Source organism: Poecilia mexicana, unplaced genomic scaffold (assembly GCF_051168715.1).
Source record: "Poecilia mexicana isolate PSO_F unplaced genomic scaffold, ASM5116871v1 scaffold_13, whole genome shotgun sequence".
Taxonomy (NCBI): Eukaryota; Metazoa; Chordata; class Actinopteri; order Cyprinodontiformes; family Poeciliidae; genus Poecilia; species Poecilia mexicana.
In genome coordinates this window covers 22,053,078-22,125,166 of record NW_028263382.1, presented here as the reverse complement: position 1 = coordinate 22,125,166, position 72,089 = coordinate 22,053,078, and the positions used below count along the sequence as shown (strand labels likewise).

At 39.2% G+C, this 72,089-nt stretch overlaps 1 protein-coding gene and 1 long non-coding RNA gene across 2 annotated transcripts; one reads left to right on the top strand and one right to left on the bottom strand.

Annotated features, from left to right (window-relative positions):
- Nucleotides 1-30,430: 30,430 nt before the first annotated feature.
- On the bottom strand, nt 30,431-57,912 carry LOC148155819 (uncharacterized). The gene is made up of 2 exons (XR_015765094.1): nt 57,777-57,912; nt 30,431-31,643 (listed from the first exon to the last, which is right to left on the bottom strand). It is a non-coding gene; the product is annotated as an uncharacterized LOC148155819 (long non-coding RNA).
- Nucleotides 57,854-68,642, top strand: fzd4 (frizzled class receptor 4). Its single transcript, XM_014987418.2, has 6 exons — nt 57,854-58,111; nt 61,145-61,282; nt 62,166-62,552; nt 62,671-62,816; nt 64,352-64,599; nt 64,711-68,642. The coding sequence occupies exons 1-6, from the start codon at nt 57,854-57,856 to the stop codon at nt 65,127-65,129; spliced, it is 1,596 nt and encodes a 531-aa protein (XP_014842904.1). The 3' UTR covers nt 65,130-68,642.
- Nucleotides 68,643-72,089: the final 3,447 nt, after the last annotated feature.

Here is a 72,089-nt window from a genome sequence, read left to right as displayed (position 1 = left end):
CTCCTCCAATCTTTCTCAACACTGACATATATATAGTACTCACTGCCACTGGGAGTAAGTTATTTCAAAAGGATACTAAATACTCAAAAACAAATAAATGTAATAAGTTAATTTTAAAGAGATGCTTTTGTTTTCTTCTGTCACAAGTAAGTGAACGAAAGTAACAAAATATATGAAGAGATATAGCTTGCACAGAGCACTTTCAGGATATATCTGACACCACGGGTCCCTACAGCAAGTTCCACTAAAGTTTCTCTCAACTGTACAGACATGCAGAGAGATTTGGAAAGACGTGGTGTACAGATACATGAGAATTTTGTTTTTGCATGTTAGATATACCCATAAGACCATTGGCTTTTGTTAACTTTTATGAGTCTTGCACGTAAGACTGACTGTGTGCAAAAGATGGTGAGGCTGCGTGTGTGTGTGCGTGTGTGTATATATATATATATTTTTGTATGTGTATAATAAGAGACACCTGAGACAGTCAGAAGGTCATTCCTGCAGTCTGGTCACATAGCTTTGATCATTTTCTCGTCGCCTCAGAAATAGACCTGAGAGAACAGGGTTGGCACAAATACTCTCTCTCCGTGTGTGTGTGTGTGAGTGCGTGTGTGTGTGTGTGTGCTTGTCCAAACCAGGGGAGAGTGCTATCCCAACAGGGGATCTGCACTTGTTTGTACTGCACAAGCCTATGTTTGCATGACTAAACTAATGCATTTGCACACATGCCTTTGATTGCCAATGCTTTTATTGAGTATGTGCGTGTGTTTTCATGGTTACCGCAAATGCAACAGGAGGCAGCATATTTGCACTAATGTGAGGGTAAAAGTGGGGTTGGTGATTTCACTAACCCCATGTGGTGAAAACAATGAATTCGTGTATGAGAACTGGACAAGATTACCAGATAAAAGTAATGAGTCAAAAATGCTGTCGCCCGCCATCTGATTTTTGATAGTGTACAATTCAGATGCTGTGAAGTAACTCCTGTTAGAGTTATTAAGAGGGACAAAGTTAAATATAACAGAACCACTGATCAGTTTTCCTCTGTCTGACCATGACATTTTAATAGGGTGTGTCATTTCTTCAGTTTAACGAGTTTGTTTGGAGAACAGGTTTACGAGGAGAAGCAATAGACGTCATGGACAGAAAAAAATCTGCTCTGTTTTGTTGGTAGGAAGCACCTAAACACATGACTGCATGTAGAAATTTATTTATGCAGGACTCTGATAATGCATCTGAATAAGGCCCATAAAGCACACTTAAAAACACACAATAAAAAATAAACCAAGACACATTATTATGATAAAAATAACCAATCATCAAACTAACTGCAACATAAACAAATGACCTGAACATTTCTTTTCATTACTTGAAACCATGAAAAAAAAAAATTACTGAGAACACTTTTTTTCTATACTTCTAAACTGTGTACAAAACTTTTAATAGTAGCTACACTGTATTAAGACTATTTGTCACAGTCAATGTGCAAAAACGAGACACATTTTTGCACTTTAGAGCTTCGTTTGACATCTTTTTTGGTTAAGATTGTTAAAAACAAGAAAGATCTGTGGGCTCAGTCGTGCATCATCAAACTACAAATGATTGTAAACGTAGAAACCAAGGCTCAGAAGTCCTCTTTAATTTTAATTAAGTTTTACTTGTTTATTTGATTTCAGTTTTCAATGCCTGTTTTTTTAAATTGACTTTTGGTCTTTATGAATTTTCTACATAATGATATTACCATTTTCTTTTGAATACTCCAAGCCATCAAGTGTAAATGAATGGTGGTGCAAAACAAATAAATATGCCACAGTGAAATTCTAAAGCAAACAACCAGCAGGTGTGAAAGCAGATGAGCTCCAAGACGATGTGAAAAAGTCCTCCCCGAAGTCTTTTCATTAGATGTATGTTCACTCTCTGAGGTTTGCTTTGGGCAAGCTATCAGCTGCACATGGTTTTCATAATAGCTAACCTTTACTTGATGAGGAATAGGGTCTGCTTTGTAACCTTACTCAGAAAAGTCAGTGCGTGTTTGAAAAAATGCCCAGAAATAAAAGAGAATCTTTGTCTGAAACTCTGCACAGAGACCATGTTTGGTTTGTAGAAAGGCCCACAGGCGCTATCAATCCAATATCATGATCTTGCAGCATCTTATCTTTTTTTCAGAGTCAAGCAGAGGGGAGCATCAGGACTTGATGGGATGCACTCTTGGCCAGCCTTCCCAGCAGTTCCACTGAGACAAAACTTCTGGAAGCAGACTAGACATTGTTAAAGCATGTCACAATGGGAAGTGGTCAGACTCACCTTCCTGTTTCACAATCCAGAGGAAAATAGATGAGAAATGTACATGCACAGAGAAAAATACGCCCAAACATGAAGGCATTGATTCTGAGGCCGGAGGAAAAACAAACACTGAACGCACACTGACGTTCACAAGGGACTGGGTGTACATCGAAAGCACGTTGCATGCAAGGGGATGGGGGGGAACCAGAAGCCTCGAGGAAGAGGAGGAAGATTGTGAGAGAATTTTTAACGATGGACCAGGGAGTATTGATGATCTTTGTCTACTTATAAACAGAATTTTTTATTGTTCCCGTGAGATATTTCCTCCAAAGTTGGTGAACAGGAGAAGCAGTGTGTAAAACAAAGAGAAATTCATGAGCGCAGGTGTGTAAACACCAGCAGTGCATTGTGCTGCAACAGGAACCTACATAAAGTCAATCACTGATACACAGAATACATAATTTTGTAACGACTGAATCCACAGAGTTTCAAGCTGTCTTTAAGTTTCCTGCTTTCTCCTTAACAAAGCCCACATGTGTCTGTGCAGAACCACAATGATATAGTCAGATATAAAAGTCGGCAGCAATTGCAGCATACCACTGTTGTGTTTGCATTCTGGCAGTTCATCTTTTGGTGGTAACGCAGCTCATACGTTGGGTTCAAAATATTAACAATTTGCTTAAAAAAATATATAAAAAAAACTTTATTGTCAAGCTGACTAAAACATTGGGAACACATTTGCACACTGCGCACAACTTTTACTGATATACAGAGAGGAACAGAGAAAAAAAGAAATTTAAGTTTTTTCAGTTTCTGCGACTACTGAAACATTTCTAACATTTTCTATAAACCTGCTGAAGTCTATAAAAATCTCTCAAAGTCTCTAAGAAAATGTAAAAAACAAATAATAGATCCTCAGAAGTCTGTCTGACTTGATAATACAGTTAAATTAATTTATATCCTGTAAGTTCACAAACACTGCAATCTGATGATGGTTTACAAGACACAACTAATTAATATGCGATTACTTAAAAAAAAAACAAAAAAAAAACATAGGTCTGTACTATAATTCGTTCCATCACAGTAAAATCATATCATAGATTGAGATCCATTTAAATGCAGTGAAGTTCAGTTTATTATACAACACTAATTGGTGTTTTACCAAAGCCGTTAGACCTGCACAGCATAACAGTCACATCAATCTACAACTTGGAGGCAACATTTGATTGAATGTTATATTTTGAATCCCACATATTCACAGTGTGCATACAAATAACATATCTGACCAATGTGATAGTTTCTAACTGCACACCATATAAATGATTTTAGTGGCTGAGATGTTGAAGATCACCAAAAATTTAGAGTCAGGCAGCAGAAAAGAAAGCCAAAGATCTGGAATATAAATCAAAATTATGAATACTGCTCCAAAGTTCGTGATGATTGGTCTGTTTTTCCAGGCTGTGCGAGTCATTTGTGCTGCACAGTAGATTAAACAAGAGTGATAACACTGTCAGGGTAATTTATATAAACAGACATTGCAATAAGACACTAAATTTGTCAGAACTCTACTTCCAGAACTCAAACTCCTTATATTTCATGCTTCTTTCCTGCACTGTCCCCAAAAATGGTCATAATTTTCCCATGTGAGAGGAAGTAGGAGGAAGGAGAAACGACTAACCGCATACCTTTCCACAGCATCAACTGAATAGCATTGAGGCTAACAAGAGAGCGTTCCCTTCAGCTTTATATTCTCACTCGCCGTCAGAGTAGGTTCACACTCGGAATTTGTGTTTTTTCCTCCATGTTTGCAGGTATTCAACAGTCCCAGTTCTTGAATTTCTCTCTCTCTCCTGGATGCAGTATAAGCTGCATGCTCCCAAACATTCACATGACACACACACACACACACACACACACACACACGCACACACACACACACACGCACACACACACACACACACACACGCACACACCTACACACACACACACACACACACACCCTCTGTGAGCTTTCAGCAGAGATGTTTTGACGTTTGGATATTGACAAGCATTAAATATACATCAAAGAGACAAGCCAACAAGAAGCCTTGCAAGAGGAGAAAGGATGAATAACTGGACTACTGTGGCTGAAATGTGAACAATACTTATTTTCCTTGGCCAAATGACAGCAAGGCCTTGGTAATTTTACACAAAGATGCAACTGAGTAGAGAATAATCTTGAACCAATTAATTGCTTGTTCGTCTTTCTAACAATGAGATTAATTTCTAACTGATGGGGATGGCATGCACTGTGAAGGTTGTTTTGCACTTTACCCCCAAAGCCTTTCTTACCCAGATGCCACATAAATCATTGAAGTGAGCAATGTGATGGTTGGCCTGGAAACAATCTCCTCAAGCTCCAGCAACAGCCAAGATACATTTTTACATGTTCAAGAACATCAAATAATACGGCCAAATTATACTCCCGTGAACAAAGCGCCTACTTAGGCTCACTCTGCCTGGATGTATCGCATGGCTGTGAGCCTTGGTTAAACATCTGAAAACACGCGGCAATATATCAAAATTTAATATCCAACAATCAGAAAAGGGGGGGGTGGTTCACTAGTAATCTAAATGCTGGTGTGAGGTTTGTGTGGGTTACCACACATTTCTCACGGTTTATTTAATAAAGCCCAAAATGTCCCGAATCAGAATCATTATCAGTTCTCCATGTTGATTTTGGCATTGCTTCTTAATAGGGAATGAATTGACTTGGAAATATACCCGACTCGCCACTCTGTCTGCCCTTCCTCCACGTCTATCCAAACTTCCCTCCTCCCCCCAGCCTCCTACAATTACCCCCTCCTCCCCCAGCTCCTCCTCTCACGCAGCTCCTTTGCCCTCTTGTATCCGGCCATTTAGCGTGACAATCCATTATTTTGACGGCTCCCAGAGAAAGAACCAGACAGAAAAATGGGCTATACTTTGACTTTCAGACGTGGGCCTCATTTTTGAAGTTTTTTTTTTTTCTTTCTGTTTTTAGATTTCTCTCTCATTCTCTTTGTTGTGTTTTGTGTCTACATTGTCATTTTGTTTTTGTTTTTTTCATTTTCTCAGTTCTTAGCTCACTTTCTTTGACTATGAAGAGTCTTGCTGTCCACACTTATTTCTCCACACCATTTCTGCCCCCTCCTCCTAAACCTCAAATGTCTTTTTCTTTCGTCCCCCTTCTTCCAGTCCCTTTCCTCGTACCCCTTCAGCCACTCTCAACCCTCCCACCCTTGCTGGCGCACCATCTCTTTTTGGCTCTGCATTGCTTTGTTGCTGGCAGCCTTTTTGGAAACCTGATAAGGCCTATAGAAAGAAAGGACCAAGGGTTTAAAATGTCTCAAGTAGCCCTTCCCCAAAACACTCACCCCCTCTCTTATATGTCAACCCTATAACCATCCCGCCAAAACACATATATGCACACACATTACCCTAACTGTTGAGCACTTTGACACCCTAAACACACTCTAACACTTGTCTCCCACTGACCCAGACAACCCTGCTACGCATGCTCCCCTAATGCAAGTTGATCTCACAGTTTATGCATCTTTATGTACTGAAACACTGCTCCTACAATGACAAAATTACTCCATTCCTTAGTTATGGTTTAACTAAAGTTGGATGTGTTTCAGGCATATTTCACCAAAGCTTTGTGCATTTGGAAATATACTTGTCTGGCCTCCGTCCACGTCTGTCCAGACTTCATTTACCGTCATTCTAAATGTAAAATTGAATGAGAAAACATGGATGGTCATGACTTTAAACTTAACTTTGCCTGATTTATTGATTTTTAAACTTATGGCTGAAAGTGATTATATAGTCTAAACAGTTTTACTTTGTTACATAATCAAATAAAATTGTTGAAAGAAAAAAAGTATTTATAATAATGACACTGGGAGCATTTGTTGGCTTTGAGCTTGATCATTTTTTTTTCTTTTCTTTTTCTTTGTAATAAAAAATTGCATTACAAAACAGCAGATCACATCTCAGATAAACCAATACTGTATAAAGTTCAACATATGTCTATCGTCACTCAATGAGTTTAGAAAGAGTTAAGGAATGACACCTCAATGAAACAATGCTACAGTAATGATGATCGTGATTTCAGCTGAACATTTCTAAAGCGGAATATTGCTTTAGAAATTACAGTTTTGTGGTACAAACTTCATTAAAAGGTTTCTGTGCAGCTGTTGGATGATTGGTGAGGCTGATGTGCATGAAACAGATCTGCAAAGTTCATATAGCTGAGAGGAAAAGCCAACACAAATAGTGCCGGAATTTTTGAAATTACATATAATGAGCGAGATGGGAGTGCAAATGGGGACTTAGAGTATTTGCAATAGCTTCATGACTCCAGAAAAATGCATGCAAAAGAAAAATGACCCGTTTCTTGCTTTAAACTGCTCTCACACGGCATAGAAAGGCCCTTGAGGCACCCCTCAAACTACTACACCATTTCCCCGTTGACTCTGTAAAATTTGTGTCAGGGCCTCAGAAGTGTGGCCAAGGCAAACACCTGGCAGCGCACAGTGATTTGCTACATTTCACCTTCTAGCACAGAAATATGCACAGGGGGAGTTCATATGCTCAGACATAAACTCATAATACAGTACTGTCTCAGTTTCAGCCAGTGTGCGCACATTAACACACACAGCAGATGCTGGTAAATGCAGAAGCAGACACTCACACACACACACACACACACACAAACACACACACATGTGCCGGCTCACAGGCAAAAAGAGGGCTCCAGTGCTCCGTCTCTTTCTCTACGTCTCTCCCTGGTGGTGTGTCATGTTTCGGGGCATAATAGGTGTCACAGTGAGACCCCTTTGGTCTCAGCGCTCTGGGGGACTCCAATGACACACACACACACACACACACACACACACACACACACACACGCACACACACACACACACGCACACACACACACACGCACACACACGCATGCACACATGGAACAATGTGAGGACAAGCAGTTCATTCTCTGAATCATGGGAACTCTCTTGCTACTCTCATCTTTCTCTACCTTGACCAGTTTATGTCTTTTCCCTCTTCGTTTCTTTTTTTCATCCTTTCCTGTTTGTTTTCTTTTTCATCTGTGATCCACTGTTCCCTGGAGTGATCTTACAAGTGGCTAACTACTGAAGTCTCCTCTGCCTTTATACTTTTTGTTTTCCGCTTCTTTCATGATTAAATCCAGATGCCTGATTCAATACAAGCCTTATTAGGTCATGACGGCATGCAGCACTAATAAAAGTTAACAAATAATAAACTATTTGCTCAGATCTGGCAGTCCAACAGGAGTTAGATATGGCAAGAAACTAAAGGAGTCACACCGTTAGACAAACGTTCTGTGATTTTGCCGGTAAAGCATAAATTTGAACAAAAGAAACATCAAACCGCTGTGAAAATCAATAAATTTTCTGCATCAGACTCAAAGCACTTTTATTTTTTATCTTTGTGAGTAGAAATCTCACAGATTTACTGAGTTTCTTTCCCTTTGTGGATAAGGTGCAGCAGTTAGGGGCTAAAAAGTCTTTAACATGAAAACTAGCGGAGTAGAAGTTAGAATCTACTAACAATATTATACCATATAATAAATCTGATAATTTATCCTGAAATGCTACCGATGGTGTGATGAGCTTCTTATCAGTGTGTTGGTGGTCCTCTTGCAAATGATCCTATAATTAGGTAAATATCAGGTTTCAGAAATGGGGTGGGGTTGCGACAGCTTGACTGACAAGCCTGGAGGTCTATTGTTTGGATTGACATGTTGGAGCAGCAGGTCAGGAAGTTCGCTCACCTGTGAACTTGGGATTTAGATTAAAATGCCCATACATATGTAGAACAAAAACAATATGTCAAAGCATTTTTTTGTTTTATTTATTTTTTTACTTGTTATCATCTGAAGTATTTTATAAAGTAAAAAGGAGACGTACATCATTCTAATGTAGAGCAAAGTTAACTTGTGCTGGACACCACTCATATTTCTGATGATGGTGCAGGTCAGTATTTCAGAATGATTCAAGACTGCAAACTAAATGTTGACATATTTTTTGCTCTGTCCATCTTGTTGTGAGAAACGTCACAGTCTGCAGCTGTGACGTTGCAGACGTCACAGCTGCAGACGTTACTGTACAGATCTTAAGTACAGTAAGATCTGTACTTATTGAGTACAGATCTATACTCAATAAGTCTGGAAAAGGAGATGAAAGATGGTTTGTTTTGTGTCTGATGAACCATTTTTTTGTTGCTTTGGCCATAAATTCAAAATCGTTATCCTGCTTAAAGACCCAATATGATCATTATTTTAGATATTCTGATATTTCCAAAAAGTATCAGCAATATAACAGGATCATAGAGCCACTGATATAGTGTGGACATCAGCATCTTTTCCATTACATTAATATTTTCTAAGGTTTCAAACCCAAATGAAGTATTTGATGCCAAAAAAATCCCCCCCAGCAATTTCAAGTTTTAATTGCAGTAGCATTTAGCAAAAATTACAGATTTGCATTGCAAAGACTTTTACTGTCCTAGCAAATGGTTGGTATGTAGAAAGCATAATGCTTTTTATTTATATTTGTAGAATGGATGAAACATTAGTAGTGAAAAGATGCTGCTGCAAAGACGTTTTAAACACATTTAGAAGAGCTACTAATAAGCATAGTGCCTTTGCATTGCACTGGTCTGCCAATGTTATTGTCTGATCACTTACATTTAAATGCCACCATGATGCCTGATTGGTAGAATTTCTTTACTTTTTCCACTGCAAGAAGTCCAATTGCATTTACTCAAAAAAATTTGGAAGTTTTCTTTTAAGCCTTTTAATATCAAATCATTTTTTCTTCTGCATCCTCTAGAACGACGTGAGAAAAAACTGTGATGATCTGTGCATGTACTATACTTCATGGATTATGTTGCACATCCACGCCTCTTTCCTTTCTAATATGGCAGTATGACAGGCTCGGCGACATCTCCTCTCTGTCACTATAGGTAGAGAGTGGGAGAGATGAGGACTGAACTGAAAAGAAGAGGGGGAGTGGACTATAATCTGCAGGTAAAGTGTGGGAGGTCACTTCTTTTCTCCTCCACTTTGCTTCCTCGGGTTACACAGGGAATCACATCATGCATGTGAGACGAGCTTTAAGCTTTACACTGCTCTGTTTATCTCTGTAGTTGTAAATAATCTCTCATTTTATCTAGATGAGATTAAGCTCTTAGGAGATTACAGAATGGATTTATGACAGCCTTTTTGAAAACTTCCCACCTCACTTTCACAGTTGGCACAATTCCTTGTCAATGAATATTTGTGAAAGTCCATAAAGAGTCACCCCAATGGAAGTTAGAAAGTATCACATTATGACTGAAATAAAATCAAATCTGATTGTTAAATTAGCAATTTTGAACTGCATGGTGTTTATCTCTGGTTTTCCTTGTCATATTGACATCCACGGATCAGTCTCTGTCACTGAGAGAGCTGCAAAGATACAAAAATACAATGTGTTTTGCTTTCTGTATAGCTGTTTAATATTAAAGCAAATACATTACATTGATTTTAAGCATTTCAATGTGCATTGAAATTGGATACTTTATCAGTTCATGTCTAATTCGTAATTTATTTATAAACCAAAAGAAATCCAAATGGGGACATCCTCATAAGGAAGATTTATTCATTTCAATGTCAGGCGTTTGTTGGTTTGGACCTATGAAGGCTTGGGGTGACTGATAAAGTAAAATTTCTTTAGAAAAGTAGATGTTGGAGATTAGGTCACTTTTGGTTATGTTTGCTTAGATTTTTTTTTCACTCACAGAACCTTTTATGATTTTTTTCTTATGTAATTGTAAAAGTGTCAACTCAGTGTTCTCCGTGACTTGGTGGAAGCTGAGAAGCCTTCCTGGTCCGTGTATTTTCAGGCAGTTCGTTTTTTTGTTTTTCGTTTAGAAAACCAAAATTGGAAATCGGATTGCATTAAATGGGAAATCGGATAACGAGCCAAAAATCCGATTTCCGGTTTTGGTTTTCTAAATGAAAAACGAAAAAAAAAACTAGTCTATTTCCATTTTGTCATTTTCCATTTCAAATGAAAAAACAAAAGTACACGGACCCTTCCTCCTCCTTCATGTCAATGCTTCAATCATCCTCTCTCACATCCCTTCAAACAGGACAGGGACCTGCTAACCTGCCCTTTGACCCCTCTGTTGACCACCTCCCCCAACTGTAAGTCACGTTGCCATAGTGAGGCTTGGGGATTAGTTGCTTGGGAAACAGCAGTGTCTCTTATCCCTTTGCTTTTGTTTTTCTTCAGCCCAAACAGAACTTTGTAGTTACAAAACGTTGGAGTTGCTGAGAACAGGGTACGTTGCAGAAGTGTGTGAGATGGCGACTGGGCGAGAGATAAGGGAGTAAGAAGCGCTAACCTATGTGACCCCTGGATTCCTGTAGTCTCACTCCCAGCCCAATCACTCCCAGCAGAAATAATTGGAGCACTAATATGCCCTGCACGCACCCATACCGAGGCACACATTGATCTCAAGTGAGCTGTTTCAGCTCTGTGATTTATTATGCAGCTTATCATATACTCCCACATTCATCGCGTTCATGCTTCCTGTGGTTTACTTGATATTTCCACGCTGATTTAAATGCTCACGACCCTGCATATTTGGGAGTAATACTATTAAATCCAAAATGCAAGACAGAAATACACTGAAAAACAAGATCCTGCAAATCAAGATTACCAAACTAAGTTCAAAAGCCCTTCTGACAGTTGTCTTATGTGTTTGAGTAACGACATAATCTTCAATCATCTTGTTTCAGTGGCGGAAATCAGAATAGAGACAGATACATTTGAGCAAAAGTAAGATACAATAAAGTTAATATGTGAATAAGAATGCTCATTGATTGTGTGGCTTCGCGAAAACCGTCCTGCACACATCTGCACATGTGGCAGTCTCACAGTGTTTACGCAAACTTCTGAATGTTTTATGATAGTTGACACCATTACAAGATTTGTGTGTCAAGCAGGCATAAATCATCCTCGACTAAGCACCCACAGGACGAGGAGCCGACAATCACAACAGCAACAGAATATGATTAACAACAGAACAAATGAAACCGGGCCGTGTCTGGACCGCAGTGGGAACATGTGGTTTGTGGCAGAGGAAAGGAAAGATAAACACAAAATTTCTCTGTCGCATTTTCTCTCACCTTTTTAGCTGGAAAACAAAGACATGCAACAAATATAAATGTTTAACATGCCAGAAAACATGAAGAAAAAAAAAACTTGAAGGACTTGCGTAATGTAAAAGAATCAAAAAAATTGTCATTCGATAAAGACGAAATAAGATTCAGAATATAATAATATATCAAGATAGCATAAAGCAAATATTTAACAGATAGTCTAAGCCATTTTAGAGATGCTTGACAGTCCAAAGGACAAAGTTTATTGTCATTTATGGTTTAATAATTACTGTAATGATGAATGTGTAAATTCCCCTCTTGACGATAATCATTTTGCAGTCCTAATAAAACAAAGTAATCAGCAGTTGGCTTATAGCTGGCAAATAAATGAAGATGTTTTGTACAGTTAATGATCCTGAAACATCTGTTTTATTACAACTTGTACTAATTTTAAGCTAAATGTTAATTATATTCCTTAGTTATATCCCTATATGTATATCTTGCTCCTCCCTTGTTTATTCTGTGATACAGAGTATACATTTAATGTATACTGTATGTGTGCACTGACTTGTAGGGAAATTTCTCAGCTGGACACCTTTTTTTAAAATCAAATACATGACATGTCAGCTTAACAAAAGGCCTGACAAAGCCAGGCAGAGCTTGATGTCCCTCTTTGTGTATGTTCTGATCCAGCCCTGGTAATAGAGTGCCAGAGCTTACTGGATTAACATGATAAAGAGCTGCTGTGATCCTCAAAGACAGATGAGATAGTGGAGTAGTAATCCTCAAGCAGCTCACATTAACTCACCCATGTTCCTGGAGAGATGTCATGTACAGATGGTTGGGGGGGGGGAGCTGTACCCTGAATCCCTACAGTGAAGAGACTTGTTGTCCTACTAAGTAGATCTGCACAAACTGAATTTAGCGTGAAAACAGCCGTGGCCCTACAAGAGTTTTTCATCCTTCAATGAAGTCTTGGTGGTCAGTTAGGCATCTGCATTTAACTTCACTTGTCAAACTGAATTTTCAAAGTTTTTGGTACTTTGAATTATTATTACTATTATCATTTATTGCTTTCTTGGTCACCCCATCACAAGTCTACCTAATCTTCACATGTATTACCTATCACAATATATAAAATATCCCCATATCGTCATTGTTTGCATCTCAACTGTTGTTGTGCAGAGGTAAAACACTTTACTATTTTCAGCATCATTATAGAGTTAGGGTGAAGGAGCTTCCTGTACAGCGGTGATAACCGTGTTGCCATAGTCACACCAGGCAGAGTCTGTGTAGGGTAAGGCTGGCACTTGGCCAGCAAGGACAGTCCTGTAGGCCTCTCATCATGCATATCTATCACTGCAGCTATTCAGCTCCTTCATAGAGGCTCAATGCAATAATGAGTCTTTATCAGAGATGGTCAAAAAGAGTCAGGGAACTCAGTCAGCATCAGGTAGAGAACGTTCAAGCAGAATGTGGCCTAAACATGTTCCTGTGGTGTCAAACGTACAGTATCACCATGACATTTATAGAAGATTTTAGATTTTACTGAATTTAACTAATTCTATCATTTGATTAAAATTGATTGCTCTTAATGTTTCATTGTGGCTCGCAACAATCTTGGTTGGATTTGTGCATTAAGGCGTTTTTGTTTTGCACTGCAATAGTACACGTAGTTGTACTAATAAGTCACATTTTGCTCCTATTTCATGACAAATAAATAAAAACAATCGAAACAGAGCATGTCAAACTGGAGCATACACAAAAATGAAGGTTTAAAAAAGTAGGAGAATAAAACAGAAAAAAATCCTGACATATTTAATAAATTGTTCAAAATCAAATCACAGTCATAATTTTGTTTTACGTTTTATTGACCATATCATTAACTATGTTGATGAATTTATTTGTACGTAAAAAATACTTTGATTTTTCTTGTGCACATTGACAGTGTGAGAGAGAGAAAGCAGATTTTAGCTCCTTTTCTAAATCCATAGCTAAATCTATTTATTGTATCCATCCATTTTCTTTGCACCCTGGTCCCTTAGTGGGGTCAGGAGGGGTGCTGGTGCCCATCTCCAGCTAACGTTCTGGGTGAGAGGCGGGGTTCACCCTGGACAGGTCGCCAGTCTGTCACAGGGCAACACAGAGACACACAACCAACAGGCATGTTTTTGGACGGGAGGAAACCGGAGTACCTGGAGAAAACCCACACATGCACAGGGAGAACATGCAAACTCCATGCAGAAAGACCGGGGCCGGAAATCAAACCCAGAACCTTCTTGCTGCAAGGCAACAGCTCTACCATCTGCGCCACAAATATACTTTATTCTATAATGGAAAGGGTTTTTTAGACCGATGACACAACATATATGGACAGAAATAAGACCAAGAGAAGCAAATGAATGCAACGGCAGGGAGTCACGCAGAGGTCTGTTTTTGTTGGATTCCTACTGGAAGCAGACAAATGTTCCCTCACATTTCCAGGGAAAACTTTCTCCCACAAAGATCTTTTAGTGTATGGCCCAGAATAAGCAAAGCACAGAAGAGACCTCTAACCCCTGAATGGGTTGGCACTAAAGTCAAACAAATGGGGTTTTTCCATTCTAACAAGACTGTAATAGTAGTCCATTTCACTCATTTACTTTTTAAAGGCCTCTATGTAACGTTGCCTAGATGTTTCATGGAAATAAACGTAGTGGAGTCCAGTTTCTCAGCACTAATCTGTTACCATAACAATGGAGTCATTTAGGTAAACATTTCATTGAATACATTTTTCCCATGCAGTCGGGTGTCTGGGCTGATGCTGCTGCAGATAAGGGACTTGTCTCATCAAGAAAATGTAACGAAGCAAAGAAAAGTTTGGAGACTCTTTCAAAGAGAATTCAAATTTAACTTTAAAATGTTTTTCCTTTTTCTGGATCTCTATTTTTCTCAATTCTTCATAGTCATTAATAGAACAAATGCCAATAAAGGTCAGGGGACAAGTGGGTTTCCTTACCTTTTGTCTCCCTGTTTTTCACTTCATCCTTTTTTTTTTTTTTGCCTGCAGCAAGTTGCCCAGGGAACAGGTGGGTCATTCCCTCCCTCCCTGGCGCCAAGGGACAGGTGTGGGGTGTGCTGGCCTCACAGTGACCTCCTCTCTGACGGGTATAGCCAGGGTTCTCATTCTTTTGTTCCTCCACTTACCTGTTGGCCTACCTTCCACCTGCTCAAACCCCACCTGCTTCTAAAAAAAACAATAAAAAAGGGCCACTGAAGATGGTAAACACGGGAGGCATCTAGAGAGGGCTGCTTAGGGTAAATGATAAAGAATAAGAAAAACTGAGGCAGGGGGTTGGGAGACAAGACAGATGCAGAGGAGTCACACATCTCCTGGAGTGAATGTGCTGAGTGTGTGAGAGAATAACAGAGCAAAGAGTCAGAAAGAGTGAGGCAGACATGTGATATGCCACAGCCCACCAGTTTGCTTTGTTCTGCTTCTCCAGCGATTGACAGACAGGACAATAGCACCGAGCAGAGCTCCTTCTCTATCTTTGTATCACTCCACCCCTCAGAAAAACTGCAAAACTACATTCTCCTCAACTCTCTCTCTCTGCGTGTGTGTGTGTGTGTGTGCGTGTGTGTGTGTCTTGCATCAATCATCTTCTTGCTTTGCCATCAATGCATTGGATGCTTAAAGTAAAGGTAACTAGACTAGAAAGTGAGGAACTCTGTAAACATATGAATAGATGATTCATGTTAGATGTAGTTATGCAAAAATAGTAATTGGTTTTATTTTATTACATATATTCTTATCTCACTTAGTAATTTTATCAATCTCAGTAAATGCACACATTAATCCATCTGTCATTGACTAGTACATGTGAAAAAATTATGATATTGCATACAAAGTGCAATTCGTTTTGCAAGTCATCTCAGAAAATGAAATTGTCTTCTTATACAGATTTGTTGCACAGAGAATAAAATAAGTAAATTATTTATCTGTTTGTTTGTTTGTTTGTTTGTGGATTTCAGTTTCTCAGAATATTAGGATATCACATTCAAAAACAAATGTTTTAAGGTCAAATGTCAGGCTTTTGAAAAGTATGTACATTTCTATGAACTCAATACTTGGTTGGGCCTCTTTTTTCATAAATCACTGCATTGATGTGTCAGTGTTTCCAGTTAATTAACTGATTAGTGTGTGACACCATGAGTTTCCGTTAATGACCTCTTTCACACTTTTCTAATTTACAGAAACTAAATTTTAAGTTTTTATTATTTGTCAGCCATAATCATCAAAATTACCAGAAAAACATGGGATTGAAATATATCATATTATGTCTGATGATTCTAAGATTGCACAGAGTCGTTGTTTTGAACATCTCAAAAGCGTTTCAGTCTATTTCATTTTACTTTAATCCTCCTCACTTCTTCACTTTCTTGATCTCTTGATATGAACTTTTTACCTCAGAGTTGCACTTTTGACTCTGACTCCACTTTGCTTCCCCACGCAGATTACACAAAGACTCATTCACACACTAGTACCACCTAGCTTGCATTCAGACACACACCGTCTAATAAGACTGTCCTGGAAAGGTCTCCTTCTCACCTGCATACACTTTTGGAAGATCTGGAAATACATAATCCAAGGAAGCTGGTGTGGTTTTATTACTGCATATGTTATAATAATGTCTGCACTGTTTTTGAGGGTGGAAACAAATGCTTTAAATACAGTTGAGGGAATAGTGTGTAGGGAATGTGAGGCAAGGTATGGAAAGGCCCCATTCCATACTTGCACTCCTGAGACCTATCCATTGTCCAGCCAACATCCGCTTTGTGTGTGTGTGTGTGCATGTGTGTGTGTGTGTGTGTGCGTGTGTGTGCGTGTGCGTGTGTGTGTGCACTTTGAACAGGATGTCCCTGACATCTCTCAAAAGTAACTTTACCCCACTCTACACCCTGCACGCCCATTCCTGTGTATTGTTTCCTTCTGAAGGGGTAGAAAGAAACAGACTGCTTGCGTTTGTGCACACACAAGTGAGAGAGAAACGAGGCCAGGTGTTGGAGAATAAGGCTGTATGAAAAAGTTGTTACAAAGCAATCAGACGGACAGTAAGCAAGAAGGGGACACATATGAAGAGAAGTGAAAGGAGGAGAAAAGAGATGTAGTAATTACTGAGGATAATTTCAGAAAACAGAGTGGAGTCAGCGATTAGCTGCGCTGATTGCAATCCACTCAATAAAAACAATGTGGATAAAAAGAAGATCTGATCAAAGAGATTTTATGCACCACTTCGCTTATTTCCTTTTCTGTTCTCAGTCTAGTGTTGGTATTATAAATGCTGCTAAATAAAAAAAGTATGCATTAACAAAACCACTAAAACAACAAAAGAGGAGAGCTTCACCAGTCACAAGCAGTTTGATGGTAGCGTAATCAGAGCAGTCATTATCACTTCTGGGTGTCCAGTGTCTGTTTCGTCTTCATGATGACAAACTCCTCAGTGGTTGGTGGTAGAAGTCCGTGTTTTCATTTCTGCATCAGGTTTAAATCTGACATTCACAACAACATCGGGATAGCTTGCATCATATTTGCCGTCGACACCGCGGGCACGTCCAGCTTAATTTGTTACTTTGGAGACGGTCAGAAACAAAAACAAAAGTCTCTTGCTTGTAGGTATTCATGCCTGGCAGCTGTGCAAAGGGAGGAACATCATCTGGAGAAAGTGGCTTTGTATATTTCTTCTACAGTTTGGAAGTGGCTGACAAGTGGGAAGGATCTGTGGTAGTTGTGGAGGAAGAGGAGGTATGCCAGGGGAGCAAAGGCACCAATCGTTTGCCCTCCTCCAGCCAAGACACTGGGGAAATTTGTACTTGTCAAACTTTGAGCTTGTACGCTTGGATGTGTACATGTAGGCTTGCAACGCAACGCGAGAAAGTTGAAAAATGTTCAACTGTCGCTGCCATCTCTATGGCTTCCCATGCATTGGGTTTCACCCTGAATGACGGAGACTTTCAGGGTGTTGCTGTTTCTCTTTGCTCTCTGTGTGTCGAGCTTGTAACGCAGGTTTGGTTTTGCAGCAGCTTGAAGCTCAAAAATGTATTTCTTGTGACATTTGAGGTACAGTTCAGGTAGGTTTTCTGAAAACTGATAGAGGAACGTAGTTTGGAAACATAAGCATGAATCACTGCTGTTATTGACATCAAATATGATTTCTGACTTTATTTTTGTGTTTTTTATGATGGATTTATGAAAGAAGTCATTACCTCAACTTTAACTAGGCCAATCCAGTCCGATATTCTATCCTTATCCCCATGGTGACGAAGGAAAAAGCTGTGTTGAGGGTGCTCCTGGATTATATGACCGAAAACTGAGTGGAAATGTTTGAGGGAAAAAAAAAAAAAGCCATACAATCAGGATATCATTATAGGCTGACAGAAGATTCGCAGAGTGATGGAAAACACTAAGAGGCTGTGAAAGACTCAGCAATTGTCCACTAAAGCTTGCAGTGCTACTGACAGAAGGATAATTCTTCTTAATACCCATCCATCTGTTCATGAGAAACAGCTGGATGCGATGTTGAGAAAGTAATATGTTATATAAAGGGACGGCCCTTATAGAGGAATCATAAATCACGTCAAAGCTGTGTGTGTGTATGTGTGTGCCTCATTGACATCCCATATTTCTGTGGGTTAAATTGACGGGAACTTTTTGCAAAATATGCCTCCGAGGCAGACAGAGCAAAGGTCAGAGAAATAGGGGCATGCCGCCATACTTTGGCCATGAGAACTCTCTCATGTGCACTACAGTGTGTTTGTGTTGCCCAACCAATTTCTGATGTGAGTGTGTGTGGATTAAATGCTTGTGTGTGGGCCGTGCGTATGTGTGTCCATGTTTAATCCACTGATAATGAGGGGTGTGGATGATATTTCTTGAGTTTTAGCCTTGATGACAGCAGGCCTTTTCCATTAAACTACCCTGTCCCTCTTCTTTTCCAGCCTCCCACTCCACCTCCTCTTGCCGACCTACATTTTCTTCTCTCCTCATCCTCTGCTGTCTTCTGCTTGTCCATCTCACCTCTCCATCTGTGCAGGGCCTTTTTCTCAACCTCAGCCCATTTATGTACAACCTCCCCTAGCACTGTACTCATCTAATTTTGCTGTCACCCTCCCTCTTTTCTCCTCCTCTTCCCTTTTAGCTGTACGCTTTTTAAGGCCTATGTATGTGCTGACAGCTCCAATGAGCTGGTCTGCTGACAGACATTTCAAAAATGTACCAGGGCAATTACTCCTGCTCCTATGTGGACAAAGACACACACAAAACCAAATTCCAACATTGAGAAACGTGTACTTAGAGTTTCAACACTTAACACCTGAGTGTACTAAGGAGATCACATGGCATAGAGACAGGTTAGATGTTGTCAGAGAGGCAGAGTGGCTGATCTACAGTGTTGAAACAAAAACACACTTAAAAATAAATAAGCAAACAAAACACAGAAATGTTTCCAACTGCAGGATTTTAGTAGTCTGCTGTTAAGATATAAATAAAGGGTATGCTATGACTTAAAAAATATCCACGGCTAACTAAGTTGTAGATCCGCCTTGTTTTACTTTATTTCGGACGTCAGTTATTATTCTGGTTTGTTTATTTTTGTGTCTAGTTAGTCTTTGCGGATTAAGCGGTAACTTACACTTTGTGTTTTTCAAACACACAGCCTCTTAATACGTATCGCGTGGATAATATTGGCTTCTCCAGACTCCCTCTAGTGGTGTGGAGCACTTCTCTTTTGTAAATCAAGTTTGCAGCATTTCGTACTTGTTATTGTTTTTGCCATTTGTGGCATTTTCCCTCCTACTTCTTTTCCTGTTTGCATTTATTTTGTGGATTGTATATTTTTGCTTTTACTTTCTGTGATTCCAGCATATTTTGTGTTTGTGTACGAGTTTGCATCATTCATGGGTATTTCACCTGCCTTTGAAAACAGAAAACCTTTCACCATAAAACTATCAACATACCAAAAATACATCACATGTTAAATATCAGTCACCCCGAGGAAGGTTTTTTGATTTTTGCTTATTTGGCAGCCACAAAGCCCAACTGTGGCCCAAACGAATCCATGCTCACCTTATAATCTATCTAAGATCATTACCTCTATTGGTGTCAAAAGTAGGTCAACAAACAATTGAATTGTATAGTGAGTTTTTTTTTCCAATTTCGCTTAGGAATTATGTTAATGTATATATTTTTATTTCATTATTATGTCACAATAGAGATCAAGTAATAATAAAAAAAGTCTTGAAACATTAAAAAGCACCATACCATAACTAAAAATAAGTTTTATTGTAATCAAGCAAAGAAAAAAATAAATGTAGAAAATATAAGTTAGTAAAGAAACAAGGGCGTCCTAACATAAGAGCTGTATAGATTTTTGAGTACCACACGGTGTGTGTGTGTGTGTGTGCATGCATGCATGCGTATGCGTGTGTGCAGTGGTGCAATATCCACCTACTCAAAGAAAAAAAAAAAAAACGAGGAAAAGATGGCATCCTAAACGGAAACGTGTGAGGATCTTATCTCTGTAACAGTACATGTGAGTGAAATAGAGAAGCAGGATATCAACTGCTGCCTTTCAGGAAGAGCCATTGTCAAGAAGGTTTATATTTTTAACTGTACCAACAGAACAAAACAGGGGACATCTCAGAGGAAGTGTGTATGTGTGTGCAGCTTATCTTGACACGTATGGTATGACTCGCTCATGAAAAAGAGAATATTAATAATAAGAAGAAGGACTTTTTAAATCACTGTCATGTATTGGCATCAAAATTGAAATCTCTCAGCATAAAGGCTTGATTATCTATGACTTGAAAATAGTGACATTTTGTTAATCCTTTTTCACTTCAGATTGGTCTGCATGCTGGGCCTTTCACTCGAAGTTGGAAGGTCCTCACAACAACTCTTGCTGCTTTGCTGTAAGTGCTGTACAATTGGCGCTTTCATGTGTTGAAAAAAGTTTCTAATTTGTCTATAGTTGCTGTTTTTTGAAAAGAGGGTTCTGACCAGTTGCTAATTTTAGTGACAAAGCCACCAAGTCGATAACACTGAAGGGATGCCTCTCTGCAAACAAAATGACACCATTTTTTTGTCATAAGTCAAATCGGCCAATTAGAGCCGATTTTGGCACTTTGGGTGAAGTATGTGTGAGGTTTCAGTGAGGGCTCTTGCAATGTTTCATAAATTCTCGAAGAAAAAGATACAGAAGTAGCAAATCACTGTTAAGCCTTATAAAGATAACCAGATTTGTCGATTCTAAGACTGTTTAGCTGGGCCGATAAGACAAGATAAAAATATACTTTACAATATTATCAACGCTCCCATTTGATTTATCTTTTTCATGATCAAAAAATAAATAGATACTTACTCTGACTGAGATTATATGTGTCTAACTTTCAGATATCCTCTTACATCGAACATAAAATGTCACAACCAACATCCCTGCTTACAACATGAGATTCAATTTCAACTACAGAAATGTGAGCCCTACCAAGACACAGGCATCTTTGTTAGAGCCGTGAGTTGTGCAAAATCTCTGCCCCTTTGACAATAGAGCCCAAGTAGCAGCTAATCATTTTTATTGGCTAAAGCACGCAGTCTGTGGTTTAAGCCTTTTGAGAGGCAGATCTAACATTTCAGTTGGGACTCTCATTTACTCTTTTCACTCTCCTCTCATTTACTCCGAGCCTATCCCAACTCTTCTCTCTCTCTCCTGTTTTTCTCCTCTCTTAACTAGCCCTGTCGTTCTTTGGCTTTAAGAAGTTTATTCCATTCAGCCGCCCCATGTGAAACCAGCTAACTAATTCATCTCCAGACAAATTGCCAATCAGCTGAGGACAAAGAGAAGAGGAGAAAAGAGACTGGTCCTCAATAGAGCCAATCGCTGTTTTACTAAATGCTTCTTCAGAGTAGGAGGAGAGCAGAGTTGGGGGAAGGACGGGGGTGAGGGGGTTGCTTTTAAATGCGCGTGTTTGTCTGGATGTCTGTGGTGTGGGTTAATTTTGGTTTGAAGGATTGTTTGTGTGTGTCAGTGGGGGAAGTTGCATGTATGTGTGTGTGAGAATGTTAGGACGGTGTGTGTCCTCATCACCCCCTCCTGCCAGGGATCACGACTCTCTGTATGCAGAGGTTAATGACCTTGCCGTCCAATCACATTCTCCTGCCAGGGTCCCGTTGCTAGCAGCAACAGGTGGTCCGGCCAATTGATGTCCCGCAGAGCAGAAAAGTACGAGGAGAAAGCAACGGAAAGGCCGAGGATGGCCAAGAAGAGGAAGGAAAAAAAATTATAATTGCCATTGTTTTTTCTCATAATTGAGAAATTATTTTCATAATTTTTCATAATTTTAAAAATTTTAAAATTTTAAAATTAAAAAAAATAATTAAATTTTAAAAATTATTTTCATAATTTTTCTCATAATTTTCTTATAATCTCATATAATTGCCATTGTTTTTTCTTGTTCACTGGGTTTTCAAACTTGCACTATGAAATGCATTCAGGCTTTTCTTTTGTCATCCTTCATTATGTAAATCCAGCTATAGTTCCTTAAACACATCAGCTCTAGAAACATAATAAATTTATAACAGCACCCCCTCAGTAAAAAATTAAAACAAACAAACTTGTAAAGGTTAGATATTTTTCATGATAATCCCACAAATACAGAACCCTCCTCACCCATTGGTATCCTGGTGAATATGTGCAAATACAACAAAAATAATTTAAATTAAAAATGATTTTGTCCGTCCAGTGTCGCCATAAATTTAATGTATCCATCAAACTCATCTGTGTGGCATTCGATCAGCTCTTTATTTGACTGCAGATAAAGAATTGTCATGTAATTCATGACAATTTCCCTTTTCTATGTTTTCTGCTAACTATAAAATATGTCCAACAAGCTCAAAGGAAAGCTCATGAAAATCCCACATTACAAGACTTTTATAGATTTTCTGTCAGATTCTGCAATAAAATGCGGACATATGGCATTTGTACTCAGTACGAGACAAAGTGTCACATTTTGTTTTCCTTTGTAAAACAAACAAAAAGAATCCAGCCCTGTGTCCGTCAGTGCTTCTCAGAGGTTGTAATGGTGACGTGGCTTCAGATGGCTACCTGTGGAGCAACTGTATCCCAATTATAGGCATGTTGTTGAGCTGCCAAATGACCCACTAACTCCATGTCATCATTAGTAACTACAGCATGACAAATTAACTCCTGTAAGTCAAAGAAAGTAGTAGTTCTTTTTTATGTTTCAGTAATAATGCGAATTTCTAAACTGTAATATAAAAAACTCCATCCATGTTATTATTCTTGACAAAAATCAGTAGATCTTCTTCACTAGGCTACATGACCCACTGCTATATAGCCCATCGTATGAGCAATTTTCAATCGCCATAAGTATGTGTTCTTAATTTCCTGCGCAGACCAAGATCCTGTCATCAAGTTTATGGGCAGGAAGTGACCATGCACAGGAATAGAGAAGCTGGCAAGTTTAACAATAATTCAGTTATTAACCCCAGCTTCTTTCTTTTACTCCCTTCACTTCCCTCCTTCTATTTCTCTCTCTTTCACTCTGTCTCTCTCTTTCTAGTCATTAATTAAGCAGCAACAGACTCTGTAAAAGAGAAGAGGAGGCTTAAAGAAGAGCATTAGTTTAGGTTGAGTTCATCTAACTTGCTAGACAAAGAGGGACCTGACTCCAACACCTGTCTGATCATTAACTCAGTCATCTAGCCATGGCTATTAAGGCTGTCAAACCTCTTCTGTCTCTCTCTGTACTTATTCACACTTTTTGAGCTTCATCTACTCTGCACAGCACTGTCCCTTTGTTTTGTCCATGAACTTGTCAGTCGTCTCTTACCCTAAAGTCTACAGCTCTGCTACTGCTCACTGCCCACACACATAGAAGCACAAAGAGAAATGCCACCTTCAGGATCATTTCTTTGCATTATGTTTAGGAAGATGGTAAAAAAAAAAAAGGGGGGGGGGATTAGATGTGACCATGCATTACACTTAAAAAAAATCAGGCAGTTTTGTACTCTACTTAAACTATGCTAAATATATTTAGATGAAATAATAAAGTTGCATCAAATACAAACATTTACACAAGAAAAAAAAATCCAGCTGACAAAAAGAAGAGGCAGCGTTTTGTCTGCCACAAAGGTTAATCACTTGTTAACTTGCAATGCCTTCCTATTTCTGGCGGTTGGAACTGCAGCGCTCTCCACTCCCATTTTATTGCAATACGCAACACACTGCTGTAGTTAAATGTAGCAAAATGTGGAAAGAGTTATGAGGTATTACTGATGTAAGTAAGCCAGTGTCTGTTTAAAACTAGATAATAAATCTAGCTTTATCATCTAGTTAAAACCTTTTGACTGAGCATGTGGGGGCTCAGTCAAACAGACGTTGGATGTGTTTTTATGAAAACAATCAGTGACCACAGATGACTGACATTAGGTGAAATAGGGACAATCCAAATGAAATGTAAGGGTGGGGGTAAATTAGAACATTATTTAGCTTTAGGCAATTACAGAAGACTTAAAACTCTTACTATATTCACTTAAAAAAAAAAACACCTGTGAATGCAAACAATCAGGATTAAATCATTGATGGTTTCCAGGAAAGAAAAAAAGCTTGAAGTGGAGTTATCCAGCAGCACAGTGTGCTCTCCTCCACTTTCCCAAATCACACAGATGTACTTCTTAAGAACCGACTAGGACCTTAAATGGACATTAAGTCAGTCATTAATTTACTCTGGTCTTTGTGTTTCAGCAGTTCTGGCCAGGATTACATCTTACCACAAGCACAAATATGCTTACAGCAGCACCCTGCCAGACACCTTACATATCTATCTGAATATTACACACAGAACGTCCAACCATCGCTCATCCTGCATGGATCAGAACCAGAATCAACAGTGACTGTGACAAGGCCAACAATGAGTGTTTCTGTGTGTGTGTGGCTCAGTTCAATAATATTAAGGTGTTTTCATTCTTGCCTCAAGCCAATTATCTGAACTGAAAATCGTACTGCAGATGTGTCACTGGCAGTGCCTTGATACACCCTGAGCTTTTCCCCACATTTTGTCGTGTGTCAACCACAATCTTCAAGGTATTTCATAAGGGCTCTATGTGATGGTCCAACAGAAAATAGTGTCCGATTGTGAAGTGGAAGCAAAGGGATAAATGGTTTTAAATTAAAATCCAACTGTGTGTAATTCTATCTTGGCATAAGCGTAGTTGTTCTGTGAAGAGCGCAGGTGGTTACAGGACAAACAGCACCAAGGAGACAGCAGACAGGTCAGGACAGGTCAGGAAAATAGCTGAATGAGCTTTGCACAGCTGCAGTCTTACAAAATTATGGATCTCCAGTTAAACTGACAGAGTGGACAAAAAAGATCATTAGTCTCAGAAGTAGAAAAGAAGCCTTTGGTAACTCTGGAGGAGCTGCAGAGATCCACAGCTCCTGTGGAGTGACTGTCAAATCAATCCAGGGCTGTACTGAAGGAAACTAAGGCTGCAGAAGACATTGGACTGGAGCAAAGGCTCATGTTTCAGTAAACAACCCCAAACATTAGCTTACGCTACAATGGAAACATGATGTACATTTAATACTACTGTATTAAAACTAGAATAAAGTCTAGACCTAAATCAAATTGAGAATACCTTTCCAGAAATGTTTAATTTGCAGTTCACAGAAGCTCTCCATCCACTGTGACCAATTTTTTTTTTCAAAGGGTGGGCAAAAGTGTATTTTACTAGAAGTTTAAAGATTGTAGAGACTTGTGTCAAAAATCTTTAAATAAGTGGGAATAATTGCACAAAAAAAAATGAAAGCTTGACATCGTAACAAAATATTTAAAAGATCAAAATAATATTTTTTCTCTTCCACAAACTCAGATACACACTTAGCAGTTGTATTTCTTTTCTATATTCAGAACAAACCATGTGATGTTCATTAGCAGATTTATGAAGGAAAAGTGTGACAACAGAGAATAGGACCAGAGGGGGTTTTCCTCAGACTTTGTCCAATCAGGACATGGGAAACCAAACCCTTCCGCTCAAATACACTAACACAGGCTTGCGCACACACCCAGCAGGAAACCAGCACAATTGAAAGTGTAATTGTCAAAATGTTACTTATGCAAAGTGCTCTGTGTGTGACTCCACATGATGCTCACAGACGTCCCAGTAACCAGGCATTTACACAAACACAGAACAATCCACATTTTAGTCTAAATTTATTAATTTGTTTGCCGTAAAAACACGATACACTAAGTAACACAAAGAGTCATTATTGGAGTTTTTATTGGGCAGAAATGTTCTCGTTAAAAAAAATAATAAAAAAAAAGGGCACATGCATGCTTGGTTTTGATGTGCTTGCTCGTGTGTGTGTAAACACTTGTGTGCGTGCGTGTCTGTGTTTGTGAGACTTTAGTGCGCCTGTTCGTGTCAAGGGAAATGGGCTAATTTGTCTGTGTATCCTGACCATGTTCGTAAGCGCTGCTGACGCTGCTTTAATGACAAACACATTTCGGACTGATATTACTTCCACATGCTGTGGAGAAACAAAGGGGACTCTCAGAAAATATATCATACGTTGCATACTCACAGCAGATTCATTGCCAATAATTATTGTGCTTGACTTTTATTTCCAGACAGAGATTAATGACGAAAGTAGGAAGATATTGTCCGGGATAATTATGAGTTCACATGCTTTTCAGGGAGAAGGGTAAATTAACACTAATATATTGTTGCTAAATTTAGAAATACTTGCTAAAGCTAATTGTGCTTCATTTAGATTTTAGACAAATAAAAAATAAAAAGACGTAGATTCACATTCAGCTACAGAATTGCGAGAAATGTGCCCTAAGCTGTGGCTGGCTGTAGTTTTGCTCATTAGCCTGGAAAGCCTCTGTTCTGTGGCAAATCTGCTGCATTTTTAATAGTACTGCAAATACAGATACTTTTACGAATAAATGCATGAAAACTGCATCCGAACATGTTTGATTGAATTTGTAGTGACAGTGGTAGGAGTTTGTCTCACCGTCAGCGGGTTGCCAGTTTGATTCCCGCTCTGTCTGCCTCTGTAGTTGTGTCTTTGGACACTTCACTGGTGGTCAGCGAGCCCAGTGGCACCGGTGCATGACAGCCTCGACTCCGAGTGCCTCTATAGTAGCTTGCTACCATTAGCGTGTGTGCGAATGGATCAGTGACAGAATGTAGTGTAAAGTGCTTTGTGGTCCAATGGACTAAATCTGGAACAAACTTCCAGAAAACTATAAAACAGCTGAAACACTGACTTCCTTTAGATCTCGACTAAAAACCCACCTGCTTAGAGTTGAATTTGAAACATAATCAATTACAAATTTCATGATGGCACTTGAGTCACTGTCATGTTTTGATTGTTGAATCTATGTTGTATGACTTTGTGTTTTTGTGTTTGTTATAATGATACAAATAAAATTTGATTGATTGATTAAGTGAGCAAGTACATCACTTGCCATTTATTGTCCCACAGAGAGGAAATTTGTGTGGAACAGCAGCATTAGATATTTAAAGTTTCATACAACAGTTCCAAAAGTGTTAAAATGTAAGATGAACAATAATAGCAACGATAGTATACTGTACAAGATGACAACATAAAAAATACTGTGCAGTTATTAGAATAGAAATGAGCAACTGAATTGGATTAAGTTTTTAAAATGTTCATGTGCATTAAAATATAAAAAAACACAGCAAATTATTTACAATAGAGTATATTGGTTTTTGGATAAAGTGCACAATGATGTATTCCAAATGTATTTTGAATAATTAATGTTTGTGTGAAATGCTAAGCATAACGGAGGAAAATGTGTTGGGGCTTTTGCGTGTAGAAAGATGAAATCTGGATTTATTTTGAAAAACAGAAAGTCAAATATGTGTCCCAGCTAATCACTATCACTATTATTATGACAGCTGTTGAGTCTCTGAGGCTAATCCACATGTGATTTCACAGCCAATAAATTTTTTAAAGACAAGAGGTAGTTATTAAAACAGTGTCCGTATGTTGCATTTTGTGTGAATAGAAGTTTATAACAACAGAGTACCTCTAAAATCTTGCCACAAACAAATCTTTAGTATCATTGAGACATAAAGTGGAAAGTTTGCTTTTCTTGGGTGACTCGCCTTCCAACAACTAATCAATCATATTCAACATTATTTCAGAGCAACTGTCAGCTGAAAGCCTAAATCTGTTTCTTGTTGGATTTTGGGACTTGGACCTTAAATGGTGAATGATGTCACTTGACAAACTTCTTACTTCCTTTAGTGAATCATTAGAAGGAATAGGTTAAGATGGAATGCAATGAATTTATTTAAAACAAACCTGCTTAGTAGATGTCAAAGTGGGAGTTAAAGTGGTGGATGCAGAATGAATGAAGAAAACCAGATAGCTTAAAAGGAATGAAGTGAGTCAGGCTTTTTTTGTTATCTGAGAAAACACAGACGATGGTTCTCCAAGACATGTGAAGCAGTGCAGACCTAAAGGCTCCCAACCAGTTCCCCTCCTCTGCGGTCGAAATCAGAACAAGGTGAGGAAGCAACAAGTAAAATGTCAAGGAGATACAAAAGTATCTTGGAAGGAGAGAACAAGAATATATAAGTTTGTTTTTTTCTGAGATAGAAAATGGATCAGTCCTACATATTAATGCAAGTGTAAGGAGAAGTAGATGACATGTCTCAGAATATCATGCAGAGAAGTAATGGATACCAAAAAGAGAAGGAAAGGAGAGGAAACTAGAGGAGAAAATGAAGGAGGACAAGGAGGAGGGGCTCATTAAAGAGCTCTAATGACCTGCTGATTGACGAGGGGCCCAAAGCATGACCCCAAATTACTGCAGAGCCTGAGAACCAGTCCTGTGCTCTGGAAGTGTGAGGAGGTGGCATCTCCACATAAAAACACAGTCAATTGTATCCATGACCAAACATCAATTTCCAGGGGCACATATTCCTCTTTTTAAACAAAAGGGCTTCGGTTTACGCTCAGTGTGGATGTTAACATTTGACACCAACAAGACGGTGTTTAGTAGGTACTTACCTGGGATCTCTGAGCTTCAACGGAAAGGAATGTATTATGGTTATTAGTCAAAGCATTGATGAAGAGATGTAACTTTTCGCTAGCAATTATTTAATCATTTAGAAAGAATCTTTTCAAATAATTTGTAAGTTATTACCAACAAGCATTAAGACGCTGTGGAAAATGTTTCTAAAAAGCCCGAGTTGCTATATAAAGGTAATCTCTTCACCATGTACTGTCATGGTAAAGAGTTTGACAGAATCTAAATCTCTTTAGTAGCTAAACCTAAATCTCTCTAGAGATTTAGTTTCATCTTACGTGCCTCAGAAAAGCCGACTGATGGATGCAAGATGAAATGTCGACAGCACATTTTCCACTCAAAACCTTATGAATGAGAATGTGTATCTAAAGTTTTGGCAGGTACTATGTCTTGGAAAATGAAAGCTTTCAGTGCATGGTCTGAATAAACTCTTATATCCCAATGTGACTTTCTGAATCCATATTAGTCGTGTGTGTTTTACTTCAGTGACGTTCACCTGCAGTTAATTTGGCCTACTCACAGAGGAACATCTTTTCAGTGATGCAACAATGTACTTTTGTTTTGTTCGAGCCTTGCTCGTCGATTAGATCAAGTTTTGCACAAGATTAGTGATCTCAAAGCAGGAGTATTTGTCTAACTCCTTGAGTACATGCAAAGTGAGATGTACTCTTTAAATGATCCTACTAAGAATTAAAGTTCTCTCTGCACTAATGCAGTTTGGTTGCATTTAATTAAGAGGTCATGCCTGGATTAATTTATGTCTGGATTTATTTTTAGACATAGTTGTCTGAATCAAAATGAGGCTAGAAATATCGTGGAGAATACAAAGATCACATGCAGAACTAAAAGAACTGCAGAAACAGGACCTTAGTTGTTAATGAGGCGTTAGAAACAGTGGACACAGAGTGAAGAACACCAGATAACCTATATAAGGAATGGAGTCAGTTGAGTTTTTGTGTTATCTGAGAAAACGCAGACGATTGTACTCTGACATGTGAAGTAGCACAGAAAGCGTTGTGGGATATAATAAATCACAAGCTAACAAGTAAATGTCCTGTATCTCTAAAACATTCTTAAACCAGCAATGGACAAAGCTATTCCAGCTACATATTGCATCTATAAGATGGCGTGACATATTTTTAAAATCAACACGCGCTGATGCACTCGGCTTTGCATTTCACACATCTTAATGTCTCTTTCCAACTCATCTTGGCCTTTTGTCTGACAAACATGTGGAGGCAGTGAAGTACAGAAGCGCTGAAACATTTGTAACCAAATGAAGACCAGATGAAGAGGCTATGAGATTCAGTAAAAACATGTGCTCAGATATATAAAGCTGCACACCAGACTTAAGCCTGTGCACATGCTTCATCCGAAGCTGCAACCGCAGCTATGTTCCTCTCCGTTTGCTTGTCCACAGTGCTAACACAGCAGGAGGAGCAGCTCTGCGCCTTCATTATGAGGCTGTAAACTTAAGAAATTTGTTAACATGCAGACGTTTTTCCATCATTTGTGCACATTTCCAGGGAGCATCGAGTGTGATAATGTTCACTACTTGCTCCCGCTCAAAGGACGGTTTTCATTCAGAGAAAGAACTGTAATAAAAGAAAAGTGTTCAGTTTGAGGAACTCTGGCAATTACAAGAGACATTTGATAAATAATTATCCAAAAAATGGTAAGCCTTTCTCCTCTATAAAATAACAGACTGATTAATGTGAAATAAGACTTGTGTGTATTTGAACAATAAGACCAGAACTGATATCTAATCTATTAAGAACATAATGCTTCATATTAAAACAGAGGAAATGAAATGCTGCATATTTATTTAGAAACTGGTAAAACATTGAGATCTCAAGTTAAAAAAGATATTGTGTGGCTATGCGTGTGCTTGCTTTAGCTTGTAACTGATATGAGAAATTTGGCCTTAAGCACATTATGACCTCACTCTTTTCCTGATTTCTCAGCATTCACAGCTTTACACGAGCGTGGATCAAGTTAACAGGAAGGCCAGCGGGCATGCAAACACACGCAACACAAGCACACACATATTCACACGCAAAAACGTATACGCACACACACGCAAATCCATCACATCTTTCAGCTGCTTCAGAGAGCTCCTTTTTCCAAAACTCAGACAAAACCACAGACTAATTTGGGAATACATGTCTGCGGCTGTTGACACATAAACACACACACATTTCTAGAGCAAAGAAAATATACATGCACAGAACTGCAAAAACACATTCCCTAAGTGCTGCCTGATAGCATCTTAAAACAGTTATTACTTGTGGTGTGCGGTGTTGGGATAAGTGCTGAGAAGTGCTGGCTAAAACCTAAAACAAACTCTAGGCGATGAACACAACACACAGGGCTGGAAACAACTAAAAGAAGAGAGGAATTAGAGTTTAACACAAAGCAGTTAAATTAACCGAGGTTTTGACCTTATTAATAGTTTCTTGTTGTCTCATGCCTATATATAGGTATATAGGGTATGCGTGGTTAATGGGCATGATGACGCCATTTTGATAGGAGCAGCATGTTTTCTAGTAAAAGTTCTGACTCGTTCTCACTGTTTCAGTCCATTGATGGCTTGTGTTGCTGCTCACCGTCCTACTACAGCGAGGTGAAAATGGACACCCGCTTAAATATCCAACCACTTCAAATAGAAATGTTTGTGCAGTGATGTTTCATCTCAAAGACAGAGAATTGATTGCAGTAAACACCAAATAGTAACCTTAGCTAGTTTGCTCATTAAATGAAGTAAATTAAATAGTGCTTCTCCAGGGTCAGTGTAAGAAAAATAAAAGCTAAAATGAAATTAAAAAAAAACATTGTTTTGTTGTGTTTATTATGGGTCATTTATGTAACTTGAATTTCTCATAGTTGTTAAAATGTACTTTAAATATCCATATGACCATAATACAGCTGTTCTAATGGTTTCACTCCAGGTGTATCAGAGGTCGAACCTCCAGTCCTCCTGAGGTCGCGCCATGATCAGGTCACCAATCCATCGCCGGCCCTAAAATGAAAGAAAGACAAAATTGTTGCATCTCCAGTACTTCCAATATTCATTTTTACAAGTCTCCAACTTGTTTCTGTTTGCTATAAAATACAAATTATTTTTATTTTTTACAACAATTATCAGAGGCATTTGAAATACACAAGTACTTAATAACTTTAAGCAAGCAATCTTGCTACTACAGGTCTGGTCAATTTTATCTTCATGTGGGTAACATTTCCAGAATCATGCTGCGTTTCTGTTTGAAGCAAAAAGTCCTAATGTGATCAGAGGACAGGATTCGACTTGAAAGCCTTTGATTTTAACTTCCATGACCCTGAATCAAAACTCAGGTTGTTCCGTATAATAAAACTCAGCTTGGAGCACAGACTGTTAGGGGAACAAAAGACATGTAAGATGAGTTTTAGTGTGCACTAAAGTTGTGTTCAAGTTGTATTTTAGCAGATAGTTTTCAAACAAGCTCAGAAAAACATGAAATAACAGAAAAAAAGAAACAAAAGTAGCAAAGAAAAAGTCAGTGAAGAAGTGGGATCTCTCCCACAATCCATTCCCCCCACCCCTTGTTTTTTGGCCAAGACGAAGATGGCAGTACAGAATTTCTTTTTCTCCTGTGGATAAAGAACAAGTAGAAGCCCTACTGTCCACTAATCACACTTAATGATTCAAATGGGCCTAAGACATACCTTTGAAATCAAATCTACTTACAAACTCACAAAGAACACACACACACATACACACACACACACACACACACCCACACACACACAACCATACAAGGATACACTTTTGCCAAAAATTGTAGATACACACATACACACATCTAGTAGCAAACCGATGTGCTGTTGTACACAGTGTGTGTGTGTGTGACTTGAAAAATGAGGAGAGGAGAGAAGATGTAACTGAAGAAGTGTGAGTTTGCCCTGTGGATGTTTCCGATCCATCAGCAGAACTCTAACTAGCCCTGCAGTTCCAACACTAATTGCTTTTAATGACATCATAGGTAAACGTGGACACACGCGCTCACACGCATACATTGATGGATGGACTTATGTTGGGGGGGAAATAAGAAATGCTGCACACATTAAACATTCACAATTGGGCCATATAGGGACCATAAAACACCAGTTTGTCAAACACTCTGTGGGTTGGTATGCATCACCGATTTCTCCCAGTATAAACAGTAAAACTGTAGGAACCAGTAGAGCAGTTCTGGTCCTGATGAAGTGTAATTTCTTGGATTTGTAGGATTACAGGAGGTAGGTTGAGTTAACTTGTAATTAGGCTTCTAGGCTTTCCTTCAAGTTAAGTCAAGCTTATTTGTGTAGCACATTTCAGCAACAAGGAAGTTCAAAGTGCTTTATGCCCTAAAAACATGACACAGTAATCAATCATGAAACAGCAATAAACATTACGTCTTGTCAAATGCCATCATGAAAATCATCAAGAAAATATACATCAACAGTGTCGATCAATGGTCCAGTTGTGAATCAAGAGTAACTCTAAACAGGTTTCAGTCTTGATTTAAGGGAACTCATTGTTTCAGCAGTTTTGTAGTTTTCTGGAAGTTTGCTCCAGATTAGTGGAGCACAGAAACTGAATGCTGCTTCCCCATGTTTGGTTCTGGGGAAGCAAAGTCACCTGGTGACATCGTAATATGAAGCTGTGTATTGTCTCCGTTGTTATGGTCGCTAATCTTAGCACTTGTTTGCCAGTAAATGGAGACAAATTATATGTCGAAATAAAAACAGCTTGTGAGATTGCATCTGCAAACATGAGTGTGTACGTAGAGTATTACCCTGCAGCTACATCAGGCTCCTATAGCGGCATTTCCTGAAACTTCCGTGCAGGATAAGATATCCTCTTTCACTCCCATCCCCAAACAGACACACGCGCGCACACATTCAGAAATGGGCCGTAGGCTGCAGGCTTAGCTCAAGCTTTGAAGTAATTTGCAGGAGGATAAGATCAGGCTTTACTTTCCATATTTCAAAGAATTATGGGCCTAGTACAGAAGTGGGGCTATTGTGCTTTCAGGAGGGTTTAAATATTCCAATAAAAGAAGGAAATAGTGGCCGTTTCATAAAGCATTTACAATGATGAGAAAGGAAATAACAGGAAACCAGCTAAATATAAAGAAAAAACACTAATTGCTATAGAAAACAGAAAACTGTATTATAGCTACAAAACACGGCAGGAACTCCACAGTCTGACGTTTACGTTTTTTTTTCTTTCTCTTAAGCAGTTCTAATATAAAATCAACAAAACCTCTGTTATGATGTCATAGTTTTCAACATCAGAGTGGACTTTTGTCTGTGAGTAAAAGTACAGATACAAACAACTAAGACAGTAGCTTCATTTTAGTCATCTGTAAAATAAAGTTCAATTACTTTGACGCAATGAAATGCAAAAAACAACTAAAAATGTTTTGTAGGTTTTTGACATTTTTGCCAAAACTGGTGGATGTTCACGACATTTTTTTAGTGTAATTATGTAGCGTTAAGATGTAGCAAAAAAATATAAGTTATTCAAGAGTTTTATATAAAAAGGTTGAATTTCCTATCAGACAAACAGAACTTTAAAAAGACTAAAAAAATCTTTATGTTGCTCATCAATTATTTACGATTGAAAAAAGTAATCAGACTTCCATGTGCTAATTTAGATTGAGGGAAATAATCTATAAAACTAAAACCAAAGCAGTCCACATCCACCCAAACAGAAACTCATACTGGCCTATGCATGCGAGTTCTTACCCTGAGAACAACACTCTTCCTTCTGGGTGGCAGAAAGTAACACTGTTGGCATCTGCAGCTTTCTTTCTCTGACTAATCGCTTCATTATGGAATTTTATGTTACCAATATCTTTGGTACAGAGAGCTTTGTTTCTTCAAAACAAGCCTCTAGGTAAATATAAACACACTTTGTAAATTATCTAATAGATGGGTGGCATTATTCTCATTTTGCTCCAGCTGGCTTTGGGGAACCTATTTTGTTGTTTTGGAAAATTCCTAAGTCCGTTTAAATGCTGTTTGAATGCTCTGATCTTTTGTAAGTATTTCACTTTATATGGATCATTTTAAAACGCTTTATAGTAGGACCGACTTATAAAGCAAAGAAACAAACATATCTTTCACACTATTGAAGTGTTTTCAGTTCATGATTTCAACCCTCTAACGAGCACAGCCAATGTGAATAGTGGCAGAAAAAAAGAGTCAGTTGTTTCATTATCCATCCATCTGGTGCCATTGCCTACCATTTGGACACCTAAAGTGCAAATTTTTTGCGGTGCCTCTCGCCCCACTATGGGAATATATCATAGTTCTGAATTTGTGGGTGCATTTCCACGATTTGGAAAATTAAGACTCACAAAGAAAACATATTTTAAGTGGAACGAAAATGAGAAAACAAAGTCCAAAGTATGAAATGTGACAACAGGGAGTTTAATGCAGAACTCAAACTCATCCTATAAAGTGCTGTTAGAATAAGTTGTTTTTGTGCCGTTTCCATATGTTGTATTTATTTGATTCAAATCCCCCCAAAACAGCAAAACGGTCAGTCTTCAAGGAGCTAACTGACCCATATTGTCACGAAAACTTTGATTTTCCTGAGGAAGATCATTTACAAATTTAATCAAAATTATAAAGAAACATTCACGACTTTCAATCCTTTCTGCTCATCATAGCAGCGGTTTCTCACTCCTTCCAACAAATTGTATAAATCCCTTAGAACTCGCATCAATTGCCTCCTTATTTTCTGCAATTTTACATTATTATTGTTTGCTTATATCATGTCAATCAAAATGAACTATACTAGTTTCAATGCTTTAGTCAATACAAGAACTTGTCTTCAAAATCTGTGAAATGTACACTTTTCATTATCAGTTTTCCCTGAAAATGTCTCTCTGACCAGCTTCTCTCAGATGAACCTTATGTTGATGTTATTGCTATAAACATGGTGTGAGAACTTTTCATTTAGATGACAATGTTATTGACATAAGTATGTGCTTTTGAGGAAATAGTGGCACACTTTTGCAGGTTGACTAGGTCTACAGTTTGTGTTAATTGTTTCAGGAAATGCACTAGTTTTTCAAATGATGCACAAATGGTGAGAAAGTGACTGGAAAAATAACTGTGAAACCAAAAATCCTTAATCAGCAGAACCTCTTCAAATTAGATGCGCATTATCTTAGATTAAGACACTGTAACACGGCTCAAAATCATTTCTAAAGCAGGACAGATGTAACACAGTGAGCATGTATGCATTTCTCATGTCTTGCTGCTTTTGTATTTTGCATTTTTCATGATTTTCATAGATTCAGAGCAAGTTGCTTCAGTCACATGCTGTGAGTCTCCTGCAGCTTCTGCTTTCATTCACTATGTTGCATTTCTTTCCACAATCCCATTTTACCACCTACACTTCAGAGTAGTCACAGCTTCGGTGTGTAATCATGGTGAGTCAGCTCCCTGTTCTGTGTTGAAAAATTACAGTTCATCGCGTAACATTATAACCACATAGATCATGTGACGTGAGAGGTGGGTCGGTAATTATTCTATATATCCTTTATGTGTAATGCAGGTTTATTCCAAAGGCCATTAACAAGAAAAGCTATTATTATTATATAAGAGTATGTCCAATGACATGTAAAAGGGTTTTGTTTTCCAATTTCTGGGTCTGGACTTCCTTTTAAACTGTCCCTATGACTGGACAATAGGATGGGTAGGATAGGAATTTGGGTAATACACACACATGCCTGCACAGCATAACTATTGAGTTCAGAGTGGCAGGCCACCTGCCAAAATGTAGTCAGACAATATGGCTACAGCGCTTCTAAATGCACTGTGGTCTGTGGAAGTGGTAATATCCAGCAAGATAAACAAACAGAACCACAGAGTGCCTCTGTGTGTTTATGCTAACATGTACTCAGATGTTTAGGTTTCTTGACATATTCAAACACAGTAATATTGCATATTATTAATGCATAAGCATCTGTCAAAATTTTCTGTGTGTGCAGGACTGCCAAGAGCCAACAACGTACGCAACTTCCATGGTGGAAAAAGAGCAAGAGAAGAAGGAAAATAATAGCTGTTCACAGTTAAAAAAAAAAAAAAAGAACTATTCCAATAAATCTGCCCCAACCCCCAATTTGCCGCCCCTTTTTTCTTGTTGTGAGCCATTTTTATGGGCGAAATTAGTTCTCCAAGCCCCCTGACAGCGCAATAAAATACTCTGCCAGGTACGAACACTTATACTGGGCCTCGGAGAGAACAGAGCACAGAGGGAAAGATAAAAAACAGAGACCGAGGGAAAAATTGGGCCGTTAAAAGACTAAAGGAAAGCAAGTGAAACAAAGCCAGTAATAATTTAACAAATAGTTGTGGAAAGACTTTAATAGGTAGGGGTGGTAATGGAAAGATAGGTGTGTGTAAAAAAGAAAAGTGTATCACAGACAAAAAGAGAAAAGCTATATATAAAAAGAAAAAAAAACAAGAAACTCAGAAAAAGAGAATAAGGAGATGAGGAAAGAAATGGGAGGTTAGGATAAGATGGATAGAGGAAAGCTCAAGAAAAAGGAGAGAAATGACGCAGAAATGACTTTTACATCTGTGGCCCAAAAATCCCTCCGGACCACTGCACGTCCAACAACACATACTGCATGCAAACACACGCAGACTGTCTTCTCATGTTTTTTTTTTTCTTTTTGTCAAAGTTGAAGACTTTACATCCTGAAATACATATGGTCCGTTTTCCTTTTTGTCCTTGGAGGGAAAAGGAGGGATGTGGAAAAATATAAAATCACGGAGCTGCTGACAGCAGCCAGGAAAACAAGGCGATGACCTGCCATGAGTGACCTCACCGAGGTCAGGTGTCACAAACCCTGAGAAAACCCGAAAAAGAGGAAAAAGGAAAAGGGGCAGAAGAAATAGATTCAAATGTTACAGTGAAACATTGTTGTTTAAGGTAAACATTTCTCTAAATCAACACCGATGTGAAAACTTTTTGTCTCCAGTTATGTACATGGACTGCATCTGTTCCCACGCATGACAATCTCGCAGTCAAAAAATATAGAAATGTTAATGAAATGGTTCACTTGGTGTTGATGCATGCAAACAAAAAAACACTGCTCTTTTTCTTGTCCATAATTTTACAAGTAATGTCTTTTGAGGCTATTGACGTTCCCTAAGAAAAAAACACATCAGGTGTTCAGAAAGTAGGAGTTCTTCATAAATAAACTGAACTCTGATTATGAAGTATGTTTTAAATGATAATGCATGATTGTTACCACTCTTCTGGTTAGGTTACTGATTCAGGACACCTGAAGATCTCTTAAGGTCTTCAGTTATTTCAATCCCAACCAAGGTGTTTTTATTCTCCTATGCAGGGCTGCTGCTGCCTTTTGCTTTGACTTTAAACTTAGTTTGTGTTAAATAAATTCCCATTTCAGTAACTTGGGTATAATGGTGTGTTTTGTTTCTGTTGTAGCCTGTGAGTCAGGTCACAACAATTGCATGCTCATTGTTGTTCTGCTCTGGTAATTGGTGATCATGGGCTCACATCGTTTTGTCAAGAATACGAGTCTGGTGAGCGGTAGACAAATGTGTCTGTGCATGCTGATTAGATGATGTAGTGCAGCTGGGCCGAGTTGGTCAAAGCATCAACTTGTGCCAGGGTTGTTAGTTTGTGCAAAATGTTCTTTATCCATGGTTATTTGGGGGATACACCATGTGCTATTGTTTGTTCTGGAAATCATAAAATGTATGTAGAACTACGTTAGACTGTGAGACATCTTTGTCCATTTACTGTTTTTGAACTGTGAAGTTGGTTTGGTTAGAGCAGTCGTCTCGGTGGCACGGTTATAGTTTCAGTAGGGTTGCCATGATTATCGCCACTTCAACTTGTAGGATTTTTCTTGTCTTTGGCAAAAGACCACCAGCCATTTCTACCTCTACAGCTGGAGATGTGCTTTTGTTCTGGTTTTATTGATCCATAATGCCCTGTGCTATAGTCCACGTCCTGCTTTTGGAGTGACCTTCAGTTCGCTTGACATTTCCATTTGCATTCGAACCGCACCAGAATTCACTTCAACCCGATCAAGACCAAGATTTTTAGGTGGGCCAGAATTTGGTCCGCATCAGAGTTTGATTGTGCAGTCTCCAAACAAACCAGACGGCTTGATTTCTAGGGAATCAAGCCGGAGTTCGATTAAAGCGGACTAAACAAGGCCGATGTGAATGCACTCTGAGCGGCTCCTACTCTTTCCAACACACATCATCACAACAATGCACCTCATTATGCCATTAACACACGTTCTTAGGAGCGTTAGACAGAAAGCGTTTAGCCACTCTGAATGGTTGCCCCAGGAGATTCAAGGATTTCTCAAACATGCATAAAAGAATTAAAGCAACTCTTCAGGTATTACAACATACTATAAAGTTCAGACTATTTTACATAATATATTGAGATAATTTTGGAAACCATAATTGAAAAACTGCTCAAACCTGGACCAAATTGTTTTACTTTTATTATAGATTCTTTATTGATTTATTGAAACTTTATTGTATCGTCTTGTTTTCATGAACCCCATATTTTGCAGTGTTATAACTCATGGCCTAAATGGATTATTACAATCCTTCTCATCACAAGTTTTTGTCTTACTTTGGAATGTCAAAGATAAGGAGATTTTGGACTGGAAACAGCAAAAGCAATACTTTGCAGTCACATTTACACGTGTACTCACCAAATATCCGTCAGAAAGGTCCTGACTAAGCAGAAATTGACAGGTTAAAGTACAAACAGAGTCTCTTCACGATCACTAGTCGCTGCGTCAGTGTCTTCGCAGTTTTATCTCCATAGTTGTGTCTTTGGTGCATGACTTCACAGCAGTTCTTTTGTGGTTTTTAAGCATGAAACAGATTATTCATCATAGCTGACAGCCTCACAGCTTTGTGTAGAAAACATAGTCATTTCCACCTGCCATTTTGAAAACTAAGCCTTTTTTTGTTCTCTTCATGTAACACTCCTGTGAAATCCAGGATTAACCGCTGATCCCCGCGGTGAGCTTTTAACTTTTGGTCTGAAAACCTCAATAGTTTAGCCTTAAAATTTTCTAAAATCCATTTGTAGACATATTTTCTTTGTTTGGTCCATTCAAAGGTCCATAGGTACAGAGGTATATTACTGAACAGGTTCATTTGTAGGTAATCGATAAACCTACAAATGAATATCTCACTAATCCATGGAAACATTTTTTTTTTCTTTTTTGCACAAACCACATAATTACCTCAACTGGTCGTTTATTGCTGGAGGAAAATACAGCGACTTTGAGTTTAATCTCCATTTTCTCCACTAATCTTTATTAGTTTTATGTTTAATCTATAAATGGTCCTGTACACCTGCAATGTTTTCTCCATTACAAGCTACATGTATAAGTCAAATCTTATTTCCAGAGTTTGTTAAGCAGTTGCTTTGTTTTCTGAGCAATAGCATGCATACACAGAATTCAAGTTCCCGCTGTCTATCATCGTCATTCTGCATCAGGGCGAGTACACAGAGCGCTATCTCTGGTGCAGTCAAACAGACAGGGACAAGTGTAATTGTGGCCTGCGGTTTGGCTGAGCATTCAAACGGAAAAGCAGCTTGTCCACATCTCTGTCTGTGTGTCAGTAAGGTCCATTTCTCTTCCAGCCCTTGCTTGTGTGTGCGTGTGTGTTATCAGTGTGCACATACATTGTGTCTGTCAACCACCGTGTGTGACTGAGGGCTAGCAATTGTGAGAAAACAGGACACATGAACACACACGCACACGCTGAGCCAGAACTTGGCTACATGTACGTACCTGGTATGGTGAGAATGCTTTCTGCAGGCTCTCACTGCAGCAACAAGCATGAATAAGCCAATTGTATGAAGCATTTTCAAGGCAAACTTTCACGCAAATGTGGGGTGACAAATATACCGTAAACCCCTCACTGCGTGTTAAAACCAGATAGATAGAACTATGATAAAGTACTTTTCCCATGTGTTTGCGAATGCATGAGTTTTCGTTTGAGGTTATTCTTGTCCACAAACTCTGAATGAGCGGCAAGAAAACAGGAACTTGACTATTGAATGAAAGGTTTTTGTATGTCTGAGCAGTAAACTGAGGAAAAGACTCTGTCTGACTTTTTGTACTACAAAAGAACCCAACATATTTTGCAGACTTTTTGTACATTTAACATAAACATGTTAAAAGCATGTTTATGTTTATGTTTAAGCGCACAGAGCATACCAATGTTTATGCTCAATAAACTTGACAAGTGATGACAGTTTGTCCTTAACACTGATTGTTTATTAAGGTTTTGCCAAGTCTCTCTGTGATACCTGCCAGTTTTTCTACAGCATTGAAGAACTACAGTCAATCAAAGACTGAAACTGCATGTGCAGAATAAAAGAAAAAACTGAAACACTGGTTTCATTGAGTGATGCCAGCACCCAAGTTCATAGTTTGCATTGGTTTGCAATACCAATGCAAACTACGAAGTATTTCAAATTTTGAGTAAATTTTAATTTTGTGAATAATTTTAGGCATAGAATATTTTTCTACCAATTTACAAAGTTATATGCATTCATTATACTGTCTTGACATTTTTTTTTTGTTTGGAAAGTCTTACTTTTGAGGGTTATCTTTATTTATCATCAACTACAGTGCTCTCTTGACTATTCAAAATGTCAGTAAACCTCAAACAGGAATGTTTGAAAACGCAAAGGCGAGATTTCGGTGTCCCTATGAGAAAATGTGTTCACAATTATTTGGCAACTTTTATTGTGCAGAATTATTCTACAACTACATGAAAAACACATTTTCCCACCTCACTTTTTCATTATTCCTCTGTGTAATGAAACTTTTACCAAAAGCTTCCCAATAAACATCTATGACATAAAAAGGCAAGAAAAATCAGTCACCAGTTTAGCCACCCATCCTTTCATTCACTGAGTCAGTTTGTTGATCTGTTAACAATCAGCTTTTTAATTCGGCAGCAACCACAGCCTCCCAGACACTGTGCAGAGAGGGGGACTGCTTTCCTTCACTGGAAAACCCGCATTTAAGAACTGCCTACAAGTTCTCAGTTGGGTTCATGTCAGGTGAGGAAGGGGGCCAGGCCACAAGTTTTTCATCTTCAACCTCTGTACTTGCATGCATGCGATGGAGCATTTGACCTGCAGAAAAATTATCGTCCTTTGAGAGATGCCGACTTCTTCCTGAAACCCGGTTTAAAGAAAGTATCCTCTAAAAACTGGCAACGGGTGTGAGAGTTCATTTTGAGTTTTTAATCTTCAGCCTAAAAAGGTCCAACCAGTTCATTTTCATTATTACTAGCCCAATACAAATACACCACCTCCACCTTGCTGAGTTAAAGTGGAGCTCTGTGCCTGTTACTGATCCACCCACTTGCCCATCCATCTGGTCCGCCAAGATTCATTCTCATTTAATCAGTACAAAAAGCCTTTGAAAAACCAGTTTTCAAATATTTCTTGCCCTGTTCTGTGCTTCAGCTGATGAGTCTTGTTCAGTGGCGGTCAGAGTTCAGCCTTCCTTACCTCCTTGGCTATTATCTCTGAGCTCTGAACATCTTGTACTTTTAGATTCTCCAGGGAGGTTGAACTTATAAATATGAAGAATCTGAAAGATAACGGGTTCTGACCCTGTTCAACATTTGCAACAAAATGTTTGATGGTTCTGTGATCACCCAAAATCTTGATTTCAAGAGTCGTGTTTCCCTCTGAGAGACTTTTGTCATTTTTGACTCTGCAGAGTCAGGAAAAAATGCCTAATAATTATGAGCACTTCGATATAGAGTGCTGAACTCCTTCGGCTATACCCTCCGTCATTACACACATATACATCACCTGAATGCTTAAATTCATTAAGCATTCAACTTTATAGAGCCAGGATTTAGAAAAAATGGCAACGATGTGGTCAAAATATCACTTGCCTAATGCATAAAGTGTATATAATAAATAGATATTGTATAGCAGTGTAACTACAACTGCTAACATATAATTTGCTACAACTTGCACTACTTTTTCTATACTAGCTACATCTGACCTTTCTTGTCAAAAATCTGACATTAAGGGTAATTGATCCTGTATTTCCGGCTGGACATGTAGAAAACTGAGGTTTCTAGACAAAAAATGGACTTGTCATGTTTTGAGGTTGTTGATGACCCAAAGGGCAAATGCACACCTTTGAAAGACGAACAATGAAATGTGGAATCATGAATTTAATACTTGGAAACTTACAAAAAAAAGAAAAGGCACAAGGAAGGCATCAGTACCAAAGTAAGTGCAACAGTAGAATCCGGCAGAGAATAATAGAAACAGAGATTTAAATACTGGGGGAGTGTGAGAACTGGAATGAACACAGATGGATCTAATTAGTAGAATAATAATTGTCAGCTGTGAGGGAATGTGCAAAAATAGCAGAGGTAAAACTGAGGAAATAAGGGGAAATGGCTTGGAGTACACAAGGAACTGAGGAAGGAAAAACACAGAAACCAGGAGAAATGTAAACCAGCAATGGATTATGACTTAACATACAAATTGGGCAAGATTATAAAGACATTAAGAAACAACAGCAAACATGAAAAGCAGGTTTTGAAATAAAGCCGAAGCCAATATCTACAGAGAATAATCATAATCAAAGACTGCAACTCAAAACAGAAAATAAAGACCTAAATAATCCAAATCATGAAAAAAATCCAAAATCACAAAGCTCATGAAAAAAGTAAAAGTTAATTATACTTCAGTAACACTTTTTTTTTTTTTTTTTTTTTTTTTTCTTTAGGAAATTTTAGATGTCTTTGTTTTTAGATATATGCCCCGGTGTGTACGCATGTGTGTGTGTGTGTCTGTGTTTTTTCTACTTTTTTTTTTCCTTACTGTTGTTTTCTCAATTAAATTCATGTACTGAATTTAAAGTCTGAATTCTTTTAATTTGTTTCAGTGGGAATACATGACTGCACGATCACATATTTCTATTTAAAGGCCGTCTTAACAAGTATCTTCACTATAGTTCACTTCCAAAACGAAACTCTTGTCTATCTTTAAGCCTGCAGAAAAGGAACTTTCTTAAACTGTAAAGGATAACAGCTGAAAATTATTTAATTTTAACTCCAATTGCTCAAAACCACACACCACAGATTCTACAACATCATAATTTGTGCTATTTGTACAGATTTAATGGTATGGAATACTTTGTGAAAATAAGTACGCACTAGGCATATACAAAATAAATAAAACCCTTATAATTTTCCACCATTACCAAACAAGTCTGAGGGTTTTTACGTCAATTTACTCCCTTTATTTATGCTTCTTTTATTTTATGGTTTCCCAAATCGTATGTAATGTCGAGCAGCTGTAAAAGCTTTATACGTGCAACCTGATATGCTACGGACATGTCCTGTATGGTGAAATATTAAGTGTATCACCATAGAGACTTCCCTGTGTGTGTACATGTGTGTTTGTCTGTATTCCCACGGCAAGGCCAGTGTTTACTCTTTCTCTGGAGACATGAGTTCTATTTAAAGGAGTTGAGCAACAAGACGGGGAAAAGACAGGTGCCAAGGAAGTCGGCGCAGAGGTCTATGAATAACAAGCTCTAGGAGAATTAGATGATGGCGGGGTTGCAGTGGAAAGTAGCACACGCAGACCACACAACATGGAAAGCAGCGTGGAAACTCTTTGATCACTTTATAACTTTTGCAGTAAAATAAATAACGACTTATTGATTCAATCTCCTTCTGGCCCACTGAAGGAGCAGAGTCTCCTATTTGCAGTAAGGAAATCTGGACAGAGACCAGCTCCCCTCTCGAAGTACAGTAGATCATTCTTTACTTTCCTCTTTCATTCTTTCCTAATACGCAGCTGCGAGTTGGATGTCAGCCGCTCCGCATTTTTATCAGAGCAGTTAGCAAAACATTTCCATTTCGTCGTCTCTAAGTGCTCACCCATCGACCTGTCATGCATATAAATGTATACTGATATGCTGACCAGTGTATCAAACCCATAATCACTTATACCCCTGACATATTTAGGTTTAAAATAATCTTTTTATTTTGCCAACGTGTGTCTTCTGAGAGGACATGACATTAGTGTTTTTGGAGTGGCGCAGACAGAGTCGCAACTTGAATATGAAAGTGGATCTGTGGTGGGAGTCGAACTTCAGAGTGATTACCGTACTTGGAGCTTATCACCAAAGACAAATAATCAAAATACCAGTGGAAACATGCAAAGAGATAGTCTGGAATGAGAAGAGATCATTTCTGCAATGCCAATAAAGATTTTTCCATTATTATTATTATTATTAATTATTATTATTATTATTATTTACACTTTTTTATATATATTTTATTAGCCTGGTAAAAATAAGTTTCTTGTTCTTCGCTTTGGATCATAAAAAGGGTCTGGATCCTCGTCTACTGAGAAACAATTGCTTACTGGAAGCGTGGAATCTGTTTAAATTTTAAACGATTGTGTCTGATTTTACACAGTCACTAACGTTTGGCCATGATGAGTGCTATGCGAAAGCTTAATTGTGAAGGAAGACACGCTATGAAGGTTCCCAGAAGTTTTGCAAGCTGTAAAAACCACCGTGGGTAGTAGGGCCAAAATATGTTTCCCAGCAAAACAATTGGAATTGTTTTGCACTTATCTGATATACTTATTGCTTTTTTGTTGGTTTGTTTGTTTTACTCAGGATCCCCAAGACTTGTAGGAGCTGCTACGTTAGTTACCTCTGTACACATTTCAAGACAGCAGTCCTTGCTGCTAAATAGAAGACGACCTGCAAGCAAACATTAGATACACAATCAGATAGAGAATAGAGAATGCATGCACACCCACGCAGGGAAATAAATCAGTCTGTGAGCAGGGATACAGAGATCCATATTATGTGGTTACTTAGTTACAGCACATTAATAAAACCCGTCCCAGTCACCAGTCAGCCGAGAGGAGAAACAGCTGTGAATGCAGAAGGTCAGCAGAAGGAGGAGAACTACTCCCTAATTCTCGGAGAGTAAGCAAGCATGTGCGCTCTCTCAGTCAGTTTGCAGGTTTTCCACCATATACTAGTGATTAATTGGGATAATGACCACCCAAAGCACAGTTATAACACAGAGAAAGTTTCAGCAGCTCCCTAAGTGATCAGCCTACATAGCTGACCTTTACTAAAACTCTGCTCGGATATCTTTATTTCATTCATTATACATGCCACTGTAATAACAGGAAGCCGGCTTCAGCTGGCGGCGCAGATGTTCACAGGATGAGAGATGAATTTATTTTTCTGTTTTTCCTTTTGCGATCCAAATTCTCGCCCACGCAGTCACACAAAAGCAAAGAAGGGAACGTGGTTTGCGGAGCAAGCAAATTTGTCCGCTTCCCAACCGGACTGCCATACCACCTGCTCATCAGTTTTCTGGGAACAGCTCATCAGCTGCCCTAGGCAGCGATAGAGGAGTCTGCTAGCTGTTAGAGACGTTTCTGGGGGCTACAGGGGTTAACTCTCAACAAGAGGCCGATTTACAACCAGGAACAGGAACCATCTATCAGCACTCTGTTGCTTGTCACCGAACAGGCCAGACAGAGGCGCCTGGAGCCAAATCCACTACTCAGAGAAGTGGCTTATAGAATTTTAAATGAATTGACAGGACACTTGTTGGTGCATAGCGGTATCCTGCAAATGACAGGTCACCATGCATGCGTGAATTAAAGAAAGATTTTTGGGATGCGAAAGCAAAATTTGTCTTGGGAGACTTTTCCATTAGCTTTCAGCAAAAATGTCATTTTAAATGGTCAAGCATAAAACGGGCTTTCAGTTTACATTATATTTTATTTAACAAGTTGTGAAGAAGCTACGAATCAAATGAACGACTCGCTATTTGATTCAGAGCTCTACGAGTCATTTGATTCTGGTTGGACGACTCCTATCAGATTTTGTAGAGGCCATTGAAACTAGTTGGTTTCCTTGCATAATCTGGCTTTCAAACACAATTTCAAAAGACTAAGGTCAAAAGTAACCAGTCTTTAAGGTCCGGTGTTCTGTTACTTTTAGATGTGTCCCTTTTCCAACACACTTGAATCAAAATGGCTAACTCATCTCCTTAGCATGCAGTCAAATTCTCCTGAGTCCTGCTAATGACCGGATTATTTGACTCAGGTGTGATGAATTGGAGACGCTTCTAAAAGTTGCAGGGCACCACACCTTGGAGCCTGGATTTGAAGAAGTTGAGCTGGACGCTAAACAAAACCGGACTAAAACTAGCCTGTTATGGTCAAAAATTTGAAGGATGTTCATTTCCTCCCTCTTTCTCATCTTGTAAAGCAGGAAGACCAACAACATGTGACGCTCAGCCTGTAGCTTAATTAGTGAGGGCAGCAACATCTCAACAGTTCAAACGAGGTACAAGTCCATTCTGGGTACATAAAAGACACAGGAAATTGTTTTGCAGATGTATATTTTTTACTCTTTGCGCATTAGACAACATTCACCGTGAATATAAGCTTGGGTTTTTGTGGAAAACTCATTCCACCCCTACACCGAATGGTTCAAATGCATCATTTAAAGCCTGAGGTTAAAATGTCAGCCTTGTCTATTTTGTATGTATTCTCTGTCTTTATCGCTCTCTGTAGACGGACAGAGACAGAGACAGGGAGAAAGAGAAGGGTTTCCAGCTTCGGTAGCGTTTAAATCTGCTAACAAAAGCAGAGGGGAATAGAAAAGGAGGTTCAGTTGAATCTGTAAAAACGTCAGTACGTTACTGCAGATTCAAATATAAGCACTCCTGCTACAGGCCCAATTAGAAACACAAAACATTGTACAGTTGCAGGGTCTTCTTAGTCACACTGAGGCAGCTGTTAGTGTGACTGACCAAAAATGGAAACGTGTTGCTGCAAAGTAACACAGTGGAAGGAACAACGTTTTCGGAGACAGATAAACAAAGTGACATAGAAATATTTTGAAATCATTTAATGTCTAGATAATCAGACCAAACTAAGTTACTCTTGTCCAGGCCTTGATGATTGGTGAATCTGAAGACAGAATGGACATTGGCACAAATCCACTCTGTAGGCCTTATATATTTATAAAACACTATGTGTTGCCGGTGCCGATCTTATATATACTGCTCAAAAAAATAAAGGGAACATTTCACTTTAATTTTACGTGTGGCTCCAAATCCAGGCCTCCATTGGTTAATAAATTTGATTTCCATTGATGATTTTTGTGTGATTTTGTTGTCAGCACATTCAACTTTGTACAGAACAAAGTATTCAATGAGAATATTTCATTCATTCAGATCTAGGATGTGTTATTTGAGTGTTCCCTTTATTTTTTTGAGCAGTGTATTATGGATATGTAAGCCCGATGCAGAGCATGAGTAAGCAGAAAAAAAGAAATGGAGCAAGAACACAAAGTCATGCATCCACAACATTTTAGATTTCTCAGAAAAATGAGAAACTTTATAATGCATTTTGACGGTCACTCTCAGATAAAAAGTAGTAAAATGCCACTTGCATGGACAGGACTGATCTACGTGATAGAACTGGAAGACAGAACTAGAATTTATTTGATATTTTGAGAATTACCTGAGGGAAGAATTAAAACAATGCAAAGCATCCTCATGCATTGTAATGTTATTTAATCTAAAGCCAATATGAAAATGTTTGTGAAAAATGATGTACGTCCTCTCATGGTTCAAGATCAGTTGTGAGACGCGCTGTTTGGTTGATTGAGTATTTAGTGTAAAGAAAAAAGAGTAAAGAAAGATGGAGACAGAGGTCCGTGCTGTCATCATTTACCGAGGCACTCTCAAGAGAAAGCTTTAAGCAGCATTATTCTGTTATCAACCAGAAGACATGTTGATTTGTTACCTATTAATTTGGTTTTGAACAAAAAGTACAAGAACATATACCCAAGCAATGTCACATGTACCTAAGCAATGTCATTAATTTCATCCAAAACCTATTTTATGCAGCACACACAAATCCTAAATGGAATAAGCATCTGTAGTGTTTTACGCAGGATATTTTCTAATGATATGAACACATGAGGAATGACGAATGGCAGAGAAAATCGAAGGCTTCCCGTTCTTGGCGTCGATCCAACAATAGAAATAGTGAAAGCAGCAAAAGTTTAATATTTTTCAACTTTCCTGTGTCACACTGCTGACATGCGTGTGCACATCTATGTGAACGAGCTCAAAATTTCGCATGCATAAATTTCACTGGTTGCTAGGCTGGAGGAGCGATGTCGCCTCATATCACAGAAATTACATAGGAAATGAATGAAATGAAATGAATGAAAGGAAATGAATGAAAGGAAATGAATGAAAGCTAAGCGCCTCCCGTGTCTGTTAGGATGTGGTGAACAGGTTCACTTTGTGCACTTTGTACATAATTTTAAACAAAAACTTTCTCAGTTGCACATGATTGGTGCTTGCTTTAGATTTTCACTTTCAAAACAAACATAAGGTGTTTTAAAGCCTACAGAAGATGGCAAACAGAGATTGTGGGCAAAGGCAGAAATACAACTGGATCATCTTGAAATACAACATACCCCAGAACAAAAACTGATGATGGCTGATAACTGGTTAATCGTTATGTTGCAATAAGCTTGAGACGTTTCTGAAATACCGACCCTTTCCCTGTTTCAGCTGTTGAGACTAATATCATACATTGAAAATTAACTCATAGATGTGTAGACCTCAGATTATCACAGCAGGTACAACAGTGTTTCACTTGTGTCGGATCACCTGGTATTTTAACAAGACTCCCTACGTTTTGTTTTGCTTTCCATGAAAGCAGTTCTAGTACCAAACCAGGACAGGATGATCCATTTATGCATTCCATGTTTTTATCCTTGTACTGTTCCAGAGGGCAGGTAGGCTGGCATCTGGGTGGCAGGAGGTTCACTACATCCTGGATCTGTCCCTCTCTCTACCCAAGACAACATGGAGGGGAAAGGAGAAAACCAGAGTACCCAGCGAGAAACCGCACTTTTACAGGGAGAACATGTGATGTACACACTCATAATCCTCTTGCTGTGAGATAACAGTCTCAACTCACTACCCTTCAGTCCTGGTGCTCAGCTAGTTCTCTTGAAAAACCTTTGGCACAGATTAATAGGTTAGATTTATAAACCCTGTTTTAAACAGATTTACCTTTCTGCACCCTTTTTGGGAAAGCATGATTAGAATGCAGTAGGGAAAAACAAGATGAAGCTTCTTAAAAATGAAAGCTGGAACCAGCTTTCATTTTCACTGAGTGACAAAGAAATGGTAAGAGATAGAGTCAGAGATTATAATGTGATGGATAGCAGATGCACAAAGAGACTGCGGTTGCTTGTATTTCTATTTGGGCTCTACTGAGCCGTAATGTGACCCCAGCGTAAGGAAAAAATAACCCCTATAAACTTGGACTCAAATTATTCTCACTCAACAAACTCCATGAAAGCATCTTCTTACGCCTATTTGTGAATTGTGCAGTTTCTCAAAACCTATTTCCTACCTGCACTTTTAAAATACCAAATTCAGTCAAGTTAAGCCTTCAGACATCGGTAACACAGTGGCGTATGCACAGCATTCGCACTTATGCATACTCACGCCATTCCAAGGAATTGGCAGGCCTATTAATACCTACACTTCAAGGATAGGGGATTGGGCACGAAGCCATAAGATGCTATCTGGTGACGGATACACACTTGTGTCTCTGGAAGTGTGTGTGCGTGTATGTGTGTCATTAGAACCCGGCCTTTCACTTTTCTTGCCAAGCTGAAAGATTAGAATGGTTAAAATTATCCCAGCAAGAACAAGTTTGCCTAAGCAAGGCGGTAGTAACCCACTGATTATTTTTCATTAAAAAAAAGGAGTTCACATGCAGTGATGGCTCTCCTATGCCAGTTAGTAAAAAACAAACAAACCAAAAAAAAAAAAACATGTCAGGACAATATAAAAGACATTTGGTCCAAAATCAGATTGACAGTAATCTGTCAAACATTAAGCTACAGATTACACTACGTCATTATCCTTTAAAAAAAACCTGAACATTTTCCGTCAGACTGTCAATCTCCGAGACCACACACAAAAACATATCTCTTAAAATCACACACGGGGTCAGTGTGACCCTGCCAGACCGTGCACAGAGTAAGAAACTCCTCGAGTCTAAATGAAACCGTAGGAGGGCTAAATCAATGTCATAAAAATGACCACGAAGAACTTGATTGTGTGTTAAAATACCAAGAAAAAAAAAACTAATCACTAAAGATCTTGCAAAAGAAGTTGCTAGTGCTGATTAATTCAATGTGTTTTACAAAAAAAAAAAAAAAAGCAACACAACACACATGTTTTTAATTGCGTTATTGGTGTCACAGTATTTATTATTATTTGGAAAAGTATAATGATCAGCTGAAAACAGTTTTAACAAGAGACGCCATGGCTAGCTCATAGTGACGTCAGAGGCAAGTCGAACTCTGTAAATAAACTCTGTTAAATGTACATAACTTTCTTGACAATGGGAACTTGTAAAAGTTGACTGAGCAAGTCAGACTTGTTTTGAAGGATTGTGTGGGGACATTTTTTCTCTGTCACGGCTGCATGGCTTGGGTTTTTAAAGCCATACCTTAAACCCTTACAATGTTTTTTTCATGTGCGTTGTGTCAATGTTTCAAAGTAAATGCCCTAACAGTGACAACCAAGCAAGTGATATGGGCACAAAACTCTTGTAACCACTGTCGGGGTTGACAATATCTGTTGAATTTTCAGGCATAAAACATTAAAGTTAACCTTCAATGTTTTTGGTGTACTCAAGTATTGTGGGATTAAATCACCTCTTGATTCCTAATGCCGCCCTGGGCATCTGCCTGTATGGCCACATGCTTGAGTATTTATTCTGTTACATTTTCAGCTGGATTTGCTTTGAGTTCACTTGAGAACTATGAGAAAAAAAAGGCTGTTTACTGATTAATGGGGGTAAATGTCACCATTTCTACAGCGTGAAAGGTCGCTGTTAAAGGTTGCTTCTTATTAAAACCAGGTTTCCACATAAACAGTGTGGTCATGTGATCTTTGTTTATTTTGACTTAAGGAGGTTACCGACATCTCATTAATACCGCAAGAAATTATGTCAGCTTGTAAAAAAAAAAAAAAACACCACATACAACATGTCTTTAAGAAAAATCATAAGAATTTAGTGACAAAAAAATAAACTAATTATGATTTCTGGTTGACTAGTGTTCAATGCATGTGTCATTGTTTTGACTGCTTAGTCAACTATATCCTGTGGGTTGTTTGCCATTCTGTTATTTCCACTGTTAACGGGTTTTTATCTATAATTTCATACATGTGGAGGTTGCAATTGTGCAGATCATCCTGGGCAGTTTAGGTCTGAGGCCAAGCAGAGCACAGGTTTCTCTAAAAGCAGTGCTCACAAGCATTAAACCATCAAAATGTTAGCAGGAGAGGGTAATTTGGAATGGAAACCACCCCTATGAGTTCTTTCTGTTGCCAGCACCATGCCAAGAAATCACATGAACTCTGTGTTTGAAAACTGTGCCGCATAGATAATTGGAAAGCTCTGACATTTTCTGGCCTACAGCAGTGAAAATAAGCTATAAACTGTACTGCAAAACAGTCACTTGCAAAACCCAGGCACTGGGCTGCATGTATAAGAATATAAAATATGTCATTTTTGGTAAAATTATAAGTTGAAAAAAAATAAAATAAAATAGAACACAGCCATGCAGGTCCAACCTCTGCAGCTTGCACACTCTTTCCATGGAGTCAATATCAAATAACTACGCTGTGTAAATGTTTACTTTATGCCTGGGCTAACTCAATATTGGCAGCCTCATTTCCTTACTTCTGATTGCTGGTTTGGGCATAAAGTGGTTTGCACGCTGAAGTAAGCTGGACAAAAAATGCCCCGCATTAAAGTGCTAAAAATAATTCATCATGAATAGTCATACGTATATTTCACTTCAAAATGTCGTGCCGCATGACAGATTTATTCATATTTATACATCTGTAGCCGCAAAGAGATATAAAAGGAGCAGATAAGTGGCTAATTAAAAGGCACATATTGTGATTACTGTGATTTATTATGCTGCGTTTCTCATCTAGTACTCATGTTTGTGTCATATGGTTAGCTTAAGCTTTTCAGGTGTTTTTCTGTTCAAACAAATCTAGTCAAATGGGGGGAAATTAAATGTTTCTTTATCTCATTCGACAGCAGAAACTGTGACTCATTAGATACCCTTGTGCTTCCAGCACTAGCACTAGTTTTTTTTCTTTTAAAGGTCTTTGAAGAAATGTATGGATAAATTCTTCCACCGTCTCATTAAAATATCGATTCCTGTGTGTAAAATCCAATTTGTTTTGTTTTCGATATGCATAATTTAACACAAAAAACCCCAAACAAAGCACTAAACACCAGCATTAATAAAAAGTCAGAGTTGCACAAAGTTTGAATATGTCAAGTTTAAATCAGTTCTTAGAGCGATGGGCCTGTCAGCAGAACTGTGAACTGTTCACAAACACCACTTTGTGAACAGTGTTAATAAATAATGGTGTGTTGATAATGGCTACCTGCTCTAGGATCCTCCACAAAAGATCTGAATGAAGATGATAAGGATTTGTATAGAGGCATTGAAAGAGTCATTTAAGAACTGGCTCTGACAAGATCCCAGATTAAGTACTGAAACTATAGGATGTGATTGTCAGGAGGACTACAGTGGACCACAAATTCTGGAAAACCTTACCCAAAAGCTCTTGGACGTTGTTTTAAAATATGCCAATATTCACTCAAGAAAATGGGAAGGTGCACTGCTTCCATCACAACTGAGCTAAACAAAAGATTAAAAAGTTATTAAATCTTGATTTAACTCAATGCTTTTGAAGACAAGCTTCTGTGTATATCATTGGTTTTTAGCAGATGGTGTGTTCATTGGGCGAGGCTTTCAAATGATTTACCTTGTTGCTGTTCAACAGTTTGCCGCCATTATGAACCTACAAGCTAATTTAGAAGCTGATAACTATCTTCTTTTCTTGTCAGCTCAGGAATAAAGACCTGAATCCAAACAGCCTGTTGCTTTCTGTGTTTATTAACTCAGTGGTTTTATGGCTCAAAACATCAGCTGTGGTCATTATCTGCTCAGTGTGATGAGTGTTTCTCTGTCAGTGTAAACACTTTTTTCGTTCTCCTAGGCCATTCACACTACTGTTGAAATAAACAGGGGAGAACAGAGTGTGCCAGCAGCTGATAAATACAACAGAAACTTATAGCCTTTATTCTTATCTAAAAAGCAACAACTTAAATCTTAACCGTCTACTGACCTTCCCCCTTGGTCTGCATGTGTACACACACACACACACACACACACACCTCATCTGATAGCCATCAGCTCAAAAACATACTCCATTGTCTCAGCTACGCGCTAATTACTTCAGGTCTCGACCTCGGGTTCAACAGAAGAGCCAAGGGAGGGCGGGGCGGAGCGAAGGGACTGTATGCAAGTATGTGTATGCTGAAAGATGACGTGATGGGGTGGAGGTGTGGAGAAGCCTTTGCTGCTGTCAATCAATAATCAATCAATCAACCCAATCTGGGTTTGTCTAAACATCACAATGTAATGCATTAACTGTACTGTCACTAAAACTAGGAAAATCGAACACAAGTAGTAGAAGTAGTTCTAATCTAGAACAAACTTCCAGAAAACTGCAAAAATGCAAAAAAAATTATTTTTTTTTTTCTTGTTGCTTAAGCTTTATAACAAACTGTTACTTTGACTGGAAATCATAACATGTTCACTCTTTCACTCAGAAAGATCATGGGAAGGTATTTTAAGGTTGTTGTTGTTTAAAGATGGCAGCAGTCTGCTTTGACCCTGCCTCAGTTGGATTAACCATTAGCTTCACCCTCTATAACCAGCTAACCTGTTTAAACTAAATGAAGAAACCAAGACAGGTATCTGCTACAAGTAACTCATTAACTTTGTGTAACCTTTTAAATTAACTTCACTTTAATGGTGTTAAATGTTCCTTTTTAAGTAGCCTGCAGGGGCAGAGTGAAATAATGACTGTATTACTTCACGTCTCCAGTCTACCTCATTTGAAACTCAGGTATTGAGAGCATTTTAAAATCTGCTGAGTTCTCAAGTTCAATTTCATTCAGTCTACCACATTCTTTTAGATTTTCTAAACTGTACAAAACACTAGGAGAAAAAGCACAAATCAAGTCCCCTTCAGCCTCTCCAGCCTTACAAAATGCCCCGAGCATTTTCTCATCCAAGTCCACTTACGACACTGAAAAGCCAAAACAACACTCTTCACTGCAAGTTTCATGCTGTAAAAAAAAAAAAAAAAAAAAAAAGAGAGGCCTTCTCCCAGGTTGCCACAACCAAACAAAACCTGTCCCGTATGTGCATTCATTGCAATGCAAAGTAGACTTCCAATGCTTCAGCAACACTTAAGGTCCTACTTTCAATTACAATGTCAGGAACACTTAGAGCTGATGGGCCTATTGGAGAGGGGGAGTGGAGCCTGTGGTGAGCTTCCAGACTGCCCAAAAGGACAATTAGGGACTAAAATTTTAAAATAAAATCCTGCAAATTTTGGCATAGCTATAACGCATGCTAACCTAAAAATAGTTAAACCGCGCAGTTTGAATAACAGCTCTGGATATGTCATAATTTCCCTTTTGGAGAAGACAGAGAGGACAGTACGGCTGAATTTTACTTTACTCCTCGCCCCTCATTTTTAGTCCAAACTCTACATTTCCGAGGGGGTTTGGTGTCCTAATTGTTTACTATTGGTAGGGGGAGGAGTAAGGAAAGCACTTTGTTGTCCTTTAAAATTTAGCTTTTTAGGGGCCACTGGGAAACAAAGGGAAAGAGGAATTGCTTACACCCAAAGATGCAACTACTGACTCAATTACCATATTAAGTTGAACAAAAACCACTGTGCTCAGATATATATATTTTTTTACCGTTTAAAATAAATGACCACAAGAAAAAACAATGTTTTTGTCATCTGATGTAATGCCCTGCTGAGAAATAAATGCAGTACGATTTCAGATACCAAAAATACCTGCAGTCAGGACTTACCAACAGTGCTGCTATGGATATATGATTCTGCGTCTTTCCTCTGTCTCTTTTATCTGCTCACATGCACATTGCTGCATGCTTACATAGCCATAACATATAGACAGGTGGCAGTCACACATAAACAAAAACTGATTAAACAGGCCAACACCCCTTAGAGAGGGCGCAGAATGAGGAGAAGATGAAAGCAGACCCCGTACTGCAATCTTTGCTTCAGTTGCATCCCTGCAGTGTGGCGAGTGGAGCCCAGCGCTGGACGGTGAATGTCTCTCTATCTGTTGCATTTGTATGATTTGTAACATTAGATAATTAAAGGCTGTTTTGTACTTAACCAAATCTCATTATTTCTCACTGAGGCGTTTTGAACGAGTCCTGGAACTGCTAAACGGACCTGGGTGTTGCACCGAAGGGAAAACGGCTGCACTACATTTCAAGTATGTTTGAAGAGTAGTACTGCTAAGCTCAGCGATTTTAAAACAAATACATATGGAGCAGCTTATTGAAAATGAAGTGATATTGTTTCAGTTCGTTAAAGTCCAATGTCAGTGTTGTATGTAATTACCTGAATTGGCTGCTCAGTGTATAAAGCATTTTAATGAAAAGTTAAGTGGAGGTATGCTATGGTTAATAGAAAAGGTGTACAAACAACTCAGAGTGAGTACATTAGGAGCCAAAACACACAGATGTATCCAAGACAAGAGTTGCAAATGTTGGATTCTTCATGCTAAGGTATTCCTGAACCAGTGACATCAAATGCTTCATACCAGGGTAAGGAGAAGAAGGTTTATACTGTTGTAATATATTTTCAGATGAAAATACATTTTCCATTTCAGTTAAAAATCAATGTCCTCGAGTGCTATGGCGGGATGGAGAGAATACAGAGCACCTCATGATTCCTGATTTAATTTTCCAGCAGAACTTGGCACCTGTTCACTCTGATAATACAACCAACTAACTGCACATGATATCACAGTGTTTGATTGGCCAGCTAACTGGCCTCATATAAACCCTGTAGAGAAGCGGTGGACTATTATCAAGAGGAAGTCACAATGATTTTAATGACCAGAAATAAGCCGGTGAAATGAATTAAAAGTGTTTAGATTTTTTAGTGAATTAGGGAAACTTTTCAATGATATTTTATATTGTTGAGATGCACTTGCATGCTTCCAGTGACAACTGATGATGCATCCACTCCCTTCCAGTGAAATATTTGAACCACTACCTGAAATAAGAACCATGGGGTGGGGCTATGGGGTTTGAGTATCCCTAAGGCAGGGGTGCCCAAAGTCGGTTCTCGAGGGCCGGCATCCTGCACGTTTTAGTTCTCTCCCTGGTGGTAGTAACCACCTTTTCAGCATGCCAATGTTCTTCTTAGGCCTTCTATTGAGCCATCATTGGATCAAGGTGCAAAAAAAGAACTAAAATATGCAGGATGCCGGCCCTCGAGGACCGACTTTGGGCACCGCTGCCCTAAGGAGTGGGATTCTGACTGAGTGGAATGAAAAAATAAGATCAGGCTCATTCAAACTAGACAAAATAGGGAAAGAAAGGAGAGACTGGGGATATAGGAGGAGGCTGGCTGCAGATCCCGCCTTTCTGGCCGTGGGTTGGTCAGGAAAACCCAAATCCAGCGCTGTGATTGGACTGGTGTCCTCCGGACGGGTGAAACAGTCTCCCCTCATAGACACAAGAAAGTTTAGCACTGGACGCTTAAAGGCAGTGGGCGCAAACCAGGACCTGCAGCGCGTTCCTCTCCGACAAGAAGTTATCGCTGTAACAAATCGGGAATATACCAGACATGTAGAGGTATCTTCAAGCTGCGGGAAACCAACCAAATCCTCCCGGCGTAGCTCTGGCAATGCTTCGCCACCTATATTTTCTGGATATCTGACTGCGGAGAACGGCTCAGAGTGGGATGTTGTAACCTCAAAAGACGCACGGGACGACACGCGCCGCGCTCCTGCTGGACTAACCTTAAACCCACGTGCCTCGGTGCCCAAGGCGACCCGCCTTACCGGAGTCTGTGGAGATAATATTATTCACTCGGTTGGTTCTGGCATTGGTGGTGGTGGTGGTGGGGGTTTTTGTCAACATGCCCGGGACAATGAGGATGATGATGGTGTCGCTCGCGCTCCTCTTGGTCTGTCCGCTCTTCTTGGCCATTGATGCGTTCGGCGACGACGAGGAGGAGATGACCTGTGACCCAATCCGGATCAGCATGTGCCAGGGTCTCGGCTACAACGTCACCAAGATGCCCAACCTGGTGGGCAACGTGCTGCAGTCCGACGCCGAGCTGCAGCTGACCACGTTCACGCCGCTCATACAGTACGGCTGCTCCAGTCAGCTCAAGGTACGGGAACCAAGCGTGATAACGTATTAGTTAGAGTGAGATAAAGCGGAGCACGGAATGGGAACCATGCTCAAACTTTGGAGCAGCCGCCCTGGCTCTTAAAAAAGCCTGGCTCCTGCTGAAAGTGTGCTATATTTGTGTGTACGCAAAGGGAAACAGTGTGGTCCCAGAGCACATGACAGGGAGCCAGACCACTTGCAATAACTGCCTGTTCTGTGAGCGGCTCAGACTGATGGTGCCAGAAATAATCAGCATGTTATAGGTTGATTCCCAGGCAGTTAATCTATGTGGAAGGGTCTCTTCCGCTGATTCTCTCCCTCCAATTTCTTTTTTCTTCGCCGAACTGTCATGTTAACTTCGCTGAAAATGCCCCCACTGTCTGTTGACATTCTGAGTTCATCCATGGCCCTCACAGCAGCAGCTGGATCTTCACTTATATACTGTACAGTCTTCTTGTTAACAATGGTGCCCTTAGTGTCCTAAGACAAATGCTGCTTGTTTGACTCATGCACCATGCAGGGAAAAAATAGTCTGGGCCCATGATGCATCTCTCAAATTGGGGAAAAATTAAGGATTGATTTATAGTTTTTTTTTTTGGATGCACAATCAACTTGATTATAGTTTTTTTTTTATTTTTATTTTTTATTAAAACCAGATCAACGCGTAAAACCAAAAACGTCATTTCATTTTCACTGTATAAACACATAAACAAACCTTTGATGTGCTTTTAAAATAAACGTTTACTCTTTGAAAAGTCTGACAAGGGAATGTCTTATCTTCTAGTTCAGTTGGGTTCAAACCCCTCGATCAATGAATTCCAGCATGTTTTTCTCCTTTATGTGTCACAGTTCTTAGAAAAGAAAAATGCCTAAAATCAGAAGCAGAACATCAAACCGCAAAAACCCCAGAATTTGGTATTGGTCATGGAAAGGGTGATCAGTTTATTTCTAATGATAAGCTTGAGCAAAAATGCCACGTTTAGCACCGAAATGTATACCATCATTTGTTCGCTGAAATTGTGAACTGTAGTTTTAAACCAGGATTTAAAAAGTGATAGTATTGTCTATTTAGTTTGTTTATCTTTTTGCTAATTTTTTTTTTTTTCTCATAAGTCTTTTTTTTTTCAGACATCAGACCAGTATTGCACAGACACAGGTGTGGGAGGGGCAGTGTTTTGTTACTCTGAGCTCCATGGCTTTGGAGAAAACTGAAGTCATTCTGGCCCTTCCTTTGGAATAGTGTTAAAGTGGACAATAACCCAAAGGAACAGTTATGAAGGAAAATGTCATACCTTGAAATCAGACAGGCTCACATGACTGATGTATAGCAGGGTGAAAACTTTCCCTGCCTCTCTCCTGCCAAAGCAAGCACATCTAGACTTAAATATGAACCCCTTTCTTAGGTTTTGCAGTAAATTATTTGTATCTGCTGCCACGTGAGATTACCTGCAAAACGCATCTGGAACTGCTGCAATAATGCAGAGCCTCAAGATGCATGAACGAGAAGCAACTGCACCATAAAATCAACCTGTCCACCTCCAGTTGTAAATTGTCCTGTAAGTTTAGCTGACACACACACACCCCCATGCACTCCCTCTCTCTTTCACACACACACACACACAGAGAGAGAGATGAACACAGATACCACCACCTCCCAAAGACTGAGGAAGAGGGGAGGGTGGAGAGAAACCGTATCGCCTAGCATTTGCTCTAATGGGAGGCTTCCTGACTGGTAACCCGAGCAGCTTTTAGCATTAACGTGGCAGCACTCGGGTTACAGACGGTCTGTGGAAAACACCCAGAAAGTGTTACATTACTGTCACCGGTTGAGCATGCATAGCCCACTATGGGAAGGATCTCCAATTGTCTGTAAGCTTATTCTTACAGACAGTTGTGCACATTTTTTGCAATTGAATTGAGTTGTTCACAATTATGACATTTTATTTCAAACGTATAAGAGGAATTCAAATTCTGCTCAGCTTATAAATTAGAGGCTATTCCAGATCACAAAATGCTACCAAATTAGGTATTTGAGTCATACTAGGATTTTTATAACGCATCTTGTTTTTATTTTTACATCTGAAACACTGTTTTTATTTATTTATTTTTTGTTTGTTTGTTTTTTTGGAGGGGGTACTTACAAATAACTTTTTCCTGGCGTCAAGACTTAAAGATGTTTTTGGGAGATTTGTAATCTAAAAAATTCAGCAGCAAAATTTCATTTCGCTTCATCAATTTGCCAAATGCCCGGAGGTGCTTGTTTATTACCTTCAGTTCAGGGGAGCTGAGTGAAACATACTCTGGTATTCTATAAATTTTCATTTCATGACCATAGTCCAATTTTACACTCTGGCTGGCAGGAGCGTTCACAGTAGAGGCGTGAAATCGCTTAAAATTTCTGACTTCTGAGACACCAGAGTTACTCTTCTTTTGCATCACTATCTCCACAGTTGAATCTGGCAGCTTTGTGTCTTCATAAGCATATCTTAAGGATCTATTTTAAAGTTGGTGTTATTGGGTGATCCTCTTTTTTTTTTTTTTTTCTTAAGAAGCTGCAATAGATTTACCTCAAACCACATTGCTGGGGTGGGTAATGGGGTTTCTTTAAAAATAGAGATTCTACCACTATAAAGGGTGTTTGAATGGCTCAGAAAATTAAGGTGAAAGCAAGAAGCAAATGCAATTTGATGAAAGAGCCATGTGGGAGAGTAGGGTGTTGCCACCCTCTGCTTCTTATTCAGGCAATATAAACAGACTGAGCCCTGCAACATATTTTACTTGCTACCTCATGGATTAATTTAACTAACCAAACCAAGCATTAAAGCAGTTTTTAGTGTATCTTTCTGATTTAGTCATGTTAAATCAGTGTCATCTTTCTAGTAGAACCTTTTCTAACATGTTTTTAAACCTCTGCTACTTTATTTTGCCAAACAAGGCAATAATGTGTTTTTTTTTTTTTTTTTTTTTTTAGAACCTTGCAACCCATGCAGATAAGATGTTAAACAAATAACTTTTTCTTTTTCTTTACTTCTAGTTCTTCCTTTGCTCAGTTTATGTGCCCATGTGCACAGACAAGGTTCCCATCCCCATCGGGCCGTGTAAGAGCATGTGTTTGTCCGTCAAGAGAAAATGCCTCCCTGTTCTTCATGAGTTTGGCTTCATTTGGCCTGAGGTGAGTCGCATTGTCATGAGGAAAGCATGCATATTTTTTAATAAAAAAAAAAAAAATGGGGGAGGGGGAGAGACAAGTTTTCGGGGTATAGTTAAAAAGTTTCATAGCTGCTGTTACAGCTGACTGCTTTTTCTCTTGCAACAATTTCCCATGATGAGCTTAACACCAGCCGGTTGAAACAAGCAGAAGTATCGCCATCATTTTTTCCAACTGAGATTCCCAGTTTAAATATCGTTCTTCTAGACTTCACATGCAGATGTTTTCCATAAAAACAAATTTTTAAAAAATGTCCTCAATGTGGAGATTTCTTGGGGGGGGAAAAACATGCTACTTAGATACATTTTGTATACTTTACTGGAAAGTTAATTGGGGAAAAAAAATTGAATGGATGACATATTCCCCACTCGAATCTGAAGGGTGAATGTTGAAAAGTCTTCACATAAAAATGTCTCTTGTTGCCTAAATGTTGTAAGAAAAGTTTTTATGGCTGACAAAGTAGGTTGAAGTTGGACAACACCATTCTGACAACAAAGTTAAACTTTTTGCATATTTTTATCAGGGTCAAACTAAAAATAGTCGTAAAGAACTTGATGCCCAGTGATTGGAGGGTTAGAGACAAATTTTGAGAAATTATGATAGAATATAGATTAGGTTGAGGATTGATAACACCTAGTGAACAATGTCAAAGACAAAAGAAGCTAGTAATGTGGTAAAATCATGAGTTCTTAGATTGAAAAAAAAGTAATTGCCAGTGTCATTAATTTTTAACATTAAACAACACATCAGTATAAAAAAGAAGAGCACTAATATTGACTTTCTAATCTGATAACCTTGTAAAAGTGAGTGGGATACAGTGTTTTTTTTGTGTGTAATGTCTCTGCAGGTGCTTAACTGCAGCCTCTTCCCACCTATAAATGACCACAACCACATGTGCATGGAGGGTCCAGGTGACGAAGACCCCCCCTACCAGCCGGTCCGCCACCCTCCTCACCAGGAGGAATGTCAGGCCCTCGGATCGGCACCTGAGCAGTACACTTGGCTCAAACAAACCGAGACCTGTACCCTCCAGTGTGGCTACGACAGCGGCCTTTACCGACGGGGGGCCAAAGTCTTCACAGATGCCTGGATGGCGGTGTGGGCCGTTCTGTGCTTCTTGTCGACCACTCTGACGGTCTTGACCTTCCTCCTGGACTCGCAGCGTTTCTCCTATCCCGAGAGGCCAATCATCTTTCTTTCAATGTGCTGCAATCTGTACAGCGTTGCTTACCTGGTGAGTAATGGAATAAAGGCATCATTGTTCAAGGCGAGATGACTCAGAGAACTTTCTATTTCTGTTATTAAGTTAACCCCCCTTTTCTTGGCACATCTGACTTTTCCTGCCTCCTTAGGTACGACTGACTCTTGGAAGAGTGCGAGTTTCCTGTGACTTGGACGCCACTGCCGTTCCGATTCTGGTCCAGGAAGGATTAAAGAGCACCGGCTGTGCCATAGTCTTCCTTCTCCTCTATTTCTTTGGCATGGCGTCCTCGCTGTGGTTAGTTCAAACACTCTCTCGTCCTTCTGTTCGTCCCAGTTTCCCCATTGTCATCAGCTGCTGTGAATGACCCTTGTGGTGGAACAATTGGAACACGAGACTTGCATCCTGTTTTCCTTAAAAAAAAATCAAACTATCCTGTCTCATAACCTCTGCACTAGTTGGATTCATTTCCACACACGCACGCGCACGCACACACACACACACACACACACACACACACACACACACACACACGCACACACACACACACACAGAGCTGGGGTAGCCTTGGTAAAACCACCACTTTTCAAGTGCATGCTGCCCTGAAGCTGCAGTGGAAACCCACACTGCTGTCACAGCTATTTTTCTTCCCTCGCACTCAGTCCTTGTTTTCCTGTTTTTTATTTGCCATTTGGAAACGGCAGCAGGCCAGAAACTCCGATCTCCAGAGCTACGATCGCTGCACTCTGTTATATAACTGGCGGGTGGCTTCTTTTGTGACCTAATTACTGCTAAAACGGCACACGGCCAGTTGATTTGTTATGAGAATGTTACACAAGGGACAAAGTTTTGAGTCGCTCCTGAAACATGCGACTCTTATCTGTCACAAATACAAAAGCACGAATGAAATTTATTGTGGCGTTCCAATTTATTATTAACCTCATTTGAAGTAATTCCTCTAAGCCCTTCTACCCTGAACGGCATGTGTGAGAAAGTAGATGCCATAAAAGAGGGATTTAATATTTAAAAACAAAGGCAGTTTGTGAAGTTCACATTTTAAACTGTTTTCTGTACATTGTGATAACAATTAGCCGATCAGCGTTGCTAACTTTAAGTGGTGTCTCTGTGTGCGAATGTAGACTTATTTCTAAAAGGCTGCCATTGTTTCCAAATCCAGCATGTTGCATAGTAAACATAAGCAAAAACCGAATAAAGCACAAAAATAGTTGTAATACTTGAAGTCTCCACGGCAGCTGCTGCAGGCTGTTCCAGGTCAAATATCACAAATATCCCAAGACAAAAACGAATTGGTGTCCTGTATCAAGACGCCACATTTTTCATACCCAATAAGGTTGTCTACAAATAATCTGTTAGACAACAACCACCTCAGTAACAGCTTCCACAGTAAAGAATGTTGCTGTCAGCTCTTTCATGATGCTTGGTTGGCTGATCTGAAACAAATCAGTTCTTTGAGTCTCCAACCAACCGGCTACCAGCTGGGGTTGGTTAAGCTAAAAATAGGACGATTCCAGTCACGATCCACTGATATAAACATAATTTGCTTTATTTCTTTCCGCCAGAAGGGCTCAGTTCTGGGATACTTCTGTCTCTCCTTGCGCTTTCTGTGCAAGGAACAACTGCTGATAACACACAGTGTTAGCAGAAGTAAACATTACATTAAAATTGGATAAACTCTAAAATCCTGCATGTGAACCAAAGAAGGGCCGCTATAAATTTGCAGAAGGAAATGTTTGCCTCAGTTGTGACTTTTACAAGCGTTTACACAAGGCACTTACAGTTTACCTTACTCTGTCCTCCCCGCTCTCTTCCAGGTGGGTGATCCTTACCCTCACCTGGTTTTTGGCAGCTGGACTGAAGTGGGGTCATGAAGCAATTGAAATGCACAGTTCATACTTCCACATAGCGGCCTGGGCCATCCCAGCTGTTAAAACCATCGTTATCCTTATAATGCGACTGGTAGATGCTGATGACCTTACTGGGCTGTGCTACGTTGGTAACCAGCAGCAAGAGGCTCTCACAGGCTTTGTGGTTGCACCGTTAGCAACGTACCTTCTCATAGGTAGGTACAGGGCTGGAAAATAAATTATTTATGAACTAATTTCATCCCTCTGCTGTAGCCGTTCTCTTTATTTCTCTGTTTTTTCATGCGTGTCTTCTTGTTGCCCCACAGGCACGCTGTTCATCTGCGCAGGCCTGGTTGCTCTCTTCAAGATCCGCTCTAATCTGCAAAAGGATGGAGCTAAAACGGACAAACTGGAGCGTCTAATGGTGAAGATCGGAGTGTTCTCTGTTCTTTACACTGTTCCGGCATCCACTGTCATCGGATGTTATCTCTACCAGCTGTCTAACTGGGAGGAGTTCAAGACAAGCCCCCGGGACTCATATGTGGCGTCGGAGATGCTTCGGATCTTCATGTCGCTGCTCGTGGGCATCACATCAGGCATGTGGATTTGGTCGGCGAAGACCCTCCACACCTGGCAGCGCTGCTCCACCCGACTGCTGAGGGACAGCCGGGCAAGCCGAGGCGGCAAGAGGGCGCCGGTTGAAAGCTGGATCAAGCCGGGAAAAGGCAACGAGACAGTGGTGTGACGAGATGCAGAGAAAATGAACGGGAAATACGTTCTGCGTTGTTGTTCTTTTCTCGAAAAGAAACTTTCTCTGCCAAATGAAGGACGAAGAGAGTCGGCAGCCTGGTTACAAATGGGACAGAGGATTGTAGCCAGACTTTCTCAGAGAAGCCACTGGATATAACGCCATTGCATGAACTCCCTGCCTCCAGTAGGAGTTATGAAGGAGAAAATAGGAAGACTGAGTCATACATGTTGCAAGAGTAGCCTCTCTACCTCTCCTTAGATTTCTGTCGCATTGAGAGGTGGGGAAAAGGAAAAAATGAATCAATCAAAAAGAAGACATGCTGAAAAGGCAGAAAAGATGCACATAAGCAATGATTCTACCTTTGTCTCTTTTTTTAAGTGATCAGCAGAAGAGACCCACCCTGCTGAATACAGTAAAGCCGTGTGCTATTGTGACTTTTAAAGGGCTTTTAAATTTTACACTTTGACACTGGAGCAGATTTACAGATATTTGGCTTCCCAGAAATATCTGATGTCACCTAGGCAATGTTAATGTTGCAGGTTAATCAACATTAAAATACCAGACCGACTGTAGAAAATACCCAAAATACTGACTTAAATCTACAATTTGTTTACAGACAAACAGTATGCATTTCTGTCAGGTTATGAGTTTTTATCAGATACTAGTACAGGTGGATTTTATTGCTTTGGATTTGTGGGAATGAGGCTCGATGCTGTAATTATTGCACTATAAATGTGTGAAATGTGAAGACAAAAGTAGAAAGTCTGAGAGCAAACCATTAAAATTCAGTTACGTCTACAGAGCCATTGTTTTAAAGCTAGATGAGGTGTTACTAGAAGGTTATGAGCAGTCATCATCTTACTTTCAGGAGATATTTCTCTTGGTCTCCTCATTCCGTATAAATTTAGATCGGATGGTTCCTGAGGTTGAAGCCATCGGCTAATCTGGATGAGATCAGTAAAGTCCCAATCTGTAATCTAAAAGCAAATCTAACCTAAAAAGCATCACAGTGGTTTGTGTGAATGCAAGTTATGAGCCTCATCTATGGTCATGAGCTTTGGGTCATGACCGAAAGAACGAGGTCGCGGATACAAGCGGCCGGAATGGGTTTCCTCCGCAGGGTGTCTGGGCTCTTCCTTAGAGATAGAGTGAGAAGCTCGGTCATCAGAGAGGGACTCAGAGTAGAGCCGCTGCTCCTCCATGTCGAGAGGAACCAGTTGAGGTGGCTCGGGCATCTGGTCAGGATGCCTCCTGAATGCCTCCCAGGTGAAGTGTTCTGGGCACGTCCCACCGGGAGGAGACCCCGGGGAAAGACCCAGGACACGCTGGAGGGACGATGTTTCTCGGCTGGCCTGGGAACGCCTTGGGGTTCCCCCGGAGGGAAATCTGGGCCTCTCCACATAGGCTGCTGATCCCGTGACCCGATCCCGGATAAACGGAAGAAAATGGATGGACGGATGGAAGTTATGAACCTTTACACCATTGTCACTTCATGGTGCTTTAGATGTTCCATTCTCAGTATGTTTGATATAGGAAGGTCATTGGTTCAAACTTTAGTAATGCTATATAAATATTCCTAGATTTCTATTTAAAATTCCCCCTGAAAATGTGATGATGGTTTGAAGGTTTATAAATTAGCGTTAGCATAAACTGCTTTTTTTATTTTTTTTAGGTAAGAGCATGCTTTTGGTTCAACAGACTAGTTGTAAACAAAAGCCTTCTAGGAAAACTAATCTAAATTTATGCTAAGTAAGAGAGAGCGAGAAACGGAGAGAGCTATCGCTTACAAAATATCAGAACCTTACTTCTAAACTTGCTTTCAACGAGGGTGTTGCTGAAAAGTGCAAGCAAATGGTGCAAAAGGTCAGAAAATTTCCACCAATGCATCAGAATCAGGACAAACAATGTGTAACTTTGAGTATCTATTTTGACTTTCTTTATCAGGCGTAAATTGCAGAGAAATACGCCTTTGTGCGTCACTATGGCAGTCTGTGAAAAACTCAGCTAGTGTCCAATGATGTTTAGTCTTTTCCTTCACTCTATATGCTCTTGGGTTGCCATACAATTCAGGAAATTTAATTATTAACCCTGCCCTTTTCCAAACATTGGAACCCAGGAAGGTTTTAGAGCAATAAGTCATGGGACAATCATCTGTCAAAACACACATTAGGCAACAGCAATATCAGCCAGAGAATACGCTCCTCTTCGTGAACTTAGATGGTTGTACTTGATACTTAAGTTGGGACTGGATCAGAGCAAAGTGTGCTCATCAGATGCCAAGACCTTTTGCAGAACTCGGAGCGCAGAGTACTAAAGGCCATCCACTGCAAGACTACGATGCCAAAGTATCTTTGAAACTGTTAGACACATCATTCAAGATTCAACAAATCCAATAGCCCTCCTCATCAGTAACAATAAGCCTTTTATAAATGTTTATTTGTACAGAGACGGCACACTGCAACTGGTTCTGTAAGCATAAGTATCTCCCCCCTTATTGATCGCCTTCCCACATGCGTCTTATTGGCCTCACTTGATGCGTCTCAGCTCATGTCCTCAGACAATCAGAGTTCCTTTCTGGAACACAGTCTTGTACATTTCAAAATGTCATGGATGATGTAGAGAAGATTTTCAGGTTTCAGGTTGTTTCTTTTTTTTTTTTTTTACCATTTTCACTATTTTCGTCCTTTCTGCAGATTGTAGCTGAAGCCAATCTAGTCCTTTAGTCACGACACTCTGAAACTGTCCCTCTTTATCTGCCTAATTGTCTATCTAGCTGTACTGTATACATTCATTCTTGTCACATCCTCAGCGTTTTGGACTCATTTTCAAGCAGTTGTGTTTTTTTTAAAGAGAAAATGTTGATAGCCAGACAGTGCCTCACACAGCCTGTCCAATAGGAACCAGGCATTTCTTGGCTGCATGTTTCTTCAAAGATGTTTTCAGGATCGATCGCTGTGGTGAAACGGACGGCGTTTACACAAACCAGCTTCATCAGACCAGCATACCTCGGTACACTTATTGAATTTCCAAAGTCAAACAAACATTGCTTTCACTTAAAGTGAATTAAGTTAACCTGCAACCACCTCCCCTCTGAGCTAATGTAGCTTCCCTTTTAAACCGTCTAAATTTTTGACAGCACTCCCCCTCCTCCTCCTCATTCTTATGACCACTCTGAGCTTAAGGTGACTTTTCTAAACAGTCACTGAATGTGCCTTCACCCCCCCCCTGCAGTGATTGTTTGTGCAGGACTTAAACCACTGGCAGTGCCGATTTGTAAATTCTTTTAGAAACCCAGTTGTGATTAGCCAGCTCGCATAATAACCTTTAAGGTTTATATTGCTCCCTGTTGTGTTGAACACTTGTGTTCTTTGCAATGTCATCAATGTATTATAAAATGCTAATTTATCCTTGTAAAAAATAATGTGACAAATTTTAAAAACTTGTTTATTTAAAAAAAACACTTTTGTATCAGAAGAAGATGAATAAAAGTTTTTTTTGGTTTCTAAATCTCCTGTGCAAGTTTGGGTGTTTAAGCCTAATTTCTCAAACCGATTAATTCTTGAACATTTGATTTTGTGTTTACCCCGATACAGAAAATGTAAAGATATGAGCTGAGATCTCTGAGCTTCCTAAAAGCCACATTGCAACACTTTGGCGCAAAAATTAATTGAGTGAAAGGATTTGTGTTCTGCACATTCGATGAACTTTGTCCACTTTCTGGGTTGGACAATGCTGCCACCTCTTGTCTCGGAAGACAAATTAAGTTTTGATACTTCATCATGAAGCAATTTCCACTCTCCCAGACCTATCGCTAAAAATCACTAAAATCTTTCCATTTTCTCTTTGGAAATAGCATATTAGACCAATAAAAAATAAGTTTTAATACACATATCTTAGCCCATCACGTACTGCGCAGCATATGCACTCAATAATTGGTGAACTGTTCATGAAATTACTACATCAGTGTTGCGTGCTGGCATGGAGGAGATGAGCTTTAAAAGTACCTCTGTACCATGGTGACACACTGGCAGTGTGGTCAGGTGCAAGACTCTATCACATACCAATCAATTAAAATACAATGAATGTGACATAAAATTGTTTACATTCACATGAAGGCATAAAACAAAGAAATTTTATTTAGACTGTTTGATCAAACCTCATCATTAACAAAAATATGTTCAGTCTTGATTTAGAGGAACTAGCAATTCTGGCACATTTCAGGTTTCCAGGGAGTTTGATCAAGACCTGAGGAGCATAAAAACTAAATGCTGAGTAAGCAGGTCTCTGAAGACCTGAGGGGTCTGAATGGTTCATACTTGAGAAGTATCTCAGAAATACGTTTGTCCGTCTTGCTTCAAGGCTGCAGCACCAAAAACCTCTGTCCAACTCCAAAGAATTTCTATTGTGAAATTTGAGTTGTGCTAAAATGTTTCGCTGTTATATTGAATTAGATTCGAAAATGCCCAGTACATTTGCAATAAATGTGCTGTTGAAATCTGTTGGTGCACAAGCGGTTACTGTGTCTCCATGAGTAACTCAGCAATAGACTTTCAACCTCAAATGCACACTGTAGCATACACAGTGATATTTGTAACAAATAAAATATGCTAACATTCAAAGTTAGGTCACATTTTTGCAGAAATGCTTCATACAAGTTAGGAGGCGCAGGTATTTTTAACTGGAAAAAATGAACTAATTTGTATTTTTGCCTGCATATTTGTGTGTGTGCGTGTGTGTGTGTGTGTAAGCAGAGAAGATGAGGCAAAGCGTCCAAATATGTAACCGTGCAGCTCCAGTTGCCTTCCTGTAATTTTCGGAGTGAATTGAGTGTTTGTTTAAGAGCGCGCTCAAAAGCCTGAGGTAAAGGGAAAGTGACAGCATCTACGGCTTTATTGTTTCCAGATGTGGCCACACTAACACACACACACACACACACACACACACACACACACACACACACACACGTGCACGCATTCTCATAGTTTTCTAACACACGCGCGCAGATAGAGCTGTAAAATTTCCAAGCTGCACAGCCTTCATGGTGTCGCTTCTATATCAGCTTTATGTGTCTGCTTTTATTAATGTGGGCTCAAAAACATCTTCCAGCGAATGCCACAGGTCATTTCCGTGCCCAGGCTTCTCCATCGAGGCAGCCATTTGTACATTTATGTGGTTGGTTACACACACACACACACACACACACACACACCCCCACACACACACGCACACAGAAATTTTTAACAGCTAGCAGCTCAAACTAAATACCGATTTTCCATCCCAGAAACGACATAAAAAATTGCACTCAAACATACCCATAAGTGACAACTTTACATTACAACCTCTGGTTATTAGCTTCTTGTGGTCAAATTTGGACACTTCCAGTTCATACTCTATAAAAACACAGATATTTACACACAGAAATACTCATTCTCTCTTGTATATATATATATATATATATATATATATATATATATATATATATATATATATATATATATATTTTTTTTTTTTTGCCTTTTAGTAGTACTTTGGTTTTATTAAGGATGAAATGTGTAACACCACATTTTCACCATTGCTTTTTCAGAGCTGGGCCTCTGTGTGTGAACTTGTGCGCATGCTAAACATACACAGCCAGGTGTGTGATTGTAAAAGGGCTGCTAAGAGATTTGGGCACATAGTTTTTAAGACGGAGGGAAAAAGAAATGAGCACCCAGGGACAAAAAAAAAAAAAAAAAGTGAAGTGAAGTGAATACAAGAGCTGAAGAGAAAAAATGTATGGGGTAAAGGGAAATGAATTGAGTGAGAAAAGGAGGGTGTAAAGGAAATCTCTCATCATCCAGCAGCAGAATGTTGCAGCTGTTCCCTCTTAGAAATGTTGAAATCGTTTCCCCCCGTTCTGCTCAGTGAATATGCTGTACGGACATTCTGAAGCAACGGTCACCACTGGGGGATTCTGGGTGACGTAGTTGTCTTGGCCTGAGAGCCAGTGCGTTGGAAGGAGGATTTAAAAATGTTGGTTCTCAGGCCAAACATGTTAACGAGCTGAGACCGACCTCCAAAAAGCCTGGCCAAGAGAGAGATTAGAGAATTAGTCGCCATAAAGTTAAAACAAAGAGGGTCTTTCTGCTTGGCAGGGCGCGTGAAGGGCTGAGATTATTCTGTCCAAGACAAAGAAAGGCTCAGTGTTTAGGGTCAGGTTGGATATTTGAAAAGGTTTTTGATGTGTTTTGGTAAGAGGAGTGAAATGATCGTTAATTGTTATGCTGGAGGTTATGAAATATGAGGTTTGATTGGTCAGATATATACATTCAGCCTGACTTGTCTGTAATCTTTAAGGGTTTGTCCTCTTGGTTCATTGAAGAAAATGGTATTCAAAACATGTTTTTTTTATAATGTCAAGTTTAGTTTTTCCTCCTCATAAGCGTCGAGTCGCCTGACGATTTCAGTCCGTTTTTACTCGTTATTCCTCATTCTGAGGTCTAGCGCCACATTTCCAATGGATGAGGTGTCCTAAATTTGTCCTGTGGCCTAGAAGAGGTGCTAAAGAATATATATTTCCAGACCAGAGATTTAACAATGAAACCCTTGGAGATTAAGCACTAGTAAATACACTTGCAAGTGCAATGTTCGCAAAAAACATTTTCTCAACGTACACTTTTTTAACAGTCCAAAACTACGTTAGTGTTCAACACTGATGCATTATTGATACCACTGGTAAAAGGCCCAACAGGCAAAAACATTTATTGTTTTCCGTTTTCCTAACAGTTTTTTTCATTTTTTCAGTTTTTTCTTTCATTTTGTCCATTAAAAATACTCTGTTATACAGATGCAGTAAGTATATATAAATAATAATAATAATAATAATAATAATAAGAAGAAGAATTAGTAATTCTATCTCTTATTATATAGTCAAATATGATTGCACTGATAAAAAAAGTCAATGATACATTTAAA

What these genes read in the sequence shown, in the direction of transcription:
- fzd4 (XM_014987418.2), top strand. Translation starts at nt 57,854, where the DNA reads ATGCCCGGGACAATGAGGATGATGATGGTGTCGCTCGCGCTCCTCTTG. An exon ending in TGTACAGCGTTGCTTACCTG is followed by an intron (nt 62,553 to 62,670) that starts GTGAGTAATGGA and finishes CTGCCTCCTTAG; the next exon opens with GTACGACTGACTCTTGGAAG. An exon ending in GGCATGGCGTCCTCGCTGTG is followed by an intron (nt 62,817 to 64,351) that starts GTTAGTTCAAAC and finishes GCTCTCTTCCAG; the next exon opens with GTGGGTGATCCTTACCCTCA.